Raw genomic sequence first — 66,779 nt, forward strand, 5'->3', positions numbered from 1 at the left:
CTGCTGGCGTGCCTGTACTCCGTTGCATTCACTCCCTTGTTCTGGGGGCGCCTCCCAGGACCCTATTCTTGCAGGTCACAGGGAGCAAACCCTTACTCCTTGGCCCCTCTCTTCTGAACCCTCCAGATATCACTGAAGTCTTGCTCCCTTCTGGGCCAGACGCTGACTCTTTGTCCCCAGACCACTGGCATGTGTTGTCAGCTATTCTGATCCACGCGTGCTAAGTCACTTCAGTTGTGTCTGACTCTGCGACCCCATGGACTGTAGCCCACCAGGTTCCTCAGTCCATGGTCTTCTCCAGGCAGGAATACTGGAGTGAATTGTCATGCCCTCCTCCCAGGGGTTCTTCCCGACTTAGGGACTGAACCTGCGTCTTAAGTCCCCTGCATTGGCAGGTGGGTTCTTTACTACTAGCGCCACCTGGGAAGCCCGCTGTACTTTGTTCTCACTCAGATGTGCCCAGAGGGAGGCAGTTGACTTCAGATCCCACAGACGTGGGTCTCCAAGATAAATGTCCACTCACCTTGCCACCATGGGCCACCCATCAGCATACAGCCAATGTGGAATTATACTCACAGTCTCTCTTCGCCTTGAATTCAATGCCCCACTTATTCCCCTGACGTTGCTATGTGCCAAGGATACAGGTGTCTGCCAGGGCCAGAAATGGGGATGTGGGCAGTGTGGGAAGGAAGAAAGATTCCCATCTCATGATGCAGGGACACGTGGGCCCCACTCCAGCTTCTCTTGCCCAGTCTCCTGGGTCTGAGCTTGAGTTACTGTTCCAGCTGAGGGGTCAGGGGCTGCTCTAAGGGCATGCGTGCCCCAGCTCTGTGGAGGGAGGAGGGGGGCAGGTGCACTATGCTGTGTGACCTAAAGCCTTCCCAGCTTGTAAAGCCTCCCTCCCCGCTGAAAGTGTGGTGGCAATTCCAAGCAGCCCGTGGGACAGGAAGGAATAGACCAGAAGAACCCAGAGGGCCCCTAGAGAGCTGTTCCCCTGAGATGCATCCCCCCATTTCAATCATCGAGTCCACCCCCGGGGTGGGGAGGCGGCTAGGGTGCCAACGGTCTCTGGGCACACCTGCATGAAGGATGGTCCTGGGAGGGCCATCAGCCACCCTGCCAGGTGATGTCATCTTCCTTTCTGTCTCGCTTCCTTTCTTTGCAGCAAAAAGACCCAAGTGAAGACTGATTTCAGGACATCGACGTACACTTGGGCTTGCACCAGGACCACACCCTCTTCCCATGGAGATGTGGTCCCCGTCTGGAGAGCAGGGCTCCAGGTCCCTCCCAGCGTGGCCGTGGGCACTGAGACCTGGCCATGACACCCAGCACCAGGCCGACCCGCCTTTCTATCGGGGTAGCTCCATGGTACCAAGGGTTAAGACACCTTCTTGTGTCAGGAATTAGGAGCATCAAGAAAGACAGGGGTATGTGTGTGTGTGTGAGAGAGACAGAGTCATGGCCTCCACGGTGGGGACGGCCCTGGCTTCTGGGCACCCCTCCAGCAGCCCAGCCCTGGGTCTGACGGGCTGCTTTTATGTTGAGAGTTAACGTTTTATAGATATTTCTCCTGCAGCAAGTGAAATCGCATCTGCTCGGGCAGACGTCCAGGCCCAGGGCAGGCAGGCGGATGGAGCGGCCGGGCCCTGAGGCTCTGGCGGGCAGGCCTTCCTGCTGTAAAGCTCTGTGTCTAATAGGAAACGCAGGCTGGGGGTGGGGCTTGGGGCAGCCTGGCTTGCTTCCTTTACGGTCTGAGGACTCAGCCCTTTCTTGGGAAGCGTCTTCACGTGGAGTCTTAAGTTCTGGGTCTGGGCAAACCCTCTTCTGGGAAAAGGGCAGTCAGAGCTGGTATCAGACTGTGGCTTGTATGACCAGCTGGGCAGGAAGACGGAGAACCTCACCCACCAGCTGTGACCGGGTAGGGCCTGGGGGAGGCTGAAGAGGCAATGGGTGGGGAGCTGGCTGGAGCTCCAGCCCTGGGACCCCATCCTAGGTCATTGCCAGGGGTTTTGGTCACGGATGGGGGCACAAAGCAGGATGGGACCACCAAACTCGGCCTGGGCGGCAGGGGGTGGGGTGGGGGTTGGAGAGGGGGTTCACCCCTTCCCTTTTCTCCGCTCCCAACAGGGAGGGCAGGAGAGGGGTTGCTCCCACTCTGGTCCTTCAGCCACCAGCACAGCCAGTGTTGGTGGGGCCATTCACCTCACTGCCACTCCCTGCCCCGGTTCTCACTACTCGGTGAGATGCTCAGAGACCTTCAACCCACATTTATTGGCCACTTGACTGGTGCCAGCCCGGGTGTTATGTTCTGGGGGAGCAAATAACGTACAGGGCCGTCCCTGAAGGACTCCCTGGTTATGACAGCGCAGGAGCAGGAGGCATGTGATGGAACAGGGAGAAAGGGCTGCACAGCCGGCGCTGGAGGCACAGAGGGGAGGCCCCTGGGCTCGGGGTGAGGGCACAGACCCACACGATGGAAGGACGGGCTGTGGATCCTTCAGGGACCATCACCCAGCCCAGCCTCAGCACACTGCTCCCAGGCCCTCCTCCCTGTCCCCACCCCTTCCTGGGAACCCTGTGGTTGCCAACAGGAAAAAGAGCACCCTCTCTCCAGATGCTTCCCCCACAGGGCCTGTGTCTGGCCCAAAGACACACCTCCCACCCAAGGAACCAGCCAATTGTCGGACCTGGGGTGACTAACCTTTTGCACCTCCAGACACCCTGAGTGACTTAGCTTAGCTAAACAGCCGTGGTAGTGACTAGGTTATCCTGCAAGATGACTGACAGTTGCTCATACTGGCTTGATTTTAGGTCACGTGTGTTCGGTCTTCCACGTGGAAAGTGTCCTGCTAGGGGAGGCTTAGGACTTCCTTTGAAGGTAGTCAGGGTATTAGGTGATCATCTAACATTACATAACTAACCAAAACTTGGTGACTTAAAGTGACAGCGAAGTGCACTTTGCTCGTGAATGGGGAGCAAGTTGAACAGGGCTCAGTAGGGCTAGCTTGTCTCTCCTCCACTCGGCATCAGCTAGGGCAGCTCCAAGGCCACGGGGAACAGTCGTCCGCAGCTGCCCACTCACCTGCCTGGCTCCCCGCCCAGGAGGACCTGATGGTTGGGGACAGGACAGCTGAGGCTCCCCACCCTCACCCCAGAGCTATGCCTCCCATCTCCCCAGCATGGCCACTTCTGGGCAGCCAGACTTCTTAACGCGAGCTCATGGCTCCTGAAACATGTATCCTGGGTGAGAGAAAGCCAGGCATCCCCTTTTCTAACCCAGACTCTGGAGTCACTCAGCCTCATTCCTGCTCATATTAATTATAAACCCCTCATCAAATCTGGCCCAGACTGAAGGAGAAGAAGATTAGATTCCACCTTTTGCTAGAAAGCCTGTCAAAGATGTGTGAACATGACCATGGGGTGTGTTTTAAATTCACCATGCAAGACAAGGGTTATTGTGCCATTTTACAGAGGGCCTGGGATAAAGTGATCAAGTTCACGAAGTAATCTGAAACCAGGTGAGGACCTCTAAAGCCACATCTCCATGCTTCAAGCCCAACCTCTACCCCTGTTATCCACCACCTGGCTCAGTGACAAAGGGCTCAGAGTCCTTTGGAGCATCTGACAAAATCTATAGACACTTTTTCCAGAAAAAAAAAATTGCACATACATAAAAAGGTGTGTCTATAAATTTGTGGGGTCACCTCCCTGTTTTCCGTCAAGAACACAAGAATCTAAAGAAATGGCCACTTCATCCTAACAACAAGTGAAAAACTGGACAAACTGAAAAATTAACTCTTCTCTTAGATTTTTCAGGGCAACATGATCACTTCACAAGCCACCTTCCCCAAAGTTGGAGAGACTGCTCAGCGCATCCAAGAATCACTGCAAATGTAGGATAAGGAGCAGAACCCTCCCCTGGGCTGAGAGGGTGCTGAATAGGGAAACTGAATTATAATTGACAGATTGCTAGAAGCTTAGTGAGGACAAGGCTGAGAGAGGAAAAACTTGCAGGGTAGCCAGTCATGGGGGCGGGGCCACAGTTTTGTCAGATTTATCTCTGAGAGCTCCCAAGTAAATGGTTGTTGTTATTCAGTTGCTCAGTCGTGTCTGATTCTTTGTGACCCCAAGGACTGAAGCATGCCAGGCTTCCCTGTCTTTCACTGTCTCCCACAATTTGCTCAGACTTATGTCCATTGAGCCGATAATACCATCCATCTATCTGATCCTCTTTTCCTCCCACCTTCAATCTTTCCCAGCATCAGGGTCTTTTCTAGTGAATCAGCTCCTTGCATCAGGTGGCCAAAGTACTGGAGTTTCAGTTCAGCCTCAGTCCTTCCAATGAGCAGAGAAAAATCCCCTCGGGCTTGCAGCAGAAGGAAGGGAAGGGAACCATTTTGAAGGTTCTTCTTAACAAGGCTGGCACTCAGGGAAAACTAGTTAACCAGAGCCTAACTTGCTGAATTTTTAACACAACCTAGCAACAAAACACTAGGAGAAGGCAATGGCACCCCACTCCAGCACTCTTGCCTGGAAAATCCCATGGACGGAGGAGCCTGGTAGGCTGCAGTCCATGGGGTTGCTAAGAGTTGGACATGACTGAGAGACTTCATTTTCACTTTTCACTTTCATGCATTGGAGAAGGAAATGGCAACCCACTCCAGTGTTCTTGCCTGGAGAATCCCAGGGGCGGGGGAGCCTGGTGGGCTGCCGTCTATGGGGTCGCACAGAGTCGGACACGACTGAAGTGACTTAGCAGCAGCAGCAGCAATGAAGCAACAGAAACTGACCTGTGGGAAAGGAACCACAGGTCTCCAGTCCACTCTAGCTGTCCTGCCCCACTTAAGGGAGGAGAAAAAGAGAATGAAGCAGAGCCCAGCGGCCTAGGCTCTCTCAGAGACGCACACACGTCACAGGTCTAGGGAACACTTCCCCTTCCGCACCTCACCGCATCAGCAAACACCTGTTTCTAGTGGCTCCTTTTACCCAGTCCCTCATGCCTGGCTGTCATTTTAAAGGGTAAAAAAATTTAAAGAAAAGACAGTTTGAAGAGACAGTGCAAGCATCAGAACCAGACATGTCTGGGATGTTGGAATTTTCAGAGCAGAAATTTAAAACAGCTATGAATGGGATGCTAAAGACTCTAATGGATAAAGTAGAAAACATGCAAGAACAGATGGGTCACGGAAGCAGGGAAATGGAAATTTTATGAAAGAACCAAAAGAAATATGCTAGAGATCAAAAACACTAACAGAAGCGAGGAATGCCTTTGATGGGCTTAGACTGGACATGGGCGAGCGAGGAATCCCTGAGCTTGAGGTTGTCTCAGGAAATCTGTGGGGATGCAAAACAGCAGCCAAAAATATAAGGCTAGGCTAAACAGTTCTGACCTCAGCCTGCTTCCAATACAGCCACCACACCAGGGCAGGCAGCATGGGGACAAGTTCTTGTCCCTACCTCTGTCTGACAGACTGGGGGCCTCTCCCAGAGCCCAGCCCTGGGGTCTGGGGAAGCCTTGCTTGTGATCATGCCCTGGGGCTTTGCTGTGCTCTAGTGCCACTAGAGCGCTGTGTCAGCCAAGACCTCCTCTCTGTACACACCACGTGGAGGAAAACCAGGTGTCCCTTCCCGCTTCTGATGTGGGTGATAGGGCAACCACTGAAGCTGCCAGCCCTGGCCAGGCATGATAGTAACCACTTGCATGAGTTATCTTACAACAGGAGATCCCAGTAAGGAACATGGAACAGAGAAGCTACCACCAATACTGGAATAATTTGGGAAAGGTCAAAAGGAGGAGATGCCAGTTCATATGTCCTACCAAACTCCCGGAGTGTTTCTCATTGGACTTCATCTTGGCTGAGGGATGCTCCTCCAGGAAGGATCCCAAGTCAGAACGATTGGCCAGAGACAACCTGGAAACTAACCCAGTTACCATAAAACCCGAGACTGCAAGCCACGTGCCTGAGCAGTCCTGGGGTCCCTGACCCTGCTGCTGTCCACCCTGGCACCCTTCCCGATAACGTCTCTTCTCTTGTCAGCCCGTGTGTCTCCTTAGACAATTCATTTCTGAGTGCTAGACAACAGCCCACTCTCAGACTCTGGAAGGGGTCCCTCTCCCGGCAACAGGCAACCTCCAGGGGCCTAAAAGGAAGGAACCAGAAGCCAGACTCTCCTCTCAGCAGCCTCCAGCCAGCTACACATCAAGAACAAGAGGCTTTGTAGGGGAGATTTCGGGTTCTGCATTTGACATCATGAGGGATAGCACAATGGGTCCCCATTCTCCTTTCCTTCTGGTTGCACCGGAGGGAGGAACAGGTGCATCAGACTCTGCAGGAGGGAGGGGGGCTGAAAAGTTCTTCAAGTGACTGGCGTGACACCCGCCCGTCCTTGAGGTTGAGACAGCACGTGAGAGGCAGACAGTGAGGATTTTAAGGGGAAAGTGGGATACACTCCCTGGCACCAACAATGACTTCCAGCAAGTCCCGCTTTGGCATTGTTCCCCTGATTTGGTGCTAGGGTTGGTGTGACCTGGAACCCATGTGTGCAGGGTGGGGAAGGGACGGGCCCACCTAAGCAGATGAGCTGGTAAGACTTAGGGAGTGTCCTGGGCATCCTTGGAAGGAGGCAGATGTACCCACAGGTTTTCTTTTGCCCTTTCATTTGTTTTGGTGGGGGTAGTGATAAAGAAGAAAGGAAACTCGGGTGCAAGAGACATTTGGATGGGTAGGGAGAGCCCCTGCTCGGGGCTGAACCGTCCAGTTGCACTGCTTGTAGCCACATTTGACACTTTATGTTTGCATTAATTAAAATCAAGTAAAATTTATGGGACTTCTCTGATAGTCCGATGGTTAAGACTCCACACTCTCAACGCAGAGGGGCACAGGTTCGAGCCCAGGTCGGGGGACTAAGATCCCACTTGCCGTGTGATGAGACCAAAAAAATTTTCTTTAAATTAAATAAAACTTAAAATTCAGTTCTTTAGGTCCAAGAGCACATTTGTTTAGAGGTTATCGTATTGGCTAGTCAGATATTTCCACTGTTACAGAAAATTCTACTGACAGCACTGGCCCTAGAAGGAAGTCACTTGAAATGATAAAACCGCTGGAATTGAGCCAGAGGTAGAGGTGTGGTTCTTGGAGGGAGAAGACCTTGAAGGACCAACTAGCTGGGGCAGGGCCCCACCCTGAGCCAGGCCCTCCCTCAGTGGTGGCCCCAGCCTCCACCCCACCCAACCGGAGGCCTCTCTGCTGCTGTCCCCACCACCCATGGGCGGGGAACAGGGCCTGTGAGGACCTGCAGGGATCTGACCAGGAGCCAGCAATCGTGGGAGCTGTTGAGCCTCCTGCAGGCCACAGGTGACTGTGGCCCGAGGGGTGGGGCCTGCCAGGGCCACTGCCCACCTGCCTGCACCCCAGCTTTGATGGACAGAAACCCAGAGCTGGGAAGGGAGCCCCTTCCATTTGGAAGCCACTAGCCTTGGTCCTAACGAGAGGCCCCAGGAGAGGGTGGGCTCTGTGTGTTTGCTTCGCGGCATCTTTGATGCTCCTGGGAGCCTTTGATGTCGGAGGATGGCCCTAGCCAAGCCGGCCATGTGCTGTTTGTCTGGGGTTTTCCTTTTATTTGTTTTTAAATTCATCTCATTAAATTAGTTCTGTAAAGGGTGAAAGAAGGAACCCAGCGGAAAAGAAATGCTATATAGTTTATAGGGGAAGGGCGGAGGGTGGGAGCCCATTTGTGGTGGGTGTGGTACAGTGGAGAGCAGAAACTGCCCATCCAGCTCACACTACAGGGCTTCAGCGCTCCACTTGGTGAAATCTCTGAGAATCTTTCCAGAGCCTTAGAGACTGCTTGTGGATGAACCTGAAATCCTCATGCGATCTTAATGGAATCCATGTAGAAGATTCGCAGAATCCTTTTAGAAGCCACATAAAAAATCCACATAGAATTCACCAGACGGCTTCTTGTATTCTGAATCCCTCCTCACATACACACACACACACATGCACACACACTCCTGTCCCCTCCAAGGGAAAGAGTAAGTCACCCTGAATTGCACTGTCTTTCCTCAGACAGAGGCCACTTGACACATCTCTTTTGTACAGGTAGGGCTGGAGTCCCCCACTGTCTGGGGTTAGAGGGTATTATGACATTTCGTGGCCTGACCGGGGCAGACCACCTTCCAGGCCTTGGGCCTGCAGACCTGGTCCCTTGGGAAAAGGAGAATCATTTGCATAAGAATCCTAGGGCTTCCAGAGAAGGGACTCCAAGTGCTGTAAGAAAATGTGTCATGGTGACCCGGGTGCAGTGGTCCTTAGAATGGGAGCCCCACAGGCAGGATTAGTTCGTGTTGCTTCTCTGTGTCCCAGCACTCAGTCCTGGGCCTGGCGCGTAGTAATTCCCCCATGCTTGTTTCGTGACTAAATGAATGAAGCTGTGCTAGCAGAGAGGATTCTAAGGGCTCAGAAGGACACCCACGAGGAGGACAGGGCAAGCCTGAGGCCACTGCGAGGCCTGGGCCAGACACTGGGCGTTATAGCGGACTGGCTGGGGATCTGGGAGAATGAGGTCCCCCTACTGGGAAAGAAGAGGGAGACCAATCCAGAGTGGGAAAAGCCAAGGAATGGGGTTCTGGAAGCACTGGGGCAAGGTCTGCCTTGATGGCCTCCTGGTGGTAGGTTGCCAGGACCTGGACAGGCCAGTCTCCAGCCTGTCCTGGGCCAGCAGGGTGAGACAGAGCTGAACAGTATGACCTGGTGGGGTCTGCAAGAATGATCTGGTTATTTTTAAATTTCATCTCAAGCAGTATGGCTTGCTTTCATTCTTCAGAACTGTGCTTGGCAAAGAGCTCCCCAGATCAGGAGGTTCGTAGAAATGTGTGGAGACAGGGGCTCTCCCCGTGAGCCTGGCTGAAGAGCTGGGGTGGCCACAGAGGAAAGGGACAGAAGGGCAAGACTCCTTCACAGGGAGCCCTGGGCTCCTAGGAGCCACCCCTGGGAAGCAGCAGAACTGACTCTGTTCAGACAAGTTGAAGCCAGTGTGTGTGTGTCTGTCTGTCTGTCCATCCATGCAGAGGGGGTGCCTCTATCGTCAGCAGCTTCCTCTACCCACCTTGGCCGAGCCCTAGCTCTGCACCCTTCCACGGGTGTGACTGAGGATGGATGAGAGCCCACCTTCTGAGTAAGTTTTTCAGTCCTGCAAAAGCAAAGTAGATCCTGGATATACGTTTGAAAAAAAGAAAGCAGGGAGAAAAGAGACAAAAAAGGACGTCAGACCAGGCCGAGCCACCTCTAGCCTCCAAAACATGTCTTTTACAGCAAATGCCAGCCGTGCTACTTCTGCCAGCATTCAAATTCACGTGCCTAGAAGGGACAGCTAGAACTTCAATGAAAGAAGACACCACAGCCAGAGCGCTTCCCGAGCTTTTCTGCACGCACAGCCCCCTGCCCCCATGCACCAGCATGGCCTTTGGGCAGCAGGAAGCAGGGGGATGGCCTCCTTGGGAGATTTGGTCACCAGATGCAACCTCAGCAGTAGTAGGAAAGGGACCGTCAGAGGACAAGGCAGAAGTCACTGGAACCATATCATAGAGGGCCTTGAGGGTCAGCTTGAGTCTGACTTTGTGTTTTGGTACCCGAGAGCCTTAGGTACCCGAGGTGTTTGAGAGGAGGAATGACTCTTAAGACACATGCATCGGGAGGGTTCTGTTAGGAAAACCAAATGTTCCAGTGGATGGCCCAGTCCTGGCTCTCCTGGACAGTCCTGACTTATACCTGCATCCCTGTCCACTCCCCATGAAGCTCTCAGAAGTATCCTGGTTTCACTTATTGGATATTTTATGACATTAAGGAATTCATTTTAGTTTTTTAAAGACTGGATAAGAGCATTGCAGTTATGTTAAAAAGAAGAGTTCTTATCTTTTAAAGATATATCCCTCAACATTTATAGATGGGCTTCCCAGCTGGCACAGTGGTAAAGAATCCATTTGCCAACGCAGGAGAGCAGGAGGCCTGGGTTCGATCTCTGAGTCAAGAAGATGCCCTGGAGAAGGAAATGGCAACCCACTTCCTGCCTGGAAAATCCCATGGACAGAGGAAGCTGGTGGGCTATAATCCACAGGATTGCAAACAGCTGGACATGACTGAGCACGCATGCATGCATTTATAGATGGATGCTGCCTGAGATTTGCTTCCAAATAATTCAAGGGGAGGATCGGCAGCAGGAGAGTGGATAGGAGCCGAGATACAATTGGCTGAGTTAATCATTGTTGGGACTTGGTGTTTCATTCATTCATTTGCTTGGTGGTGGGACTACGTGGGGTTTCATTAATTAGTCAATTTTTAAAATTTGCTTCAAATTTTCTGGTATAAAATGTCTTTAAAAAGTGTCTTTAGTTGAACACAAATATGGTCCCTCCAGTTCAATCATCAGGAGGACTTTTGTCCCCAGGGGGCAGTTGGCAGTGTCTGGAGACATTCTGGTGTTGTCACACCTAGGGTGGGAGGTATGCCACTGTCATCTCGAGGGTACAGGCCAGGGATGCTGTGGAGTTCACGGGCAGCCCCCACAAGAAAGGGTTACCCGGCCCAAAGTGCCCATGGTGCTGAGACTGAGGGGCCTGGGCCAGTGGCATCGCCTGCACCTCACCTTAAAGCAGCCCTGTGAACAGAGAGAACGCATATTCATGTGTGAGTTCATGGCAACGAATACTTTAGGGGTAATTACTTAACATGGAAAGGAATTCACACTCTTGGAGTGGCTAGCAAGGTCTTCAAATGTAGTTATCTAAATCTGATGTCCAGAATTCAGTAGTTATCATAAAAGGTGTTCTAGACAAACTGTTACTGATGAAGTGAGTGACATTCAAGAAATATATTGGCTGGAAAGATGGTACAAGCAACTATGTCTTTCTTATACAAGAGACTTCTCTATTGTATCCCTGGTGGTCCAGAGGTTAAGACTCCACGCTTCCACTGCAGGGCGCACAGGTTCGATCCCTGATCCGGGAACTAAGATCCTGCGTGCCCCGCAGCACTGCCAAAAAACAGAGACGAATCCAATAAACCTGGATACCTGGCTCCCTAGTGCTCTGGGTCTATTTCCATTTAATTCTAGGTCTCTCTCCCGACCCCCAACCACCCCAACTCTGATAAAAGTCTCAGTTTCTTAGTCCAACTAGAAGGTGGGCTGGTCCTGATGACAGAACATAGGCTTATTCTGGGGGCACTGGACTTTTCATGCAAGTGCTTGACAAGGAGAGGAGACACCGCCAAACCCACACACACGCACACATATCTGAGGCCCTTGGGCTGCTTTAGTTGCCCTCGTGGTCCTTTCTTTCCCAGGGTCTCCGATCACACGGCTGACAGGGGTTTTCCTAGCGGCTGACCACATGATGTGCTGGCATCTGTGGGGTCAAGGTCAGTTCCATGCTTCAGTGCTCCCTCTGGCCCAGGGGCAGGCTACCTGAGTCCCAGGACTCAAGAGGGACTCAGAGGTGCACCTCAAGATACACTTCTGAAAAGAGAGAGGCCCCTCCCTGGAGGTGCCGGGGTCATTTAGTGGAATCTCCGGCACAATTCCATTGCGACTACCTTTGCCTTCAGCACAGCCAGCAGCTGTGCCATGGGGAGGTTGAGGTGGGAGGAAGGAGGGGGTTCTAGGCCTTTCTCAGTCTCCTCCCATGGTTTCCCTTCCCCAAGCCGCGCCACATCAACACATGCTGCCAAAACCCCCAGCGTGCTGCCTCCAGGCCCCTGTCCCTCCAATACCCACTCAGGCCCTGCCTGTCTGGGGTCCCAGGGCCCCAAGATTCCAGCCCACAGTGGCGCTGGGGTTCGGCAGGGCCCGTGCATGGCTCTTCCGGTCTCCTCACCCGTCTGGGGTTCTCTGAGCATATGGACCGAGCTGGGCATTTTTCATCTGTCTTTCTCACAATAGAACTCGGCCCAGAACCCCTAGCCCCATTCCCTACCCCCGCCCCCACACTCCAAGGACGTCAATGAGTGTGGGCAGAATTTAATTGCCTGACAAGTTCAGATTCGCATCTTTGATCTGCAGACCTGGCAGAGCTGAGTAGTGGAGAGAACTCGAGCACAGACGGACCCGGGCTTGAATCGCGGCTTGGTCACTTACACCATGTGACCACGGACAGTCACTTCACTCCCAGAGCCTGGGTGTCCGTGCCAGGGAGATGGAGACAGTTGTACCTGACTCACAAGGACCCACATGAAAGGTGATTACACAATGTGCACCAACAGCCCAGCCTAGCACCTTGGCTTCCTCTTGGGAATTATCGGAGCCCAGCGATGGGTGTATTAGTCCTGTTTCCAGGCACTGGGATGAAGCACCTTATACATACCGTAGTCCTCACAATGGTCCTTTGAGGAATGCATCGTCATCAACAACAGCTTTTTATAGCCCAGGAAACTGAGGCACAGGGAAGCTATGATTCTTGGCTGATGTCACACAGCTGGCAAATGGCAGAACTGTGGTTTGAACCATGGCATTTGGGTGTTGATGCCTCCCTCCTAGCTTTACCACTGAATGCCCTGAGTTCACCCCAATAGAGGAAATCAACAAGGGGGTGCTCTCTGATGGGAATCAAAAATATTTTCAGAGTTGCTTGGAGAGAATTAGGAGGGTGTTCTCAGCGCCACTATACTGAACATCCGTTCAGTGTGGGGGTCCTGGGGAGTGGCTGTGGCCACAGCCTGCTGCGGGTGCCTTGCTGAGAGCTGGCAGAGGGTGGCCCTGCCCTTCAGGTCTTCTTCCTCAGCCCACTTGCCTGCCAGAGCGTTTGAACAATGATTAACTGCAGCAGGCAGGCTGGTGCAGGCCGGGGCGGGCGCGGCGGGTGAGCTCACCCCTTGCACAACGGATACCGCACCCACCTGCCCAGCTCAGGGGCGACCCAGGGGGCAGGGCCGGGCAGCCTCCCAGAAGCTGGGGAGATGGCCTTGGGAAGGACAAGGGGCAGTCTGGATGGACGTGAAGATGTGACCACCGCCACATTCCGCCCCTCCCAAGACACCCACCCTGCCCCCAGCTCTCGGAGCCTCTTCTGAGGGTTCCCGTTCACCACAGCAGCAGACTCCAGACCCAGTGCCCAGTGGGGTCAACCTTGCTGAAGATCTTCAAATAGTGTCACCTGAAACTGCCCCCTCGGCTCCAGCCGCAGAGCAGCAAGTTCCAGGTTGGACTGGAGGAAGCAGGAGCGTGCCTGGCCTCTCACCCTGGCCACCTACCCGGCTCCAGGCCCACGGCAGACAGGGAGCCCACAGGCAGCTCCTCTTGCCTCCCTCCCGGCTCCTTGCTATTCCGAGGACATAGGTGCACACAGTCCCAGGCCTGGGGCACCCACACATGCTCCAGCCCCCGGGACGCCTTCCCCGGGAGCACCCAGTTCCCAGAGGGCTGGTGGGAGTGAACTCACACTCCAGCTAGGCCAAATCTGTCTCCAGACTCAGTGCCGTGCCCACACACTGGCCCGAAGCTGGGCCTCATTTGTTTGTTGAACGAAGAAGCACTGAAGTCCTTTGTCCTCAGTAAACTCTGTGCCCGCTTTGGGTCCAGCTTCCCCGCTCCAGAGTCTGGAGATGGCTGGGATGTGTGAGTGGGAGCTGAGGGGGTGGGGAGTGAAAGGTAATTTTCTCTGAAGATGGGTGGAGGAGGGTGCTGCAGACAGGGACGACCCTTTCCCCACCCCCACTTGGACGCCTCAGTATTCCACAAAGGCCAGTTCCTACTGATCTGATGAGGGGGTCTTAGTGATCTGAGGGGTTCAGTCTGCTTTACTGGGCGCCCCTCAGCAAACCACCCCACTCCCCATGATGCCCAGGAGTCCAGGCCTGACTGGGCTGCCCAGAGACATCGTGACCTCCAGGGCTTCCAAAAACTTTGCAGCTACAAAGTCTGGGCACCTCCTGACAGGCAGGTTGGGCCCTGTTTTGCCCCCGATTCACCTGCCCAGCCTCGGGGTCCCCAATTTCTGAGCTATGTAGTTGGAGCACCATATGCTGTTTTTTTCTCTCATTGGAGGACCACCCCCACCCACCCACCCAACCTGGGTCTCAACCTCTGGGGGCTACCTGAGACCCCCAGCCCAGACTCCCCCCCACCTGCCTCCTTACAGCAAATCCATGTGCTCCCTGAGCACCCACTCTGGGCGTGAAGAGAACAGCCTATACCCACTGCCCTCAGGGATGTGAACAAATAGCGGAGAACAGGTGAGAAGTCCGCGTCGGGGACCAGTCCCCATGCTGCGATGATCCATGAGCCTTGACTCCTAAGCAGCACCTTCTTACCAGGCCCTGTTCGAAGCAGGTCGCAGGGTTTTACTTGTTTTTATCACATGAGCTTCATGGCAGGATACAAAGCAGATAAACTCAGGGCCCTCGTTGCAGGGTGAGAGAAAAACCAAGGCACAGAGAAGGTGAGTAAGTTGCCCGAGGATCTAAGTAGCAGGACCCAGATTCAAACCCAGGCGCCTGTGCTCTAAGCCTCGACGGTATGCTGCCTTCAAAGCAAGATACATGAGAAAAGGGAGGGCCAGGCTGGCTTCCCAGACGGGATAGTGACAGAGCCAGGTCTGGATTACGGATGCAATATGAACACGCATGAAAACACGGCGAAGATTCAGTAACAACGCTCTGAACGAAGGGGTTGGCAAAGCTTCCCCGTAAAGGGCCAGATGGTAACGATCTGAGGTTCCGCAGGCCAGGCCTTTCCGGTCACAACTACTCAACTCAGCCCACGAAGCCCCAGAGCAGCCCCAGAGGGTATGTGGCATGGCTGTGCGCCAATAAAACTTTACTAACAGGGCCTCCCCTGGTGGCTCAGTGGTAGAGAATCCACCTGCTAATGCCGGAGACAAGGGTTCGATCCTTGATCTTGGAGAGTCCAAGTACCATGGAGCAATTAAGCCCGTGCCTCACAGTTCAGCCTGTTGCCCTAGAGCTCACGCTCTGCAACAAGAGAAGCCACTCCACCACACTGCAGCTAAGGAGTAGCCCCTGCTTGCCCCAACTAGAGAAAAGCCCACAAAGCAGTGAAGACCAGGGCCCAGCCATGAATAAATAAATAAATATTTTTAGAAGTTTTATTTAATAGACATGGGGATGTCATCTGATTCTCACATGCCACAAAACATTATTTTTTACATTCTCAAATGTTTAAAATGTAGAGATGTTTTTAGCTCCCGGGCTGTTCAAAAGCAGGCCTAGAGGACTGATGGGGGCAGGACCACAGTTTGCTGACCCCCCCGGCCCTACAGACTTGGAGAAGGGAGAGCCAAGGAGGCTTCAGAGAATAAGTTATGCAGATTGCCTGGGGTCCAGGAGCCCCAGGAGTGAGGAGCAGGGCTGGCCAAGATTGGAGGGGGCCTTGAGGAGCCTGAGAGGAGGTGTCACAGCAGGGTGGGCCCAGGCTCCAGCTCCAGTGTCACCAGGCCCTGCCGTGAGACGCCAGTGTCTGCACCTCCGAGCTTCAGCTGTAAAATGGGCTTGAAAGTGTGGTGAGTGGGAGATGCCAGTCACAGCTTCACGTAGACCTGGGCTCTACTGGCTCCAAGGGCCCACCTGGGGTGAGGGGTGACTGTTATTTTACTCCATATGCTTGTTTTGGTTATTCTCAAAATCTTAGGCAGGCACCTGCTCAGATACGGGTTTTGGCAGCGTCTCGCTGGTGGCCGCGTGGAGAAGAGGTGAGCATCTGGGTGAACCTGTTTGCTCTCCAGATTCCTCCTCCACCGTCCTCCCCGTGGCCCCGTGCTAGGGAGACCAGCCTGTGTGGACAGCATCACAGACTCCCCCATGGCTCTCCCACTGCTTGATGGGCTCAGACAATGGGGAGCCCAGCAGGAACTGAGGGAGAGGAGAGAGCAAGTTTAACTCCCCACCCCTTCCCGGCGGCGCTTCTGCAAGCCGGCTGCCTCCCTTGGGGGACCCCGCAGCACAAGGCCAGCTGTCCTAGGGTCTCCCTACCCCTTGCCCACATCTTTGTAAACTTTTCTCAGGCTATCCTGAGTGCAACCTGGCTGACTGATTCAAAGAGTGAGACTGGAGAGAGACACCCGTTAAGAGACCGTCTCTGTGATTTTGATGAAGGAAGAAAGTATAAGTTGATCAGTCACGTCCAACTCTTTCTGACCCGATTGACTCTTCAGTCCATGGAATTCTCCAGGCCAGAATACTGGAGTGGGTAGCCTTTCCCTTCTCCAGGGGATCTTCCCAACCCAGGGATCGAACCCAGGTCTCCCGCATTGCAGGAGGATTCTTCACTAGCTGAGCCACAAGGGAAGTCCAAGAATACTGGAGTGGGTAGCCTATCCCTTCTCTAGCAGATCTTCCCAATCCAGGAATTGAACTGGGGTCTCCTATATGGCAGGCGGATTCTTTACCAACCAAGCTATGAGGGAAGCCCATGAAGGAAGATGGAGCGGTAAAGTGGGACAGAGGTGGTGAGAGGAAGAGCTGGATTGGAGACATATTTATAAGAGAAACAGTGAGGGAGCGGGAAGGAGCTCCAGGAGGAATGCGGTACCTTGCTGGGGTAGCCGGGGAGACAGAGTGCTGAGAGAGGGTTCGCAGGGAGAGAGGCAGGGGTCTGGAATGGAGGTGATGAGCTTGTGGTAGTGCCTGAAGGACTTTCAGGTGGCTGAATGCACTGGTGTACCCCTGCCTGCAGCCCCGATTCTCAGTCTGACCTTTGGCCATGACCCGCTCTGTTCCCGCAGACAAGCCACCACACAGAACGGCTTGGGAGCCTTGGAGAACAGTCTGTGCAGAAATGGTTGCTGGACTTCTTTCCTTTCTGATGCAGGGAAAACACGTTCAGATGCATGAACTTAGCTGAAAGGAGTGACGGGGCAAGAGGAGTGCGGAATGCTGGGGTGTCCAGGAGAGGTCTAAGGGGATTCTGTTGGCCAGAGGGGCCGAGAGTTAAATAAAGGCAGAGCAGTCCACCAATGGGGCTTCCCTGGTGGGACAGCGATAAAGGATCCATCTGCCAGGCAGAAGATGTGGGTTCGATCCCCGGGTTGGGAAGATCCCCTGGAGAAGGAAATGGCAACCCATTCCAGTATTTTTGCCTAAAACATCCCATGAACAGAGGATCCTGGCAGGCTACAGTCCATGGGGTCACAAAGAGTCGGACATGACTTAGCAACTGAACGACAACAATAAGCCAGCCAGACACTAACAAGCACTACTATTCTGCCCACCAGCCAGGGATACCGAACGCAAAGAGGCACCTCCATTTGGGGGGATATCTGGTTTAAATCTTCCATTTAACCTCTCATCTTTTGCAGCTTACAGGAGGCAGGAGGTCAGGCTTTCCTCCAGGGTGGATCCTGGTGTTCGGCAAAACCACAAGGGGTGAGGGTGGGTGGGAATAACTCCATCAGATCTCCCCAGGGCTTCAAGCCCTTCACAGCCCGACTGACTTCTGATTACATCGTCCTTCCAAAAACAAAGACTTGATTGAATATTTCTCAGCTGAGTCACTGCTCAGTTTGCCCTCTCCCAGGAAATCAAACGTTCTGGTTTTGCCTTCCCATCATGCTGACCACCCTCACGCTTCAACCTCTCCTGGGACCAGCTTCCAGGCTTCTCTGCTGGCTCTCACCCACGGAACATCAAGCAGTTAAGAGTCTGCATCTTACACTGGCTGCCTCCGAGGTGGCGCGGGTTTGCACAATGTTTCTCTCCCCAGCCCACAACGAATTACCACATCTCCTTCTTCCAAGAGGCTGGCCTGCCCTCAAGCCCCCACCTCCACGACTTCAAGTCCCAGCCCCCAGGTCTGGTATCTATTAAGTCTAGTCAAGGCCTGATTCAGCCGCATTGCTTCACAGGCCGCCCAGTGGGCAGACAGCTGATGTTGTGGGCAACCCGGGTCTGACCAGCTGCTGGTCCGTGCAGCTCACAGCAACAGCTGGACGGACTTCAGCTTTGGGAGGCTGAGACAGGAGGCCTACAGAACAGCGCCTGGCCCTGACTCACCAAGGGATGCTGAAACTTTGAAAACCTCAGGAAGATTTTTTTTTTTTCCCAGAGAGTCTTCCCAGATCTGCCATCAGGCCTGGCTGGGACCTCTCCTGAGAGAAGGCCAGCAGTCTCTCCTGCCCTGGTCTGCACACAGCTGAGCACTGAGTAATCTTCCTTTCTTCTGAATCTTCCTTCTCTGACATACCAGAGGCTCATGAAGAGTTGGGCTTTCCAGAAGACCCATTTAGGCGATCAGCTAGTGAACCTATGCCTTACTGGGCATGAAGGAATTAACTGGAATTCCAGGGTCCCAGTGGTGGGGGCAGAGGATGGAATGTGATGTCCTCTTCCTCTTGGGGATTCCCCGTAGACTTTCCGAGTCTCAAGGCCCCTTTGGCAGCAGCACAGACGAGCCTGCAGCGATCGGGGACTTGGATTCCACTGCATCCCGGGGGCGAGCCCAGTTTGTAAGTATCTCTCAGCTTAGAGAAGCGAGACTCTCAGGGCTCGTTTTGACTGTGCACGGGACACTTTCGGAGCTCAGGAGCCCCAGGGGTCACTTGAACGGAAGTTCTCGGGTCACATCAGATGTTCCATGTCACAACCCACCCCTCCTCATTTAACCCCTTTTCAGGAAGTCATCAGTCTCCCTGGCAGGGTCGGGGAGAGACATGGTCTTGTAATCGTCAACAAATCCAGCATCCAGCCACCCTCAGGTCAGCGCACCTGGGTAAAACATGGGCTCTCTGCCCTGGGCACCCAGGCTGGACTCTGCAGCAGCCCCCACAACGGCAGAGCGTGGGGAGAAGGGCCCCTTTGGGGACGGGCACCACAGGACCATCCTAAGATCACCTGGGGCGCCAGGGGAGAGCTGAGGAAAGGGTGCCTGGCAACAGAGATGCCAAGACCCTGATGTGAGTGCCAGGAGCACTCCTGTATTCTGGACGAAGGGCCACTGAGAAGAGACAACCTCACCCGCTCCTCTCCACCCATTCGTTCCTCTCTCTCTGTCTCTCTCGGTTCTAAATCTTGCTCTGTCCCCAGGCAGCCCTGACCACGAGACCCCACCAGGCAGGCTAAATTGGCTGAGGACACTTCAGTTTAGTCCTGCCTTCTCCTGGCTGCTCAAACCCCCCACCCCACTTCCACTCGTGCTTGAAGAGAAGCTGTGGGTCAGGGTGAGGGTGGGGAGTGAGGAGGCCAGCTGCTTCCACTCACAGCCCCAGCCCTCCTCCTGGAAGCTCCTAGAAACTCCGGGAAGTTTCTGAAGTCCCAGACAGATGGTCCTTGCATTCAAGGGCCCAACGAGTGACCACCTCCTCCTGAAGTCTCCTTTGTGAATGGGGATGGCCTTAGAATCAGAGCAGCTGCTGAGATAGGAATAGGAAGAAGGCAGAGGACAGGGGAGCACACGGGGTGGCGGGGGTGATGAGCAAGGGGAGGAGGGGCCACACAATCCACTCTGGACTCTTGCTCCCCTGGGGGTGGGGAGGCTGGCTCTTGGGATCGGGGACCCAGCTCCCGAGGAGACCCCTCCTTCCGGGTGGCTGCCCATGTCTCAGGGTTGCTGCAGAGGGCAGGCAGTGAGGAGAGGGACGCTCTTCTGGACAGGACAAAGGGAGGCCCCAGAGGCCCAGGAGGACCCCGCCCCTAAGAGGAGGCACAGGGTGGTGGTGGGGGGGTGGACACACTGAGCTGTATCTGAGCTCTTTGCTGGGGCACCCACGGAGCTGGCTAACCCGCACAGGAAGTGGTTCTTGAGCGGGGAGGGAGTGCCAGGAAGTGGGTCAGGGGGGCGGCCCCATGACTGACCGGAGCCCATGTCATCAGGGTCCCAAGAGAGACATCGTGCCCCTCGGGGGTGCGAGTGGATGCTCTGGCCACTGCTTTGGCTGCTATAGGGCTTCCCTGGTAGCTCAGCTGATAAAGAATCTGCCTGCAATGCAGGAGATCCCGGTTTGATTCCTGGGTCGGGAAGATCTGCTGAAGAAGGGATAGGCTACCCACTCCGGTCGGTATACTTGGGCTTCCCTGGTGGCTCAGCTGGTAAAGAATTCACCTTGCAATGAAGGAGACCTGTTGTAGGGAGCAGTTTTCAGAAGGGGAGTGCCCCGTCTGGCACCCTCACCAACACTCAGAGAGGCTGGGGTCCAAGCCAACTCACTTCTCCCACCCGCACTTTGGCTTCCTATTGTTTTCGTATCTCTTAAACTTTTCCCATGGGAAATCCTACCCATCCTTCCGGGCCAGCCTTAGGAGCCCTCCCTGACTCCTCCCACCATCCCTTTTCTCCAGCGCCCTCAGCAGGTCTCTCCCTCCTTCCTACCCTCCTGCAGGACTTAGGGTCCAGCTCACAGGTGGCCAAGTCCCATGCAGTGTAATTTCCCAGCAGCATCATGGGGTCCCTAAGGACAGGGTACCTGTCCCAGAGAGGAGCCCGTCTGGGCACCTGTGGGTGCTCTGTAGGGGCTCTGATGGGCTGATTCCCCAGCCTCAGCCCCTCTGGTCTCCACCCTCTCACCACTCCCCATGCTCTGTGGGCCTCAGGGAGCTGGCCCGCCTGTAAGAGCCACCGGAATTCCTGCCTGCAGGCTCAGCCCTGCTCCAGGAATGTGGGGCAGCAACCCAGTTTCTCGCAGCCTGCACAAACCTGGGACCCGGTCCCTGACCCACCCAGGGAACTCTCAGCAACTTCTTTCTGCCAGTCACTGGCCTCTGCTCCTTTCCCTTCGAGGAACTAACTGCTCTTCTGTGAGTCAGGAGCTGGAGGCAAAGGCCGAGGGTGGTCTCATGTGACAATTACAGTCATAGAGGGAGGCACGTTGCTTCTGCTTCTGCTTGCCCCAGGGGACGGCTCCTCCCGTGGGAAGGAGGTCCCTAGGAACAAAATGGGCTCCATGTATGTGCAGTCTAACTGGCCTGGGCTTCTAGACTCCGCCCTGAGCAGTGAAAGAGCACTGGGCAGGGAGCAAGGAGGCCCAGGGAGCCTTGGTTCCCTGTCATTGTTCAACCGCTTAGTCGTGTCCAACTCTGCAACCCCATGGACTGCAGCATGCCAGGCTTACTGTCCTCCACTACCTCCCAGAGTCTGCTTAAATCCATCTCATCCTCTGTCGTCCCCTTCTCCTCCTGCCCTCAATCTTTCCCAGCATCAGGGTCTTTTCCAATGAGTTGGCTCTTCACATTGGTTCCCCTTCTACCTGGCAAGTCACATTCTTTCTCTGAACCTCAATGTCCAGGATATGGCTGCAAGAACCCTAAGAATCTTCACAACTGTGTGACTTCCAGCAGCCCATGTCCAAGGAGAAGTGCTGTTGGGCAGGCCATGTCCTAAAGAAACCTGTGAGTGGCATGTCCCAGCTGGCACCACGTACCCTGGCTGACAAAGGGACCCTGTGGTGATGCCAGGAAGCTTTGAAGCCGGCAGTTTGGGTTCTGATCCCAACTCTGCCTCTCACTTGCCCGTTATGTAACTTTCTGGTCCTGTTCTACAGCCGGGAGACCGAGCCCCTCCTGATGGGAGAAATGTGCCCGGGATCTAGGGCCAGTCCCTGGGCCTGCCGGCTTGTAACCCTGTGTCCTACCTCTCTTTTCCCAGTGGACTGATCCTAAAGGGTGGACAGGTGAAGGGAGGTCAGGGTGCTGGGAGGGGTGTTCAGCTTTCAAAGGCTGAGTTGGAGGCGGCCACCTCTCAGAGCCCAGCTGGCAAGACCAGTTCCTCTTCCCAGGAGGGTCTGGGGCTCCACCCCTGATGCCTCGTGTCCGGAGGTGGAGCGGGGGCCAGACGGGACCACAGGCACCGGGGTAAGCCCTGGCAGGGCGGCAGGGCGGCCTCCCGGGTGGTGGCTGGGACCGCAGCTGGCCCTAGTTCTTTCATCTCCAGATGCCCCGGCCTCCCTCCCCACATGGCGCCCAGAAGGAGCGCGGGCCTTCCTCTCCTGGGTTCTGTAGCAGAACTGTCAGCAGCGGGGGGGGGCGGCAGAGTGGGGTGCAGAGTGGGCGGTGCCTCCCGCAGCCCTTGAAGTGTGTGAGGCTCTGCATTCATGGCACCCCTCCCCACCCTCCAAGTCCCTCCCGTCCTTCGCAGGGCTGTTTATGACAAGGGCTGGAGTGGCCCGTGGGTGGGGGCAGGGCAGAGGGGGCAGGGCAGCCCCACTTGTGGGTTGGCAGACAGAACCTCTCCTCCGGCTGCTGGAGGGTGTGCTCGGGGCCACTGCGTGCCTGCTGGTCACTTCTCAAAGACTGCGTCTGCTTTAAAGGAAGTGTCCTCCTTCTTAGCTGCAATCCAGGCTGTGTCTCCTCACCAAGCTGCGTGCACACAGACTCTGGGCTGGGTCTGCCCAGAGACGGCACTGTTTCTACGTACACAGAGGGGTGCTGGGTGGCCCCCTGAGGCCCTGAGACTGTGCCTGGGGGTCACCGGACCCCGGGCAGACTTTGGGTAGGGAGGGGGGCTCTGAAGGGGCACAACAGGTGGGACTCAGTGCACACACTGGCATACCCCCGCCCAGTGCCCAACAGCCTTTTCCCAATTTCTGACCCACCCGGTTGATGACCACTGGCATTTCCAACAGGGAACCCCAGCTCTGCCAGTGGGCACAGGGCTTGGGAGCCCCACGGCTGCTTCTGCGCCAGCCCTGGATGGTCTTGAGAAGTCAAGAGAAGCGCTGCCCATTTAGGAGTGCCCTCCCACTCAAGACATGTCCTGCCCTGCCAGCGCATCCTTCACGAGAAGGGTAGGCGGAAGCCTGGGGCCTAGTCTCCCCAGTGGCCACCTCGGTTCCCCAGACACCCAAGTCCAGGGAGCAGTTTGGATCTGGAGGCCAGGCTGGACCAGGCCAAGAGCCCCAGTGGACTCTGGGATGAGCCAAGCCTCTGCTTTGGGGTCTCAGACACGCCTTCCTTCACGCATCCTGGGGGAGGGTGGCGATGGGAGGGGTGGGGAGAGGCACTCAGTCTTCAACCTTCCTGCACTCTTACCGTCCAGCCCCCCTTCCCCACACAGGACTCTCTGGGAAGTCGTGGGAGACGCAGGGCTCTGCCTGATGTGACTCTGACATGCTGTGACCCTGACCAGAAGCTTCCATAGAACCAGCACCCACACAACCAGAGCCTTGACTTGGGGGTCCCCAGGGCCCATGTGCGGTGATGCCATCACTGTGACTTCCTTTCCCCTCTTCCCTCAGCGCCCCATTCTCCCCACCCAGGTCTGGGCTCAGGGGAGCTGATGAACCAGCAAATGACCACCTGGAATACCAGCTCCTTCTCTACCCGACTTGCAATGCCCTAATCCCCTCCCGTCCCAGCTCCCAGCCTGGGCTGGGGCAGGGCCCAGGTGTTTCTCGTTAAGGGTTTTATTGCAGATTCTCAGGCTCTGGCTGTGGAAGGTTGAGGGGCTCCCCAAGCCTCCACCCCACCCCCAGGCTGTGCCCACACTGCTGGGTCAGGTGACCGGCGGGGCTGTCCTCTCCATTCCTGGCCCCTTACCCTTGTCAGGAAGTCACCCAAAGCCACTGAGCTCCAGTCTCCAAGTGCACTACCTTCCACCCATCCTTCACGCCAGACAGAGTATCCTCCTGCGGAACAAAGTTAATCATCCCGTGCCCTGACTTTTAAATCCACCAGAGTCTGCCCTTTTTTATTTTTTCAACAACTGGCTCTGATTTGTAGCACTTGCCAATTCCCACCATGGCCAGTTTCAAACAACCAATGTGAGGTCACTGAACTTGTGCACAGTCAGCTTCCACAGGCCAGGAGCAGCCGACTCCACACACCATGGCCATCTCTCTTTACTCCAACCCAGGATGCACGCCCTCCTTCAAGGCTCCTCTTGCCCCTCTTGCCTTCTCTGCCACTGCCTTCCTGTCCCCGCCCACCCCCCCACAGACACCGCCCACTGGATCTGACCTTCGAGTCCCTGAGTGCACCTAGCACATGCCCCAAACATCCCTCTCCTGCTTGGCCTGGCCGGCTCCTTTAATAATAACCCCATTCAAGGACTTCCCTGGTGGTCCAGTGGCTAAGACTCCATGCTCCCAATGCTGGGGGTGCTGGGTTCAATCCCTGGTTGGGGAACTAGATTCTACATGCAGCAACCAAGACCCGGTGCAGTCAAATAAATAAATGAATATTTAAAAATATATATTCTGTTCAGATGTTTCCCCCTTTAGGTTCTCGGACTCCCCAGGCTGGACGAGAGGCCCTTCATTTGTGTCTCTAGTATACTGCCTTGGCTGTCTGCATTGTACAGTCATGTGGGGCTGTCCTTCCCATGAAACCATGGGCTCTGCAGAGGCTCTGACCCAGGAAAGCTTCTGTGATTGTGTTGAGGGCGTGAGATGCATGAAGCTGCCTGTTCAGCGCCCTAGGGGGAGAGCTGCCGCAGGGGCCCATGTCACAATCTTGGACTTTTCTCAGCAGATCCCAGCGCCCTGCTTGTCTGGCTTCCTAGGAGACGCACGACAGGGACAGAGCACTGCCCATACTCACCCCCTATGGGGGGACAGGGCCATCCCTTAACTCCTAGATCTGAGACATGCCAGGGCTTACCCCCAGTCCAGCCCCCCAGGAGCACAGAGCTGGCCAGGACTGGGGCAGAAGGAAGTGGCGACCCTCACCCTGCTGTTTGTATCCTTGTGACCATGGCTTCCTGCACCGCAGGTTATCATTGTTGACCCTGGCGGCAGCAACCAGACGTTTTGGGGAGGCCATCATATCCTGTGCCTGGAGCAACCCCAGCCCCAAAGAGTCTCCCGCACACCTGTCCAGGTGGTCCTGTGGGACCAAAACGGCTGAAACAGGGAGCAGCCGTGTTCAGGGGAGTGCTGTGTGCTTCTAAGAGAAAAAGGCCTGAATTTGCTTGTCAGTGTGGCCACTTAGCAGCTGTATGAAGTCGTGGTTTGGGGCCTCATTTTCCTCATCTGCAAAATGGGGCAGTAATGCCTGCTTCTCAGAGGTTTTGTCCACATAAGACGAATGGCCACTATGTATGGAGTGCTTGCAAAGTCCCACGCAAAATGCAGTTTCTGTGATGTGGTTTACTCACATTATCTTCTTTAATCCCTGCACAGCCCTATGAAGAAAGACCTGTTAGCCTCATTTCACAGACCAGAAAATAGAGGTTCTAAGGGGTTTATAGTCACATAACAAGAAAAAGGGAGTCAAAATGCAAAGCCCCCGAATTTAGAGGGCAGGTGTGTATAGGGCCTGACAGATTCTAATCATATGGTGATGTGATGTGCTTAGTCGCTCAGTTGTGTCCGACTTTTTGCAACCCCATGGACCGTAGCCCACCAGGCACCTCTGTCCATGAGGATTCTCCAGGCAAGAATACTGGAGTAGGTTGCCATTTCCTTCTCCATGGGATCTTTCTGACCCAGAGATAGAACCAGGGTCTCCTGCATTGCAGGCAGATTCTTTACCAACTGAGCTACAAGGGAGGCCCTATCACAAAGTAGGCAATATATATTATTAGTAATTACTGTAAATCCTATTTTCTGGCATGTATTGGGAAATGGAATTTTTAAAAAATCTCTTCCAATGTCTCTGAACCAGAACCTTAAGGTAAGCATCAGCTTTCCTGGTTTTCAAGAGAGGAAACCAAGTTCTAAGAAATTCTGCTTTATTGACTATATCAAAGCCTTTGACTGAGTGGATCACAACAAACTGTGGAAAATTCTTCAAGAGATAGGGATACCAGACCACCTGACCTGCCTCCTGAGAAATCTGTATGCAGGTCAAGAGGCAACAGTTAGAACTGGATATGGAACAACAGACTGGTCCCAAATTGGGAAAGGAATATGTCAATGCTGTATATTGTCACCCTGTTTATTTAACTTATATGCAGAGTACATCAGAAGAAATGTTGGACTGGATGAAGCACAAGCTGGAATCAAGATTGCTGGGAGAAATATCAATAACCTCAGGTATGAAGATGACACCACATTTATGGCAGAAAGTGAAGAACTAAAGAGCTTATTGATGAAAGTGAAGGAGGAGAGTGGAAAAGTTGGCTTAAAACTCAACATTCAGAAAATGAAGATCATGGTATCTGGTCCCACCACTTCATGGCAAATAGATGGGGAAACAGTGGAAACACTGGCAGAATTTACTTTTTGGGGCTCCAAAATCACTGCAGATGGATGGTGACTGCAGCCATGAAATCAAAAGACACTTGCTCCTTGGAAGAAAAGTTATAACCAACCTATACAGCATATTCAGAGAAGGCAATGGCAAGCCACTCCAGTACTCTTGCCTAGAAAATCCCATGGATGGAGGAGCCTGGTAGGCTGCAGTCCGCGGGGTCGCTAAGGGTCGGACACGACTGAGCGACTTCACTTCACTTTTCACTTTCACACATTGGAGAAGGAAATGGCAACCCACTCCAGTGTTCTTGCCTGGAGAATCCCAGGGACGGGGTAGCCTGGTGGGCTTCCGTCTATGGGGTCACACAGAGTCGGACACGACTGAAGTGACTTAGCAGTAGCAGCAGCATACAGCATATTAAAAAACAGAGACATTACTTTGCCAACAAAGGTCCATCTAGTCAAAGCTATGGTTTTTCCAGAAGTTATGTATGGATGTGAGAGTTGGACTCTAAAGAAAGCTGGGCACTTTTTAAGAACTGATGCTTTTGAACTGTGGTGTTGGAGAAGACTCTTGAGAGTCCTTTGGACTGCAAGGAGATCCAACCAGTCCATCTTTAAAGAAAATTAGTCCTGAATATTCATTGGAAGGACTGATGCTGAAGCTGAAACTCCAATACTTTGGCCACCTGATGTGAAGTGACTCATTTGAAAAGACCCTGATGCTGGGAAAGACTGAAGGCGGGAGGAGAAGGGGACGACAGAGGGTGAGATGGTTGGATGGCATCACCGACTCAATGGACATGAGTTTTAGCAGACTCTGGGATATAGTGGAGGACAGGTAAGCCTGGCATGCTGCAGTCCATGGGGTCACAAAGAGTTGGACACGACTGAGCGGCTGAGCTGAACTGACTGATAGTCCAGGCAGAGCCCGGCTGAGCACCATCCACCAACTGAGCTGGCCCCAAACGGGGAGCACTGTCCAATTCACCAGATGCGTTGTACAGGCTGGGGGTGGGCCTGATCTAAAGGAGATGGGGCGGTCAGTCCCAGAGTCCTGGAGCCGGTGTCCTGTCCTGACCTCGGCCTTGGTCCCTCTCTTCACTAGGAGCCTGTTCATCTCTGCAGGGTCTCAAAATTAACTTCTCACCCTCAAGTAATAAGGATCCTAAATCAGGGTTTGTACTTGGACAAAGGAAGCATTCTGATTTGTGAATCTAGAAATAAGGAGATCCATATAGTTGAACAGCGCTTGGGTTCTTCTAGTTTTGGGGTGATTACGAACAAAGTTCCCATATGGGTACACGGAATGACATTCAGCAATTAAAAGCAGCTCTGATGTAGCTCAAATGCAGTCTCCTAAACGAAAGAAGCCAGACTCAAAAGGCTCCATGCTCTACGATCCCGTTTACAGGATGTCTGGAAAAGGAAAAACTATCAAGACAGAAAGAGATCAGTGGTTTCTGGGGTTGGGGAGTGGAGTCGGGGGTCAATCGTGAAGGGACAGAGGGAGTTTTGGGGGTGCTGAGGCTGTCTATATTGTCATTGTGGTGGTGGTTACATGACTATATGCGTTTGTGAAAGAATTATACAACAATAAGAATGAATTACTGATTGTAAGTCAACTATAGTTCAATTTAAAGAAGCCACATAAAACCACTGGATTTTTATTTTTTAAATGAAAAAAGAATGAATTATTGTACAAAAAAAGAGACTTTAATTTTTTTATTGGAGTATAATTGCTTTGCAAAGTTGTGTTAGCTTCTACTATATAGCCAAGGGAATCAGCTGTACATATATATATATATATATATCTCCCCTCTTTTTTGGATTTCCTTCCCATTTAGATCATCACAGAGCACTAAGCAGAGTTCCCTGTGCTGTGAACCGAATACAGTCGGTTCTCGTTAGTTACCTATTTTATACACAGCAGTGTGTATATGTCCATCCAATCTCCCAGTTTTTCCCATCCTCCCCTTCCCCACTCGGTACCCAGACATTTGTTCTCTACATCTGTGTCTCTGTTTCTGCTTTGCAAATAAGTTCATCTGTACCATTCTTCTAGATTCCATGTATATGAGTTAATATATGACATTTGTTTTTCTTTTTCTGACTTAGTCTGTATGACAATCTCTAGGTCCATCCATGTCCTTCATTTTTTAAAAAGCAGGAAAAAATTACATTTCCTCTTCAGTCCCTTTCCCATTCATTTTGACGTTAAGATAAATTTGAGCATTAACGTAATTTCACTTAGTAGATATTTCCAAAGTGTCTCCTACGTGCCAGGTAATCTGTTATGCATGGAGACAGCAGTGGGACCCCCGTCCCTTCTCAGCTGTACTGTGTTGTCAGCCCGGGCCACCCCCTTCATCTCCCAATGTACGTGCTCAGGCCCCGTGCACCCCTATTTCCCTTTCGGGGCAGGGGGGACTCTGGATCACTTCTGCCTGATGTGGGTCAATCGGTAACTATGTGCTGAAACACTGGAATTTCTGAGACGTTTCCATGGTTTATGGGACCATAATATTTGAAGTGGGAACCTGGGAACCGTCCTCCGCACCTCCCTCCTCCTTGTCACCCCCACCCCTGGTGCCCCACACAGAAGGTGGGGGTGGGGTGCCAGGCAGGGGCTCTAGCCCAACAGCATCCTGTCAACATGAATCCTGTGTTACAACATTTGAGGGGCAGCCGACAGTGTTTTTTTTTTTCCCACTGACCCAATAGTGACCGGATTATTGTGCAAAAAAAAAAATCAATCCACTGGCCAGTCCTGCCGGTGTTCCTTCCTGAATGTCTTCCCAGTTCCCCTCCCCAAGGCCCTCGCTTGCACTAGGCAAGGCACCTCTCACAGGGACCCCTGAATGTGCCTCCCAGCGGACCAGCTCCTCCCCATTCCCCTCACACCTCAGCCAGAGGGGTATTTTGGATATCATCAGTGCACATGGAACCCATGCCAGTCCATGAGAAAAATGGGCCAAATAATATGAAGAAACAGTTCCCCCGTGGAAAAAAAAAACTCAAATGGCGAAAACAAATGAAGAGATTCCTAACTTCATCTATAGTTAAATATATGAAAATCAAAACAACCATGGAATACCATCTTCATCCCCTCCACCCCAGTGGAGCCGTTTGATGACACGTCTCCCATGTTTGGTGACATGGGAGAGGGTTGTCTTGGGGCCTGTCCCACGAAGTCTGGGTGTGGAGACAAGTGCGGCAAACTGGTAGATTTGGAAGATGATCATAAAGAATTTCCCTCTCAGTCTAGAACCCACTCTGCTAGAGAGGTACCCAGGGTGCAACCTCCCAACTCTCCCCTGGGTCTGTACCATGTGATACTCTAGGATGGCTGTCTGGGAAGGTGTTCCCTAGCAAGGTTTATAACTGCAAACATCTGGAAACTAGATGCCCATCCAGTGGGAAGAATCATGTCAGTAGCGTGCATCTGCTCCACTGTACAACCAGGTTCTCCACAAACATTAAACACAGTAGGGCCAGGGCTTCCCTGGTGAGTCAGTGATAAAAAACCTGTTTGCCAATGCAGAAAGACACGGGTTCGATCCCTGAGCCGGGCAGATTCCACATGCCACAGAGCAACGAAGCCTGTGCTCTAGAGCCTGCGAGCTGCAACTACTGAGCTCATGTGCCACAACTACTGAAGGCCTCGCACCTCAGAGCTTGTGCTCCGCAACAAGAGAAGTCAGGCATGCACCGCAGCTAGAGGGTAGACCCTGCTCATCACAACTAGAGAAAAGTCCTTACAGCAACGAAGATCCAGCACAGCCACAAATTAATCAATTAAAATAAATAAATGCAATGGGGTAAGGTCTTCCCTGGCTGTCCAGTGGTCAACACTCTGTGCTTCTGATGCAGAGGGCAAGGGTTCAATACCTCATCGAGAAAGTAAGGTCTCACATGTGTACCATGCGGCTGGGACAAAAGAATTTTTTAAAAAAGAACAATGGCGTAGGACCGAGTGCACGTGCTGAAATGAAACCAGGTCAGGAAAAGGAAGCTGCAGATCTCGGCATGTAGCGCCACCCTTTTGGTGTAACTCTTGAAAATGTAGGCTTACTCTCACAAGTGTATGATGGAAAAAATTTCTGGAAGCACACACTGAAAACCTGCTAAGCAAAATTGCCTTTGGCGAGACAGGTGGGGAATAGGAGGCTTTCACTTTTCTTTGTTTACTTTTCTGTTCTGCTTGGATTTCAAATTCGTATGCACAGAGTGTTTTAATTTTTGAAATGTCATCAGGCAAGATCTGGAGTGGGACGCGGGGGAGGGGGGCGGATTTGAGGCCAATTTCGTGTTCTTCTCTCTACTTTCCTATATCAAAAAGAATCACAATCAATGTGTTTAAATGTTGCAAAGCAAACAAAAACTTTCAGTGCCCAGGGGATAAAGTCCATGCTCCTGAACTCGCGCTGGGCGGTCCTGCGGCGCCAGTAGCAGGCGCTTCCCTGCTTTGGCCTCCTGACTTCTGGGTCTCAACCACAGCTGACCCCACCCACTTTTCACATCCCAAAGACCCTGGCTCTCCCTCATCTCTGGGCCTCTGGCCACACTGCTTGTCTCCCTGGTACACTCTGCCCACTCTGATCAACCCCTAACCTTTGCTTCCTCAGCCCTCAGCCCCGACACCAGGTCCCGGCCCATCCTCCCCTGACTGGCAAGCCTAGCCCTGCCCTGCTGCCCTGCCCGGCACCCTGGCCCCACCTCCCATCACACCACAGCTCCCACTAGGCCAGAATGGCTGTCCTACTAGCCTGCCTCGCTAGCTCCCAACACCCTCGAAGGCAAGGACACTGCTGGTGTCCAGGGCCCAGCGCCGTGTGGGACACATAGTAGGTTTCATAACCGTCTGCCATCTGGACTGACAGCTGACTGCCTGAGCCAAATGAGGAACGCAGGGGCAGCTGGCACTCCAGGCTCATCCCTGATGCAGGCCCGTCTGTAGAGTGGGATCCCTGGGCCTGGCCACAGACGGCGGGCCCCAGGGCCTGCAGAGGCAATCTAGAGGGGCAGACAAAGCAACCCGCAGCAGCGCCGCCCGTTCGACTCCAAGGTGGCTTTTATTTCCTCTTCTGCGGGTGCCAAGTCCCTGAACAAATATTTTCCTGGAGTGGAGGAACGGCTTAGCTCCCAGCCTTAAGTGCTGGAAACACCTTGGGTAGGGCAGTTTCCAGGAACCAGAGGAAGAGAGGGGTCTGGCTATAGCGGGGGAGGAGGGGGTCGGGAAGACGGGGTCAACAGGGCTGCCCTCTGGGCCATGCCCATCCTCCTGGCTGGTGGCCGGGTCCTCCATTCACCAGCAGCCCTGGGCCTCTCCGCCCATAAATGAGAATCCTCTGGGATCCTGAAGAAAACGGCCATGCGAGCCTCACTCATTTTTGCTGGAAAAGCTGCAGTGGGGTTTAAAAGAACTAATTAGAATCTCAGAAGCCCTTTTATAAGCTGTTTTTCCCCCTCCCTTTAACTTTCTTATTGCAGAATAAAATACACAGACGATACTCACCTTCAGTGTATAACTTGATGATTTATTTAAAGATACATACTCCAAAATCACTGCAGATGATGATTGCAGCCATGAAATTAAAAGACGCTTACTCCTTGGAAGGAAAGTTATGACCAACCTAGATAGTATATTAAAAAGCAGAGACATTACTTTGACAACAAAGGTCTGTCTAGTCAAGGCTATGGTTTTTCCAGTGGTCATGTATGGATGTGAGGGTTGGACTGTGAAGAAAGCTGATCGCTGAAGAATTGATGCTTTTAAACTGTGGTGCTGGAGAAGACTCTTGAGAGTCCCTTGGACTGCAAGGAGATCCAACCAGTCCATTCTAAAGGAGATCAATCCTGGGTGTTTATTGGAAGGACTGATGTTAAAGCTGAAACTCCAATACATTGACCACCTCATGCGAAGAGTTGACTCACTAGAAAAGACTCTGATGCTGGGAGGGATTGGGGGCAGGAGGAGAAGGGGACAACAGAGAATGAGATGGCTGGATGGCATCACCGACTCAATGGACATGAGTTTGAGTGAACTGCGGGAGTTGGTGATGGACAGAGAGGCCTGGCGTGCTGTGATTCATGGGGTCGCAAAGAGTCGGACATGACTGAGCGACTGAACTGAATTGAACGCCCTTGATGCCTTGGATGGCATCACCGACTCAATGGACACGAGTCTGAGCACACTCCAGGAGATGGTGAAGGACAGGGAAGCCTAGCGTGCTGCAGTCCATGAGGTCGCAAAGAGTCAGAAACGACTTAGCAACTGAAGAATGATACTCTTGTAAACACCACCTATGTCAAGCCAGAGAACATTCCAGAAAACCTTTCAGAGAAACATCCTCATGCCCCTACCTAGTCCATACCATACTCCCAGCAGAAGTATCAAGCTTCTATCACCAATCAATTTTGCCTGTTGCTCAACTTTAGAGAAATGGAATCATGCACTCTGGTCTCTTTTGTGCCTGGCTTCTATGCGTAACATATTGCCTGTGATTTCATCTATGCTGAAGGTGTAGCCATTGCTGGTTCTTTTTTAGTGCTGAGTAGTATTCCACTGTGGCAATAGAGCACAATGTATTTATCTGTTCTCTTGTTGGTGGACACATGGGTTGTTTCCATGTTTGAGCTGTGATGTAGACATTCTCACACATACCCTTCTGCAGACATGTGCTCTCCTTCTGCCTGGATTCTAGCACAGACATAGACACAGGTTTGATTTTAGCCTCCCAAGTGCTTGTACGATTGGCACATTTTCCAACAGCGTGGGAGCTTTCCAGTGGCCCCACATGCCTTGAACAACTGTCCAAGTTTAACGCCAGCCTTTCTGGTAAGTATGTGGTGGTGTCTCACACCGTTAATAGACTTTTAATGACCTCTTGACTTTGCAGAGCATGACAGAAGCCCCAGACAGCCACAAGGAGCTCCCAAAGACAGAGGCTCCCATGTCTGCAGCCATCCCCAATGTGCCACGCCTCGTTCTGGACTCATAATGAAGCATGTACCCTCAAGAAGCACCCAAGGTAGCAGGAAGCCAGCGTGGAGACAGACACCTGCAGTGATGGGGCGAGAGGTGCCGGGAGCAGCGACCCAGAAGTTATGGGGACACAGAGGACGCAGGCCTCCCCTCGGAGGGACTTTGCACCAAGGCTGGAAGTTGAGCGGGTGCCGCCGCAGCACTGACAAGGACCTGACTTGGGGGCACACTCACTCTCACACCCACACACCACGAGTGGGTGCAAAGCTGGCTCAAGGATCAGTACTGGGGGCAAGGGGTAGGAAGGGAGGAAGCTAGGTGAGGGCTGTGCCCACGGCCCAGCAGAGCTGGCAGGACCCCACACCCCTCTGGGCTTGCTGGGCTGGGGCCTCCCCCAGCTCCTGCAGATCCAGGAACCAGGAGCTACCCCCGCTCCCGAGCCTGACTAGCTCTTCGGCCGGGCTCCAGGGACAGGGCGTGTGGCTGGGGGTGATGGGGAGAGAGGTGAAAGGCTGGCCCCTCTCTGGACAGGAGCTCCCTCAGTTCAGTTCAGTCCCTCAGTTGTGTCCAATTCTTTGTGACCCCATGGACTGCAGGATGCCAGGCCTTCCTGTCCATCACCAACTCCCAGAGCTTATTTAAACTCATGTCCATCAAGTTGGAGGTGCCACCCAACCATCTCATTCTCTGTCATCCCCTTCTCCTCCTGCCTTCAATCTTTCCCACCCATCAGGGTCTTTTCAAATGAGTCACTTCTTCGCATCAGGTGGCCAAAGTATCTGAGTTTCAGCTTCAGCATCAGTCCTTCCAATGAACATTCAGGACTGATTTCCTTTAGGATGGACTGGCTGGATCTCCTTGCAGTCCAAGGGACTCTTAAGAGTCTTCTCCAACACCAGAGTTCAAAAGCATCAATTCTTCGGAGCTCAGCTTTCTTTATAGGAGTTCCCTGCACCTGTGTAAAAGCCGCTTTCTCTTCCAGATGCTGCTTTGGGATCTGCCTACCATCCATGTCTAACCCGGGAGGGTCACCCCTGCCCAGCTTTGGGACCACTGTCCCTTCTGCCCCTGTTAGGCCCCACCCTTGACCACCAGCTCCAAGGACCACCTCATCCTTGGTGCCTTTTCCCTCAGGCTCCTGGTGAAAGTGTTCTTGTGGGAGACCAAGGTGACGCCCAGTGAGGTGGTGACACACCGTACAGGTCCTGCCAGCTTAACCTCTTAACGAGCTCTCCAATCCAGCCTCCCCTCCCCAGCCCTCCCCTGTCCCCGGGCCTCCACCCCCACATCCCTCTGCAATCCCTAACATTTCCTGCATTTGCTCTGAGGCTCTCTGGCAGCCCTTGGCAAGGTCAAAAGGCAGGTGACCGCCACTTTCCTACCACATTCCAGCCTCCTCTCTTCTCACACCTGCTTTCGCTCCACATCCAGCACAGAGCCTCTTGAGTCCTGATTTTTGCTGAAGCTGGGCCTTCTGCCTGGAATGCCTCCTCCCTCCTGTTTGAGGCTTGAGTCTGTCCTTCAAGACCCAGGTCAAGCGCCACCTCCGGGCACCTCCCCTCCAATGCCAAGCCAGGAGCAATGACCTGACTCCCCCACCAGTCCACAGCGAGCCCCCTCGGTGTCCTCCGTCTCCCCCCAAGCCCCAACTTCCCTGAGAGCAGGGCTGTGCATCTTTGTTCCATAAGTGAAAACACAGTGCTCTCAGGACAAAACCCAAGAGGCAAGCAAGGCAGAAAATGCAATTTCAAGCAGAAACCGGCTGCAAATTAAGAAGGCGACGCAAGCCATCTAAGAGAAGATGGCTCATTAGTTTAGAAAATAGCTTGAAAGAACTCAGTGGAAACGCAGTGGGTCCCCCGTCCCCACACAATATACACACATCTGGGCCACATGGACGTGATCTAAAGGTGAAGGGAAAATGAAATAGGGCTCAACCGCTCTGTTCTCAGGCATGAGGGGCAGGGTGAGGAATCTTGGGAAAACAGAAAGGGGGGAGGGGAAAGGGGTCAAGGTCGTGAGAACTGGAGCAGCAAGCAGACGTCTGAGGATAGATGGGCAGAGAAATTGCTTGAGGTCAGGACGGTAAAGGAACTGCTTCACAATTTCCTTTCTTCACTGTTCCTCTCAAGCACCCAGTAAAGCCTGTTTGATGGCACCACCCCCTCCTGGAAGTGCCCTGGGGTGGGGGTGACCCAGGGTGAGCCCAGCGCCCACAGGGAATCTGCAGAGCAAGGAGAGAGTGCCAGGCCGGTGCAGTTCAGCTCATTTGAACATGATGGAAGCAGGTGGCTCAGGAGGCTGGAGTCCTGGAACCCTGCTGGTTCCACACTGCTGGGGTGGGGGGTGGCGGAATTCGTCCTCCCACCGGACTGTCACCCAGGTCACCACTGTGGGCTCAGGGGCCGGGTCGCCGGCATCTAAACCTGAGTTCACTGCTCACCGGCACGCAGCTGTGGGCAGGAACTTCCCCTCCACACAGCAGGTTCTGTCTGCAAAGTGAGGGTCATCCATAGAAGTGTGTCTCCAAGATGGTTGAAGAGCTGGCCCTGGTGGATGAAATCACCCAGCCGCTAGGACCAGCAGTGTCTGGCCCTCAGTTAAAAGTACTAACATCCAGGTGGCCAGTTCTGTACCTGTGCCCTTACCATCCAGCGTAGGGACAGGCAGAAAATAGGCACTTGGTGTCCTTGGTGTTTGTTGAATGAATGAGGGCTTTGTCTCCGCCTCTGAACCCTTCAAGCACACTCTGTCCAGGAGAGTAGAAATTCACTCTACAGAGCCGCCCTGAGTCTGCAGTCCCTGCCCCGCCGGCAGGTGCAGGGCCCTGGGAGCAACGGCCTCCCCCACTCCCTGTGTCCCCAGGACACACCCGGCCTCTGGGGTTCAGGGTCGGCACCTGGAGCCAGAGAGCAGGTCAGGTGCAGGTGGGGAGATCTGCTGCGGAAGGGCACCTGAGGGGCTGGGTGGGCATCAGCAGCCTGGGTGGGCGGGTGGCTCAATGCCTTTGCTCCTGCAGTGTGCTGCGTTTTTCCAACTCCCCAAATCTCTCCTGTAGTTTTTCCCCAACTCTTCTGGACCTTTGGCACTGAGACTGTTTGCTGGTGAGTTTCCAAGAGTTGTGCGACAATGAGCAAACAGAACAGACAGCGAACTTTGAGTCAGGAGGGAGCTTTGTGTCCTTGGAGAACGGAACGATCCAGGAGGGGCTGGGCAGGAGAGAGGAAGGCCTGGGAGGAGGCGAAGGGAAGGCCCGGCCCGCTGCAGGGCTGGGCGGGAAGAGGGCAGAGGTGGACATGGCTTCCCTCACAGCGAAGGGGGCCGGTGCTCACCCCTCCACAGCACAGAGCCAGGCTCCCCACAAGAAGGGGACAGGCAAGGACGTCGCCAGGCCAAGAGGAGATTCAATCACCACCGCAGCCAGAATGACAAGTACCGTTTATTACAGTTACATGAATGGGCCCAGTTACCAGCCGAGTGCCATCCCACAGGCCCACAGAGATGAGAACAGTCACAACCCCTTCCCCATCCCCGAGTCGTGTCCAGTCACACACTCCAGGCAGAAAGTCCCCGTACGGAACATAAGGCACGGGTCCCCTTCATCGGGCGGGGGTGTCTCTCCAAGTCATGGACGGTCCCCTCTTGGAGCAGCCAACAGAGCAGCTGGAACATTGTCAAATTAAATAAGCAAGCACGGGAGTTCCCAGGAGCTGGGGCTGGGGCGGGGTGGGGGATTGTCTCTGGTCCCAGCAAAGGTGTGAGAAAAGGAACATCCAAGGTGTCTGAGAGGCAGGCCTTGGCTCCAGGCCTCCATGGGGCCCATGGCCTCCGATCAAGCTGGACTGGGGCCGACACAGCTTCGTCACCATTTAGGAGATGTTCTTTCAAACTTGGCAACACAGAAATTTACATCAGGCCTTGTACAACCTTGGCAGAACCTGCCAAGGTCCAGAAGAAGTTCAGAAACAGCAACAACAACAACACAAAAAACCAAACAAACCAGAGGTGCTCTGGCCCCCAAATCCCTCCCCATGGGAAAGACGAAGCACAGAGCTTTTGGCCAAGTTTCCCAATATCGTTGGCATTTAGAGAAAAGGCTGGTCAAACACACAGCCAGCACAGAAAGAAGCGAAGGCAGTACAGTTCACATGACTACTTTATATTAAAGTTTATTACATTTGGAAAATCTACTGTACAGGGAAAAACCCATTGGATTAAGTAGAGTTTTGCCAAAAGCAAAAGACTATCACTCTTTGGAATATTCCTGATTCCAGCCCACAGTTGGGCCACAGGAGCTAATCAAAAGTGAGCCTGGTCCATCCGTGGGGCAGCTCAGTGCCAGGTGTACCCAAGACGTCTCTTGTCACTTTACAGGCGAAAGTGTCCCCAAGAGATGGCATCAAAGGAAGGGCTTGGTCTACGGGAGATTCTCTGGGCCCAGTGCCATCTCTCCCACCCTAGAGTCATCTCTCCTTGATCCTCCCCAGCCTGAGACACCAGGATTCAATTTTACAGGGGCCTCCCCAGTATTGTAGTCACCCAGGCCATGGCCCTGGCCCCAAGTTCATGGACACAGGCAGGACTGCTCCAAGAGGTGACCACCCATGGGAGCTGGAATGGGCCAGCCCACCAATGAGGCCACCCAACAGACATTCCATACCCTGTTGCACACGTGAGCGACAAACTCAGACAACACACAAACTAACCCTAGACACTGGCTCCTGGATTTGGCTCTCCTAGTCAAAAAAAAAAAAAAAAAGTCTTCTTAATAACCCTGATGCTGTCTCCTGACCGTAGATTAGGGAAGAAAGATGGGGGATAACCAAATCGACTTACTTAACTTACCTCAGAAGTAACAAAGCCTACTGGGCTATGAACAAAGAAACCAGAGGAAAAATATGTGCAAAAACAAGTTGACATGTAAGTTAGACCTCCCCACGAAACAAAGTGAATTCTGACGGAGCCCTGATTTCCTGGCCCTGCTCCTTGGTGGAACACGCCCCCAGGCCTGCTGGTGTTTACCAGTAAGTGCTACAGACGTGTCCACCCTCAGCCACAGCATCTTCGTCCAAAGCAGCGGGGTTTCTCTCCAGAGCTGGGCCTGCTTTAGCTTGGAGAAACTGAGTCAGCGTGGCAGAATGCCAGGTGCTGTCTGCGGTGGAAAGGTCAGTCGTTCGCGAGAAAGCCCTTGTGCCCAAGTCTCCAGGCAGAAGTCAGAAAAGCAGAGGCGAGGCCCCCTCCCCGGCAGGCCCAGGACTCCACGGGCAAGGGGAGATGCCGGCAGGGCTGGGCGCTCCAGGGAGGTGGCATGGTGGCAGGGATGCAGATCTGCAGTTCTTCACGGAAGAGGCGAGTGGGGGGGGTCTAGCAAGTGGCGGGGGAGGGGAGAGGTGCCCCCCTCGCCGCATCAGGCGTAGAACTCCTCCTGCTTAGTGGGCTTCTGGTAGGCCCCGCCGTTGGCTTGTTTCGGCTCCTCCAAGGAGTAGCTGCCCTCGTCCTTCTTCTTCATCCGGTACAGCATGAAACCCACCAGGCACACGGCAAAGATGAGCCCCACGAGGCCTCCAGCAATGACCCCTGGATGGGCGGGAAGGAGGACAGAGGCTGGCTCAGCTCAGCTGCTCCTGGGGGCTGAGTGGTAGCCCTGCCAGTGATAAAGACAGCATTCTCCTCCCCCAACTTCCACCAGCCCACCCACTGGAGAGAAAACTCACCTCCCAGCACTTCCTTCCGGTCCAGGAGGCCTTGCGAGGCCCCCGTAGCCCCCGTGGCCTCAGGATCCCCCGGGGCCCCATTCCGTGAGCCAGGTTCCACTGCGGCCCCGGCTGCATTGGCCCCGGCTGCGTTCTCCCCGGATATGTCGAAGGTGAAATCCTATGGGAGGGCAGGGAAAGGACCAGGTGGGTGGCCACAGCCGAAGCTGCACCCAGGTCCATTTCCAGCTTCCCTGGTCACCCCTGACACCAGCTCTAGACACACCCGAACCCAGACCTACCCGGACCCTGAGGTCAGGTCCCTCTGGCCACATCACACTGGACCCTGCCGGACTGTGGCCAAGGCACCACGTCCAGTGATGCAAAGCACGTTTTATATGAAAATAAATAGGCTCATTTCAGTGTGATGTGTAATACTGCCATGACGCTCTAAGATGAAAAGCAAGACCTGGGAGAGCTTTCCCTCTTGTCCCAGGAGCGTATGCTGGGGAAGCCCTCCTGAAGGGCCTTGAAGGGGCCTCTAGCTCTGGTCTACTTAGTCTGTCCCACCGCAGGTCAGCCCTGTGGGCAGGCGGATGATGGGACCTTGGGATCTTGTCTTCACGGTGGGGATTACAATATGCTCATAGAGTACAAGGGGTCGGGTGTGCCAGGGGAGCAGGCCAGCACCCTGCACCCAGTACACTGTGCCCCACAAGGCACTAAGGCCACCCAAGGCCCCAGGAAACGCAGAGGATGACAGCAGGCCCAACACCCACCTGCTCCCCAGAGCCCTCTCCCACTGGGATCTGGGTGGAAGGGTCCTCCTCAGCCACCTTCTCAGTGGCAGGAGGACTTCCATCCTCCACGTGGGGCGTGTGCTGCTCCAGATGGCCCCGGCCTGTGGGAGCCGAGGTCTTATGGTGGTCAGGCTGCACATCCCTGTGTGGATGGGAGGTGGCGGGTCCCGGGGCTGTGGTAGTTCTGGCTGTGGACACCCTGTGAGTGGTCGGGTGCAGCGTGGTCTCACTGGGTGGGTGGGTGGCCTCCTTCTCCTGGGCGGTGAGGCCAGGCTCCACCTCTGCCAGGAGCACCGCCCCACCCCCCTCAGGCTGCTCTCCGGTTGGCAGGATGGTGGTGGAGGTGGCGACGGCATCTGGGCTGGTGGGCTCTGGAGCCGTGGCTGTGGTCGTCATGGGCCCCAGGTCCTTCCAGGTGGAGGGCGTCTGTGACGAGGTGATATCTGGCAGAACACCTGCAGGGCCAGAAGCAGAGCTTGTGGGGTCAGGGAGGCCCCCGAACATCAAGACCAGCCAAGCTCAGACCCCGGCTCTGACTCCCAGGCCAGAGCAGCAAACTTTTCTTCCCGTGAGAAGCCGTGGGGCAGAGCTGTGTCTGCATGCCAAGTTGCTTCAGTTGTGTCTGACTCTGTGTGATCCTATGGACTAGCTAGCGCTAGGAAAGCTGCCCTTTTCTGCTGCATCTGGAAAGGGAGTTTTCCTGCCACTGCTGAAGCCTGCTCTTGGGCGGAGGGGTGAGGGGACATCCTCAAGGCGCTGAATACCTTATCCCCAGTATACACTCCTCTTGGCCCCTCCCTGCTCCACTTACTCTCCCTCCAGAAAGGCCCAGGTTCCCAAGAACAGAGGCTTGTATCTTATCTCCCAGCTCCAAGGCCCCCTTGCCTAGGCCACATTCCCCAAGGATGACTCTAGCACCCCCCTTCTGAGGTCCAGTTCAAGAGCACCTCCTCTGGGAGGCCTCCCTGACCACCTCCAGTTCAAGGATTTCACTCCCTCAGGGAAATGGGAAAAGAGGGAAGATAAAGGAACGTTTGTGGACAATCTGTACGCCTACCAGGATCTGTGTAGTCTCATGGCTCCCAACAACCTTATAAAGTCAAGATGTTATTCCCATTGTACAGATGAGAAAATAGAGGCTTGGAGAAGTCAAAAAAAAAAAAAAAAAAAACCCTTTAAAAGGTTTTCCAGTGAGTTAAAAAGGAGAACATGAGCCCAAGTCTGTCTGTGGCAGGCAGCCCCCTGGGAATCTACACCCTGCCCTCCCCTACCCACACGTTTTCTCCTTGCAGCATGGACCCATTCCTGGCATAACCCTTCAGGCCCAGCCTGACCACCACCCTCAGGCCACGGCCTGCTGACATCCTGGAGGGGCCTCACGTCTGCTCACCTGCACCCGAGCCAGAAAAGTTGTCACTGTCGTCCCCAGAGCCGTCCTGATCTTCAGGGGGCATGTTTCTGGCCACACTGTGCTGGGAAAAGATAGGAGAAGGATAAGAGTGGAGTCTTCACTGGGGCCTGCTGTTCCAGGGTCCCCATCCTAGGCAGCTGAGTGCTGCACCCAAACACACACCCCACACACAGCACAGAAAGCAGCCCTCAGCTCTAGAGGGCAGTCCTCTGGTTCCCCCACACACCCCCTAATGCTATGATGATACAGCCCTGGGCGAGGTACTGCGGGTGCAGGAACCCACAAACTGAGGGCAAGGCCCTTGCCCCAAGAAGCTCGGTCTACCGAGGGGGCCCCAGAACTCAGAGAGGCAGACAGACACCATTACTGGAAAGCCAGGCGGTGGCCTCCATGGGACCACAGCCCACCCTACCCTAAGATCAGGTCCTGGGGGCCACTGGCCAGGGGGCTTCAGGGTTCAAGAATGGGGCTTTCAAGGGGCCCCTGGAAACAACATCACAACCACCTGGCTCCAGGGAGGCCGTCCCCAGGCATGCTGAGCATCAAGGTGCAGACCCCGAGGGCCCCATGGGGGTAGGGGGTGGGGGCAGCAAGGATGGACATGGAGTGAGTTGTCTGTGCTGAGACAGGCCCGCCCACGCAGGACAGCCCCCAGGCCTGGCCACCATGCTTGGTCACACACTCAGCCCATTTTCTCATTCACAGGAGAAACTGGGTCCCTCCCTCTTGAGGAAGGAAGGACAGAGCATCCATCAAGCTGAGGACAGATGAGGCTGATCTAGAAGGGGCCCTGGGCTAAGGAGGCAAATGGGCCGTGGGCCTGGGTGGGTCCTGTATGCAAACAGCCACCCCAGGGAAGCTGCCCACCTGGGGCTGAGCCCAACAGGCTGCAGGCGCCAAAGTGAACACTCAGACCCAGGCCCTGAGGCAAGGGGCCGCTCCAGCAAGACCAGGGGGTGGGGCCAGGTGAGGACATTGAAATGGCCAGGGCAGAAACCCAGTCGTGGGGGGACCACACCTACCCCTAACACTGGCTCCAGGAAAACAGATGAGGAAGGGAGGACCCAGCAGCCAGGTGGCAGGAAGAGTAGCCTTAAGTGTCCTGTGCAGCAACAAGACTTTGACCCAAATAACCCCGTCCCAATATATGAGCGGCCAGACAAAGAATAAATGAAGAAGCGGGACAGCGTAGTTCAGAGCACATGGGCTTTTGCAAACCCCCTGACCTCTGCCCCTTACTAGCCGAATGGCCCTGAGGACATAGTAAACCTCTTACAGCCTCAGTCTTCCCATCTGTAAAATGGGAACAGCAGTAATATCAAAATCCCACTTGTGCATGCTAAGTCGCTTCACTTGTGTCCAATTCTTTGTGACCTTATGGACTGTAGTCCACCAGGTGCCTCTGTCCATGGGATTCTCCAGGCAAGAAAACTGGAGTGGGTTGCCATTCCCTTCTCCAGGCGATTCTCCCGACCCAGGCATCCAACACACATCTGCAGTTCCTGCATTGCATGTGGATTCCTTACCACTGAGCCACTGGGGAAGCCTATCTACATGCCAGGACTGTTGCACAAGTTCAATAAGGTTATGTACGAAAAAGAACCTACCAGAGCCTGGTGCACAGTGGTGAACCCACCACCCAAGCATCCCACCAACAGTGTCTCTAACTTTCGGTGCAAGAGCCACTCGGCATGGGGAAGAGGATTCTGGGGCCTGTCCAGGAAGAGGAGGGCTGGAGGTGGGTAGGGTTTTAGGAGAAGAGGGCACAGAGGGAGCCAGTACATAGGCAGCTCTGTGCAGACTTGTCAGAGGACAGGCCCCGCCCAAGGCTGGGCTCCAGGGAACTGGCCTCCTCAGCCCTAGAGGCCCCGCCAGGTTCTGGCCACGGGCCATGGGGCCACTCTCTTGAGTGGGGCAGAGCAGGAAGGGACAGACAAGACCTTTGGCCTCCTGAGGCAGAGCTAGAGCAGGTGGAGGCTCCAGCCAAGGGCCCACGTCCGAGGGAAGCTTCAGACACGTGTAGAAACTATGAGGCTAGAAATACCACTGAGCTTCCTTTGAAAGTACAAAACCCACACTGTACTTCCTCCCCTCTCCACAGCCCCCGCAAGAAAAAGATTTTGGTCACTCTGTCTGAGCTGCCATGGCCCATTCACAATGCATAGAGTTCACTTGCACCCTGGGCCACATCCTGTCTGTATTGTCCCCTGGGGTGCTTCAAACACCTGCCCTGCCTCCACGGAGCTTTACGGCTGCCCCGGGTTCCTGGAAGGCTACCCTGCTTCAGTAACAAAGAACCCTGCCCCTCAGGCAGGTACAGAGTAGGTATCCCCACCCTGACATACTACTGCCCCAGGCCCCAGCAGATGCTCCCGACAGGACAGCTTGAGGAGGACAGCATTCAGGGGACCCCACCCACCCACACTCACTCACTGAGATCCCCCGCCTTCACTTCACCCAACACCCTCGAAGATCTGGAGGAGACCGAGACCCTAGGTGGTGACGCTCCATTTCCTGCCCTTGGAGAGAAAGCTGGAGCTGGAGCTGGGGGCCAGGGCTGCAGCCACACCAGCCTGGACCACACGCTGTGAAGCAGAAGGCGGCATCCCTGGGGCTTGGCCCTGTTTCACGGACGGGGCCTCTGAAGCCCGCAGAGAACACAGTGCGTTGAGACCCCGTCCATGCTGGAGGCACCGCCTGAGACACAGGCAAAACCAAGGAGGCCCAGCCTCTCACTACACAGAGGCCCCGACAGGTTAGCAGTTTCCCAAGAGAAGGGTTTCTCTCAGGACGAGATAAGGCTTTGGATTGGCCCGGTCCCTAAAAACAATTTGTTCCCTCATCTTGGCTGGGCTTATCCCGCTGTGATCTTGTTTACACAACAAGCTCTTAAGCAAACACTTTCTCCCCTGAAACTGGCTCCCAGGCCTCCGGGCAGCCTCTCCCCTTTTTGGGCTGGGTCTCCACTGAGGGGATGGGCCGCAGTGACCTCCCAGATCTCCAGCGTGAGCCTCCCCATGATAGCTGCAGCTCCCTGGGGAGGGAATCAGCAGAAACTGCCAAGGTTGACCTTGCCTCACCAAGTGCTGGCTGACGCTAGAGTTTGGGAGACTTCCGGTTTCACTCAGCAGCCCGGCCATGCTATGGGCCAGTGGTCAGCTGCCTCCAGGGCCCAAAAGAGGGCTCTCCTGGGCATGGCCTCTGAGACCACTTGGCCAAAATGCAGGGATGCCAGGGGTGGGTTGACCCAGTTTGGAACCCACCTCAAGCAGCCTGGGAAGACAAAAGGGAGCCAGCTGGACCTCTAAGGAAGACTTTAGCCTCTGTAAGGCCCAGAAAACCAGTTTTTCATACAACAAATCAAAAGCCCTATGAGTAGGGCTAGACGGTCACATACTTAGTCTGCTCAAAGGCAAACTTAGTCTGCTGAATCTGGTCCTTCCCACCCCCAGCACAGACCCTGGCAGCCCAGGGCCTGAAAGGCCAAAGTCAGGTGTGGCTGGGCATCTGGGGCAGATAGATACACAGAGGCTAGGGCACAGGAAGCCCAAGAGGAATAGCCAGCCCACCTCGTCTCGGCCATGCTGGTCTCCAGGCCACACCGAGGCTGTGAGAGGAGGACCACCCCAAGACAGGACTTGGGGTTAGGGGTCTGGGAGAGCAGGACAGGGAGTGTGAAAGGACAGCCTGGTCTCTTGACACTGGAAATATTTTCCATCCCTTTCCTCCTGTTAGCCTTTGATTTGAGGCAGGCAGGTCTGAGATTTAGCCTCTCCTGAGATAAGGTGGGGTCTTGACTATGGCCACCGTGCAGTGAAGTGTCTGCACACTCACAGGCAGTGTTTGCACCCCTTGTCTGCCATCTCTCTCCCTCTGCCCTGCCCCAAAGGACCACATTCCCTGTTAGCTCAGCTGTTTTAAGGGAAACTTGCCTAAGTCTCTTCCCTGGTGGCTCAGATGGTAAAGAATCCGCCTGCAATGCAGGAGACCTCTGGGTTCGATCCCTGGGTTGGGAAGATCCCTTGGAGAAGGGAATGGCAACCCACTCCAGTATTCTTGCCTGCAGCATTCCATGGACAGAGGGGCCTGGCCAGTTACCGTCCAAGGGGTCCCCAAGAGTTGGACATGACTGAGCGACTTTCGCTTCATTTGCCCAAGTCTCTACAATGTCCCGCAGGCCCCAGGAGTCCCGGGATGCACACGTATTCCTCAGCGAGTAAGGGTTCCCAACCCCTGTCCAGCAGCTGAGACCCAGGTGCTGGTCCAGCTTCAGAGGTGCAGAGGGGACGGCATGGCCAAGCAAGGGTCAGGTTCATCAGGGGTTGAGGGTCTTCATCACCAGGCTGCCTGCCATTCCCAAGAGCATGTCAGGAGTCCGTGGGCAGAAGGCTGGCAGAGAAGCTTTGAGAAGGCAGCCTCAAGGGGAATTCCCTTTTGGTCCAGTGGTTGGGACTCCGTGCTTCCACTGTAAGAGGCACTGGTTTCCTCAGGCCCACTCCTGCCATCTTTCACCCGCGACTGGCCATAAGAGGGCCTAGGGCTGTGTGACAGCATTCCTCCGAGACACCTTGGGCATGTGCATAAAAGCTCCTTGGGACAATCATACATCGGGATACCAAGTGGGCATCTCAGATGTTCAGGTGAGGGGCTTCTACTTCCAGGCTGACCAGAGAGGTTGCCCATTCTGGCCCCTGACCCTTGCCACCCCATCAACCCATAGCCACCAGATCCAAAGATTATGGTTTCCAACCCATACCCTGAATCACTAACATGTCACCCACTACTTGATTTGAGTGATGGATAAACACATGTCCTTTAAAAGCTGTGGTACAGGAGAAAAGTACAATATCATGCAAGGTCACGGATGTTGACAGTAAAGAGGGTCTTCAACTTCAAAACTCAAGGGACCACCATCCAGGGGTTTGGGGGAGAAGAGAGGGTAAGAAACGGTATGATCTTGACCCTGGTGAGCTCCCAGGGTACAGCCCCCACTCCAGGAGGCTTCTGGAAGCGGGAGTTGCCCAGGCTGGGGCACAGAGGGTCATTGAGCTGAGGGCACTAGGGGAGGATGGTGAGGCCCACAGCCAGACCCCAGAAAGGTCAGCACTTAGCTCTGAGTCAAAGCTTCAGCAACACTGCGGCCTCACTGGTAGGGCAGACTGTGCAGCCAGGTGGGAAAAGGGGGTCTAGGTGTCTGCTGGCTGGAATGCTCTGTGTGGCGACAGAGCTTTGGCTGCCGCGGTGGGAGCCCAGTCCCTGAGTCCACAAGGACCAAGTACTGCCCCTTGTCACAGGGCCCAGGTCACGGACTTCCCCAAGCGGCCAGCCTCGGTGCCAGCGCCGGGGCTGAGGACAGGGGTGGGGGGCCCAACTGGTTCCAAAAGCCCAGGTTGAGGGGAGAAGAGAGGGTAAGAAACATACTTTTCTTACATTTCAGGAGAATGAACATACATTTCATGAGAAAACATACTTTTCTCATGAGGTGGCCCTACAATCACGCTGGGATAAACACTCCTCACCCCATCCCATCAAAATCCCACACAACAAACAGCAGGCATTCTCGGGAGGCTTAAATGAGTTTCATGGTTTTTTAAAAAGCTTTTTTTTAACCAGTTTCTTGGTCAGATCTATGGATCTAAGGGGTGGGGGTGGGGGAGCTGATTTTTCCAACCCCACACAATTCTTGGGGGCCGAACTGTCTAAGCTACAGAATCCCAGCTGTCACCTCTGACCTCTGTAGCTGGATGCCAAAGTGGCCAGAGGGGACATTCACACCATTCCCTGCATTCAGGCTGGGGGCTCTCTCTTTAAGGTCCCTAAGAACTACCAGGAGACTGCTGGAGAGGAAGTCTTCTGAGCTCCATTCCTAAGGCGGATTCAGGGATTGGGGGCAAAGGCCTAGGGCTTTGCATGTTGCAAGCTCCAGCTGCTGTAAGTGGTCTGCAGACTGCACGTGGAGAGCAATAGCCTGGACAGGAAAAGGTCTCACTGGGAGTGGGCTGGAAGAGATAAGACCCCCATTCAGGGCCAAGGGTCAAAGAAGACATACCAAGTAGCCCCCAAAACACACCCTAGGGGCAAAGTGATCTGAGAAAGCTCTAGAACGTTCTCCCTACACCTCTGAAACACCCAATCTCTGTAGTCAGTACACCACGGCACCTACTTGGTCTGCAGAAGAAGCTTTACCGCAGAGTTGAGAGGACCCCTTCAATCCCAGGAGTGCAAGAATCAGGAAACAAAGACAAGCCAGACTCTTCTGCCCTGAAGCTGGGCTGGGGCTCCGTCCTGCCTGCCTGGGGCTGAGGGGCCCCCTTGGCTCTCCAAGCAGCTCTCATCCGGTCAGCTGGCCAGATGCAGGTTGAAACCAGCAGGGAGCGAGTGCAAAGCTGCTCCAGAGCCACAGTCCTGTCTTCCCAGGGTATCAGCACGCCCCACGGTGGCAGGGAAAGCGAATGTTACACACCCCCAGCCCCCTCCGGCTGCCCACCAAATGCCCTGGATGGAGCCCTGTGCTGTGCAGTTTGTGACTCTGCTTTCCCTCATCAGAGGGATCGTTTGCACCGCTTCCGTAAGCCCTGGCTCACACGGCCTAAGCACGGACCACGCAGGCCAAACCCAGAGCATCTTGAATCAAGGCTCTCAGAGAAACAACCACAGCGAAGGAGGTCGGAAGGGAAAAAGCCCTGATCAGGGAGCCACTCCCCAGGCTGAGATTCCTTTGCTGGGTGTCCTGGGCTTGAAGGATTCTTCAGAGCTTGAAGAATCCTAAACGTTCTTAGGGTTCTGACAGACTAGGTTGGGATCTGCAGACCCAATTCATCATGAGTGAGGCCAGAGTGGGGGCGGGGGGTGACAAGCTGCCACAGCCAGCCACGCGGAGATGGGTTAGAGGGGCAGGCCTGCAGCCTAGGGCTCCCCCTGCCCGGGATGTCACGGTGGTGGAAAAATCATTTCCTCTCTGAAGGCTTCTTCCCTAACTTGGGAGCTGTGCTGCAGGGGGACGTGTGCTTTGGCATCGAAGGGATTCAGATCTCCCGGCTTTGGCCTCAAGACCCTGAAACCTTCCCCCCACCCTCTCCACTTCCAGGAGGGAGGGGCCCCACCGGTGCCTCAGGACAGCATCAGCATTTCCAGCCTGACAGGCACTGCGATTTATCAACTCACCAGGAACTAAGTCAAGCTGGGACCTGCCGAGGGGTGATGGGTATGGCCCAAGACAGGAGGGGCCCCCGGAACAGACAGGCGGGGAAGAGGGGGCTTCTGTTGCTCTCACCCTGAGATCGTGCTTCTGTCAGGGCACCAACAGAGCCCCGAGGAAGAGTGCCTTACAGGGGGACCTCCTGGGCACGCACCCCTCACCAACCCCCCCTAACAACCCCATCTCAGCTTTTCCCACCCTGCCACTAGGAGACAGACCTCAGTCTTCTGGGGGATTCCAGGGCAGGGTTGGGGTGCAGGGTATCACCTGTACTTGGCTTAAAGAACCCCTCTGCAGGAGCACGTCCTGCAGGGCACTGCGTGTCAGGGCTTTCAGAAGGGGGACCCAAGGTCAGGTCAGAGAGCCCTCCTCCCTTGGAGTACCTGGGGCCAGGGATGTGTTGAGGGAGGGGGGATTCCTGGCAGCCAAAGCCAGCCCCGATGCCCAAGCCAGGTCAGAGCTGCCACCAGCAACCCCCGTAGCCACCCTTCCAGAGAGCTGGCGCCTGCCTTGCTGCCGCGTGCCGAGACTCGTCTTAGAACAGGCCCCACTGACGGCTGGGTGTGGGGCCATGGAGCTGGGAGACCAGTTCCTCGGCTTTCCTCCACCTACCAGAACCTGGGCCAGGCAGGGTAGGATTCCACTCAGGCGTTGAGCAAGGCCAGCCTGGTCCAGCCCTCATCCATGCCTGCTGCTGCCCCGGGATCCAGACAAGGAGTTGGGCAGGGGAAAGGGACCAGATCCGGAGCTAGAAAAGCTGGGCTCTTCTCCCAACTCACCGGGTGAACTTGAGACACCTTGCCTCAGGCAGCCCCTCTGCAGAGCAAGGGCTTGGCCAGAAGGTGGCAAGAGGGCGCCAAGACCCAGGTCTGTGGCTAGGGAGTCAAGGCCCAACCCGGAGGGGCAGCCAACGCCCAAGAGGGACTCAGCAGTGAGGGGCACTTGATCAGAGCGATTCAGGGTAACTCCTCTCCACTGCCCCAGAGGGTGATGGCCTAGACAGCAGGATAGAGATGTCCCAAACCGAAGTGACTCTGGGGATGGCAACTGTCAACCCACAGGGACAGAGGGAGCAGTCCAGACTGCCACAGCCTCTTCCCTCCTCGGCCCAGGCTGTCTCAATGAGACAGCCAAGGGCAGAAAGCTCATGGCAGGATCCCCCAGTCGTGCCCGCTGCCCCCCATCCGCCATGAAGGCCCCTCAAACTGCTCTCTGGCTGATTAATCTCCAAACTCAGCCTGGCCTGGGGACCTGACACCTCTGGCATATGGGCTTCGAGAGCTATCCTCCCCCTGCTCCGGCTAAATAAAGTGTCCTCAGGTTTCAGGGAGGCATAAACTTGCAGCTTTTGACACACCTGCAGCCAGACAGAGCTCCAGCTGTGGGGATGAGGCGGGGTGGGGGGGGTGAGGTGGGGAGCACTTTGTCCCCCAGATCTCCCCAGTGTGCAGTTGCAGACCATCCCATTTCAGATGCAAATGCCTCCAGGAGGGCTGAAGGGTGCTAGTCACTCACAGGAGAGCAGAAATCAGCTCTAGGGCACTGGGGATGGGCAGGCACTTTGGAAGATGTGAAGGGATTGCAGAAAGGAGGCTGAAAGATGCCAAGAGCACATTTTTTAACCTGTGTCAGAACACTGTTCCCAGCCAACCCCACACTCAAGAAAGGACGATGAAATTCCCTTTGCTCCTGCTTAAGTCACAGGTGTACATGGCTTCTCCTCCCACGTCCAGAAGGAGAATGGGCCAGTCTGGGAACCTGCCTCTGGGATCAAGTAGGAGGCAGACCAAGTAGGCACTAAGGTTACTCGAAGCCCAGAGACACAGGAAGGTCAGAAATGTCCTTGAAGGGTGTCCTATGGCAGACTGGAGCCAGTACTTTCCAGCCTGAATGATGGAAAGAAGAATTTTCAGTGAAAGCCAGGTGTTAAAAGGTTGGGCCCTTTCCCCAGACTACCGGTAGGACCCTCCCCTAACCGACAGCAAAGCAGCCTGAGCCCCTTCACTGTCAGCCTGCCCTCCTCCAGAGGCTCTTGATGGCTGGAAGGTGCACACAACTTCAAATGCCCGGCGCTGAATTCCCAGGCCCAGGCAGCCTCTGCACAAGGTAAGTGTTAAGTTGGTTAAAAGGAGGACTGTGGGACTTCCCTCGTGGTCCAGTGGTTAAGACTCCATGCTTCTGATGCAGAGGGCACAGGTTTGATCCCTGGTTGGGGGAACTAAGACTTCACATGCTAGGAAGCACAGCCAAAAAATTCAAAAAAAACCACAAAACTTTTTAAATAAATTAAGTTTTAAAGGAGGACAGTGGACTGCAGACCCAGTCTGAGGAGCTCGGACAAACCCCAGAAAGGGGACAAAGTCATAGCACCTGTTCAGGGCTCAAAACAGTTATGGAACAGAAGGAAGAACCCAAGGATATGACCTGGGCTTTGGGGGTCACTTGAAAAATAGAAAGATCTGACTTAAGCCTTGGGGCAGAGGCAGGGAGTTGAAGGGGGGACAGTGATCACAGCTAATATGTCTTGAGTACTATGTGCGAGGTACTAGCCTAAGCACTTTACCTGAATGAATATACTTACACCTCAGGATGACCTTAGATTCTAGTCCATACCCATCTTACAGAAGAGGAAACTAAGGCAAAGGGGTCAAGTCATCTGTCCCAGGGCATATAGCCACTGAAGTGCTTAGAAAGAGGATCTGGGGCTAGGCAGTCTTGCTTAGGGCTTCCTGGTGGCTCAGATGGGAAAGAATCTGCCTGCAAGGCAGGAGACCCAGGTTCAATCCCTGGGTCAGGAAGATTCCCCTGGAGAAGGAAATGGCAACGCACTCCAGTATTCTCACCTGGGAAATCCGCAAGGACAGAGGAGCCTGGTGGGCTACAGTCCATGGGAAATCCCCACGGACAGAGGAGCCTGGTGGGCTCTTTGCTGTCACAAAGAGTCAGGACACAACTGAGCGACAGACACACACAGTCTTACTCCAGCAGACAAGCAGTTAACCACCCCATCACAAGCAAGATCGAGGGCTCTCTGACCCTCAGAAAGAAAACAGCCATCATTTCCACTGGAAGCGGCACAGGAGAAAGTGCAGAAGGAAAGAGGACCCTGGCATGGGGCCTTCCCTGTCCACCCTGCAGCCCAGCCCTACTCCCAGTCCAAGGCACCCCTCAGTCCACAGTTCTGCCCACAGGCTACAGTGCCTCACAGCCACAGAGCCCTGCTCAGCTGGCCTGAGACCCCACCCTGGTAGCCTGGGGTCCAGGTTTTCCAGACCTCCTGCCACTGCATGCCAACCCAGCCCACACCTTCCCGGGGCAGGAGCCGGCCCCTGGCAGAGGCTCAGGCAGAAGTGAGCAAAGTCTGGCCTGCCAAGCAAGGCTCATATTTCTGAGAAGGGGCAAAAGCTATGTTTGCAGGCCCTGCTTCGTCAGCACTGGGGTAAGACCAGCTGGCCATTCACGCTGAGTGCCAATCCCACACCCGGGCCAGGTCAGACTGCACCCCTCGCCCAGGTCAGGACCACAGGGGCTCTCTCCAGGGGACTCCCTAAGCAATGTCAGTCCCAAAGCTCTCCCAGACTTGCTCCTCGGAGGCCAGACGAGGAAGATGCTCCAACCCCACCATATACGGTATTTCACAGGATCTTTCTTGAAGCCGTCCAAAGCAGGACTTGAAAAATCCCGGTTTTACACAGGAGGAACCTGAGGCTTCACGGCAGGTGAAGAATCATGAATAAGATGCTACGGGGAGGAGGCGGTGAGCCTGGTGACAGTCAGGGCTGGCCACACTCTGCGGCCTGCGCTCTCCTGGCCTCCACGCAACACCTCTCTCTGCTCCGACACCTGGGAGAGACTAACCGAGGCGGACCAACCAGCCAGTTCTGGGTCTCACTTTGCCTTGCCAGCTCGAAGGCTTCAGGACCCCAGATGGGGCCCCAGACCTACCTCAAAGGTAGGCAGACTCAGATATTCAGGCTCAGCTGCTGCCACTGCACTGCGGAGAGCTGGCCCAGGGCATCTACCGGATACCCAGCCCCTAGACAAGGGTCTGGAAGGATGATCCTGTTCCCCGGGGTGGGGAGGGGTACACAAGGGAGAGGGGTGAAGTTTGGGGTTCCCCACTTCTCACACAATTCCAAGAACCCAGGGGGGCCTCAGCTACTGCTTCAGGCTCATCATGAAGACCTCGAGGCCGGCTTCCTGGCCTGAGCCTTCCCAGAATTTCACAACAACCAGGCCTGCTGCTCCAGGGACACTCTGCACCTAACCTTACCCCTCAGACCCCTGTACCCTGCTCCCCAGGGCCTGGGGAGCGGGTAGGTGGGAGAGGAGGCAGGGGCAAAATCTGGGGGTCTCTGCTCAGCCTCTGTGGGCCCATTCTCCTGGCTTGGCTCACAGCACGGTGAGCCCTAGCCAGGAGGTCGGGTTGCCCAGGCCCTACCCACCCTCTCCTGGGAGGAGAGCGCCCACCACAGACAGCAGCATCCCCCAGCGCTTTTCTCTGGGAGAAGCTGGATAAACGTCAGCCTCCACCACAATCTCAGAGGCTCCCGACACACCCTGTGAGCCCAAACCTGACCACTGTCCATCCAGACACTCCCCAGAGATGGGACTCTGAGGCCCCGGCTCATGCCATAGGCAGCAGGGGTGCTGAGAAGCTGCTGGAAATTAGAGCCATCGCAAACTCTGTGTCCCTGCCACAGGACTGTCAAGTCCCCAACCACGTTAGACGCGGCCAGGGCATCAGACATGGTGTGGAAACTGCAGGGGAAGGCCTCACGTCCTCCTGAGGCCTCCTGGGGCCCAACACACACAAGCCACCTTCACAAGTTCCCTCCAACCTCCCCACGTCCCACCCACCCTGGACAAGGCCCCAGAACCCCATCTCCTAAGCCTGCTGTGAGAAGGTGGGGCAGACAGCACCCAACAAGGGCCAGCATGGCCATAGGAAGTGCCAGGTAGCCACGTGGGCAAGACTGTGACTCCAACATCCCGTGGTGCAACAAGTCTCTGAACACCTCTGGAGACGAATGGAGCCCAAGAGTCGTCCCCAAGAGCAGGACCGGCAGCCTCCCCCAGTCCTGCTGCCTTCACTGGGGACCCCCTGCCCTAATGCGGAAAGCGCCCCGCCTCACAGCCTGCGTTCCTGATTGGAGGGGCTCCGGGATAAACCCCTTTCTCAGGGTGAATGGCCTTTGGCTGTCACTGTCTCTCTGGTCTGTCTGCACAGACCAACCAACCGTCCAGTCTGCTCTCAGTAATGGCTCCCCTCTCTCAACACGCGCCCCTGGAAAAGGCGTGGACCTTCCTCCACCCGCTCAAGGCTGTGCGCACAGCAGGCACCCAGGCTCCAGGCTTCAGTCTGGTCAGGCCAGGGAGGCTTCACAACCCCCATGCTCGAGGCAGAATTCTCCTGAGGCAGCAGGAGCAGGCCCCACCCAGACGCCCACCAGTCCCGCGACACAGTCACCAGATGTTGCCAACACCCCGATGTGATGCGTGGCCAAGCCTCCGCCCACCCACCCTCCCAGCCCCCTCCCATTTCACATGTGGGCCCACTGAGGCCAAGAGAGGCCCGCGCAGTGTCACTCAGCGGTGCAGAGGGGTCAGGGCGGGAAGCCAGGCCCCCAAGCCCTAGCCAGCCTTGCGTACAGTGGGCTCGTGGACAAGGCTGGTTGGATGAGTCTCCAGGGAAGACTCATGGGCCTGGCACAGTGACTCAGCTGATGAGTGGAGCGATAAGCACACCCGCCCGCCTTCCCCACTGCCCCAACCTGCCCAACACGGCTTCCGCTCCTGCCGATGAGCGGACTCGGGGGCAGGTAGCCAGGGGCCTGGGTGTGTGCATGGAACACCACCCAGCCCCCAGCCCCAGCCCGCCTGTGCCCAGGGGCCTCTGTCCACCTCCAGTTCCCACACTGAGCCCTAAGTCCACCTCCTCCAAGCAGCCTGCCCTGATTTCCATCCCAAAGATGACCCCTCAGTCAGCTCATGCTCCCTCAAGTCCCTGGAGGAATAAAGTGAGCTTCAGCCCCTGCTAGGTCCCCCCCAGTGCCACCTTCACCCTTCCCAGGACAAGGTCTGTCTGCAACCACATGGCTGTCAGAGCTGAGGCAGGGAAGTGGAGGGCCTTTGAGTGCCTGGGGGAACTGAGGTGCGGAGGGGCAGTGACCTGCCCAATCACACAGGAGAGGGTTAAACTGAGACCAGGAGGGACCTGGTGTCTTGGCCGCCCTTGTCTGTAGGAATAACTGCCATGGACTTCTGAAGCTGCAGTTAAAAGGGAAAAGACTGTTGAAAGGGAGGGGAAAAAAAGGTTTCCTGCTTTTTGAGGAGGAAGTTGCAGACAGGTGGTGAACAGGTTTCCCCAAATCTCAGACTGCAGCCTAACCTACAGGCAAGCTCAATGGGGAAATCAAGTCAGGACGGGCCAGGCAAGGCCCAGCTGTAGCTGCAGCCCTTGCAGTGGACCCACCACTCCATACCTGTGTGAGCATCCACATGCGCGCACATGCGTGTGTGCACACACACACACACACACACGGTCTCTCGTGGGGCTGCAAGTCTCAGGTGAGTCACTGGGAAGAGGAGTTTTTCCCAGGGCTGAAGGCCAAGGAGGGAGTAGCCTCTCCATATAATTAGGCAGAACCACAGAGCCATAGACACAGGAGAGAGACCCTCAAGGCTTCTCTCTCCTGACCCGACGACCCCGCTAGACCCATCTTGGCTCCGCAAACCAGCACAGTATGACAGACAAAAGGACCCTTTTCAGAGAAAGCTTAGACCGCCCTGCCCCAGGAGCCCCCTCTGGGTACCAAGTCCTGGGGAGCTGACCAGGTGTCCCTGTCTTGGACCTGGGTATGGAGGGGACTTTCCAGTGCTGACACCCCACCCAAGGTCAGCATCCTGAGGACAGGAAGAGGTGGTAAGATCTCACAAAGCCCCTCTGGCGGGCAGTGGAGGGGGCTCTCATGTCTACTTAGAGCTGGAAGTTGCATAGTTGCTTAAGTGACCCCGAGCACAGGGTCGTGGTTCCTTGTGCAGGGGGATGTCCACATGCTTGCCGCCCCTTGGTGCTGCCAGGAGACTCATGGCAGCTCAGAGAGAGGTTCCAGAATGTACCCTCCCATCAAAAGCCCCACCTCTGCTGGAACAGCTGAGAGGGAAATGACACCGCGCTGAAACTGTTCCAGGGTACAGGATCCTGGCGCCAAAAGCCCTCTTTCCACAGACTCCGTTAATCCCATTCCTTCTCTCCAGACACATTTACGCAGGCCCTCAAGGAGTGGCTTTCAACCCAAGCCTCCAAAATTCGTTGTTGAAAAGAAGGAGGAAATCAGGAAATCATTTGTTCTGTAAAAATCCCAGGATTCTGGGACTAGAAATCATTTGATGACCAACTCCTCATGCGGCTGTTTTCACAGCAGCACTGAAAAGGCCAGGAGGTGAGCCCAGCACAGGAGGCAGGAGTCCTGGGTTCTGGTCGCCCCACGGGAGCCACGGTGCCCACTCTCCAGGCTTAAACAGGATCTATGAATCCCACAAGTGTCTCCCCAGTGCCCACCATGAAAGTCAGCGCAGGCTGGCTGCTCCCCTGGGGGCAAGCACAGGGGAAAGCCTGGTAGGTTTCAGCCAGTCTCCTGTGCTAGGTTCACGGGGAGCCCTGCCAGTCCTTCCACTGCTTCACGCCATGCACACGTGCACAGGCGCACGTACAGATCCTGGTTCTCCCACACTGGCCCCTGGTAAGGGCTCACCTCTGCAGGCCTCATCCACTAAATGGGGACAGTGACACACATGGTAAAGGTTCGGGTTAGACATGAAATTAGGAGGCAGGAAAAGCATATAGCACTCAATAGTAGGCACTCAAAGATGACCCTAGGGACTTCTCTGGTGGTCCAGTGGTTGAGATGCTACGTTTCTGCGATGAGCACAGGTTCAATCCCTGGTCGGGGAACTAAGATCCTACATGGCCTTAGGGGGAAAAAAAAAAAAGGTGACCCTAATTCTATCAACAGCTAACTTTCCTCTGGCATTTTCATTACCAAACACTTTCACACCTTCATTATGAAATGAATACGCAAATGACAGAATAAGCTTTACACGGGACATCAAGACTCAGCAGTGAAGTGACTCATCTGAGATTACATGGTAAATCAGTGGCAAAGCAGACCCAATCCCAAAGCTCTACCTTACCCAAAGTTGTTTCTGGCCTGTCAAACAGTATGCATGCACTGTCACCCAAATAAAATACAGTGAGAAAAGGGAGACAGGACCCAAGCTAAGAATGAGGTCCCTTGCCAACCAGGATTTAGAGTGAGCTAGTCTCACCAGGTCCAGGCTACCTGTGACTGGCAAGTCACTTACAACTTCAGCCAAATGGAAGAACCGAGAACATGGGGTCATCGTCAGGTGTTTGTTTCAGAGGTCACTGACATCTGAGTCCCGCAAGAACCTCCCTTGACAGCTTCTTGGTTATTCTAGGTAGTATCGGGACAACACAGAGGTCCCAGCTGGGACTCTGAAGGCACAAAATCCATGTATCACAGATCATGAGTGTTACAGGTGAGACCCTCACTCAGCAATGAGAACTCTTGTCTTAGAAATAATTCTAACAAATCCAACAGGTTCCTTAGTACTGCTGGAGAAAAGTGCCAATTAGAACTGAACTGAAAAGCGGCCAGCTACACTTTAGGTCCACAAATGTCACTTTTGGCTGCTATCAGACAGGGATGGGAGAGGATAAAGAGCAAACCAGAATTCCAAGTGTATCAACATGAGGGCACCAGGCCCAGGAGCAAAGTGCTCTTCAGAGCTCAATAAACCCAGGAGATGAATGCCGTAACCTAACATGGTGACAGCTATGAGGGCCCTGGCATCCAGAGATCAAACTATGCTTAGTACTGTTTTGTTAATAAAGGAAAAGAAGTAAGTATTTCAGAGAGTACTGCCCAAAGTAAGAATATTTTTGAGAGTAATACGGATTCTCAGCTTACTGAGAAAACCTGGATAGCAAGGATACCTCATTCTCAAGGGATTTCAGAATTCAAGATTCTGATGCAATAATAAAAGATTCCTCCATAAATACGCCTCCAAAATTCAAGCTTTTCATTAATTCTTTCCAGGTTCCTCTCCCTTCTCATCCCTCTCCCCACCAATCTGGGTTAATGAGATTTTACTGGAACCCACCATGAGCCACAGGTAGAGACTTAAACCAGCCCCACCCTCCCTGTGGAGCTGAAGCCAGGAGTGACATCACCTCTAGGAGGCTGGGAGCCCAGGCAGAAGCAGTCAGCGCCTCCCCCCTGCCTCCCCCGCCCTACCCACTCCACCAGGCTGAAGGGAAATGTCTCTACTAGCCCCCATAATTAAGGCAAAAAGGGATTTTATGACTTTCAAGAAAGGGAAGAGAGAAAGAGAGGGAAACAGCAAATAACTTTCCAGAACAACCAATTTTTCTTGCATGGCAGAAACAAAAGACTATGGGGATCTCACACAGGCAAAACCACACACAGAAACCTTTTTAGACAAACCTGTTCTCCTCTCTTGGGAGTGGTTTTGAGCAACCTCCAGACCCAGCAGCCTTCGCTTGTCCAAAGTCAGGCACCCAGGGTCACACCCCACCTCCCTGGTCCCCAGGGGGTTCTGACCTGCTTCCCACTGGGGCCAAAGTGAACCCTGGGAGAGGCCAGACCTCTGCAACTGGTGGACACCTTCTCCTATCCTGGCAAATCCCACTGCCATATTTATTTCAGGAAGAGGGCAGACGAGGGCTCTACTTCATGCCCCGACTCTGAACCAAATACGGACAGCCACTATAAAAGGGAGAGAACAGGGCTGAGAAAGAGAAAACAGACTAAACTTTGTAAATAGTGGGGGAAAAAACCAAACCCTAAATTCTGAGCCAGAGTCTGACCCCAAAGATTAGTGCTTTCAGGCTCAGCTCAACCACTCCCTCCAGGAAGCCCTCCCCTCACCACAGCTCTAATGAGTCTCCCTCCCTCCCACCCATCTTTTCCTCCTCCAAACTCAACTGCCTCTGGCTCTGCTCTGTCTTTCCACAACGGTTCAGTTTCTAGCGGAGAAAAAGAGAAAGAAAAAAAAAGCAGCTGTCTGCTCCTTCCCAGCACACAGGAAAACTCTGGGCAAGTGGTCCTCAGAGGATCTCTAATCCCATCTGCCTCCCAGTGTTAAAAGGCGCGCTTGGATCCCCGCTCAGAAGTATGAATGCCAGCTTCATCTAGGCTAGCAAAGAAACCGCTGCTACCACTCCTGACTCTGGCTGGAAATAGGTGGAGTACTGCTGAGGCCCCGTCTTGAGCCTGGAGAGAGTGTGGAGCAGCCAGGCAAGGCCAGGTGGGCCAGGGAGGTGAGCCAAATACCTCCACCCTCTTCTCCAGAGTATTAGCTGTGGGTTCAAGGTGCAGTCTGAATCCCTAAGAAGCCATGGCACTTCAAGAGTGAAGGAGAAGAAGCCAGATGCCAACTTCTTGGGCCTAAGAGCCAGGAGTGTTCTGGACACTCCACTCAGAAATCTTATCTGTCCCCATGGCTCCCCCAGAGAGGGCAACCCACAGGCACACGCTCCAACTCATCAGCGATCCAAGAGGCATTAGGGACCTGTTCCTCGACTCCAAAATGTTTCCAAGCAAAGCAAGAAGGCACTTCACAGATCCACCTGAAAAAACACCTCACCTGAGAAAAATACACCAAGGCTCTCAAGAGCTGGGAGCTACCATTATTATGGAGGAACACTCTTATGGAGGGTTTTGGCGTTGCCCAGAGACTTATCCAGATAATATAAGAAGAGGATCGGGGTACCCGCGCCCCGGGAACCGCTCCTTCCCCTCCCACGTGCCTCCTTTTGCCAGAGCTAGGGAAGTCGAGCCGTCCAGATGTAGTGGCCAGAGACCGCCACTTCCGGAACAGCAAGAACCCCTCGGTCCGCACCTCCCCTCTCCATCCCCCGCCAGGGATGGCAGACACGGCCCGCGGGGAGGACCCCAGGACTCCAGCAACGGGTGTAGGGGCTGGACGCGAGCACCCCGCAGCCAGCGCTGACACCTGGCGGCAGCCCAGGCCCCAGCCCACTTTCGGGCCGGCGCTGCGGGGCGGTTCCCAGGAAAGGGTTACAGGGGCCGAGAACAAAGCGCCCCCTTTGGGGAAGGCGGGCCAGCGGACGGCGGCTGGGGCGGGAGGCCACTTTCTGGGGACCCTCAGGATGCTCTTTGTCGGCTAGGTCTCTCTCAGAGAGGGGACCCACCCCTCGCCAAAGGTGGATGCTGGAGTCCTACCCAAAGGCCTCCCCTCCAGCTCCGGGCTCCACATTTGTCCCCCTTTTCCTCCAGCTCCGCTGGGCGGGCCAAGGGACCCGCCTTCCCTCCGCGCGGCTCCAGCACAAAGCCAGGCCGGGGGAGGGGAAGAGCCATTCCAGGGTCCACTAGCGTGGAAGCCGCCCGCGCGCCCCGGCGGTGCCCAGCACCGACTCGCGCCCCTCCGCGGGCAGCACAACTTCAGCAGCCCAGAAGTTGGGTTCCTGAGGTTCTCTAGCATGCCGGGGCCAACTTCCCGGAATCTCCCGCTACCAGCTGGGCCCGGCTTCTCTCCGGCAGCCAACGGATAGCCGAGGACCCCACCTCCGCCCGCCCGCCCTCTTTCGCCGCGCAGCCTTGGCTGGGGCTCCCGAGCGAACGCGCCCGCCTGCTCCCGCACCGAGTCCGCGGCGCCCAAACTTGCCTCTGCCAAGGGGCCAGGAGCCGGGGCTCGGCGGGTCTGGTTTGAATTAGGGTCTGCGGGCGGGGCGCAGTTGCCGCGATCACCGCATCCTCCCGGGACACCGGCTGGGCGGCCCGGCCGCCGCGGTGCCCTGGGAGACCGGTTGGAAGCCTGCGACCCCAGGCGCCTTCGCCCGTGGAGCCGTTCCTATATAAGTGCGGAGCTCCCACGCAGGTTCCGCTCCTCAGGGCTCCCCAGGCCCCCGCCCGGAGAGGCGAAACCCTCACGGCGCCCCCCGATGGCAAGAGGCAATTGGAGAAGTAGTCCTGATTGCGGGACTCCGGGTCCCGGGGCCCGCCGGGCTAGCGCGGGAAGAAGGGAAGTCCCGGCTTCCCCTCCCCCTCCACGTGTGCAACAGCCGGCATCGGCGGGTCTGCCAGCCCCAGCCTCCCGCCGCCTCGCAGCCCGACCCCGGGCCGCACTCACCGGGAGGGCCGGCTGCAGGCGCAGCGCCAGCGCGCAGAGCCACAGCCAGAGCGCCGCGCGCCTCATGCTGCCCGGACCTGCGGCTGGAGGAGAGCGGCGAGCTGCGCGAGTCAGGGCTGCGCCGCGCCGCGCGGGCTGCGCGAGGCTCCGGGTCGGCGCGCCGGTTGCGCTGCGCGCAGCTCCCTCGAGCGATGCCCAGCGCGCGGCCGTCCTAGGCGAGGTCTACGGATCCGCCGGCTGCTCTCCGCTCCCCTTACGGCTGGATTCCTCTCGGTTCAGCTCTGCTCCCGCCTGCACCTCTCCCGCCGAGCTCCGCCTTATAATAAACCCGCAGGCCCTTAGCCGTTGCAAAAACTAGCCCCCCACCCCCAGCTCTCCAGGTCTCGGGGCCAGTCCCCGTCCCCACCCCCTAGGACCCCGCCCCCTAGGGCCCCGCCCCCTGAGCCACGAGGCCCGCCCCGCCCAAGGAACGCCCCGACCACCGCACCCCGGCCCCGCCCCCGGCCCGCGACGCGGGGCCGGAGCCTCGCCTACCTGCGGAGCCCTGGTCCCCCGTGGGCCGTGGCTCCCCTTCCTTTCAGCTCCGCGGCCCCCAGGTTCCCCGGTGGTGGGCCCCCTGGCCCAGGGTTTGGAAGCTCTGCCCGGGAAAGTGGCGGGAGGGGCGGTAGCTGGTCGTCGACTCTGGGCTCCAGTCTGCAGCGCCCTCTGGGAGCGGACACCGAGCGCCCTCCAGGTGCGTAGGACTCCCAGGCAGGAACACTTTTGGAAACTGTGCGGGGTTGAGGGGGCCCCGGGGTGATGGGGCCTGAAACCGAGGGACCCTTCCCTGGCTGCGGATGGGGGCGCTGTACGCCCTCCCTCACCCGATCTGCTGGAAACTCGGAACCTTATTTTAAACAACTGGACACTCACAGGAGGGGCTGTTAAAAAAGTAAAAAAATTTAAGAACAACCAGTCACCTCTGCCTGCCGAGGGGGAAACTTTTTTTAAAAGGACTTTTCAGTGTCTTTCTATAGAAAACAAATATGTGAAATAGATCGCCAGTCCAGGTTCGATGCATGAAACAGGGTGCTCAGGGCTGGTGCACTGAGATGACCCTGAGGGATGGGATGGGGAGGGAGGTGGGAGGGGGGTTCAGGATGGGGAACGCATGTACACCCGTGGCTGACTCATGTGAATGTATGGCAAAAACCACTACAATATTGTAAAGTAATTAGCCCCCAATTAAAATAAATAAATTTTTAAAATAATAATAAAAAAAGGACTTGATTTAAAAACAAAAAATGCCCTCTCTTCATCCTCTGGGCTAAAAGTAAAAATAAATGGCTCTGTGCCGAGGTGACCTCCGACCTGCAGATCTGAGAAGCATCACTGAGGTTCTTGCTCTTTATGATTCCCCAAGAAACCCTGGACCTGTGTTTCCATCACCTATCTGGAACCTCGGTGCAAAAAGACTAGGGAAGGCCTGTGGGTGTGGTGCAAACGGGATTGAAAGAAAAGGGGAAGCACTGGCCCAGCCCTGAGGGCAGTCTGGTGGGCAGGAGAGACGGTGCCAAAGAACCTTGGACCTGGACACCAAAGATGGTGTCGTCCGCAGGCAGAGGACATGGCCCACCCCGGCGGGAACTGGAACCGAAAAACTCTCCCTGACTGCTTCTTGGCCTCTTGGGCAGTCTCCTGTGTTTCTCTTAAAATGGATTAAACATTCCTGAGTCCTGGGTTTTGCAGGCAGGGACAACTGGCTGCTGGCCCGTGGATTCTTCTCCACCCTGCAGGTGTGACCTGAACTAAGCAGCCTCCCGCATCTCCATCTTAGCCTCTCCTCCATCAGACACTGAAAAGTAGTGAAGTGAAGTCACTCAGTTGTGTCCAACTCTTTGCGACCCCATGGACTGTAGCCCACCAGGCTCCTAAATCCATGGAATTTTCCAGGCAAGGGTACTGGAGTGGGTTGCCATTTAAGTAATGCCCCCCCAAACAGCACTCAGCCCTGGTTTCGTCTCTGCTTCTGTATACCTGTTTGACCTCAGGCAGCTCTCCCTTTGGGGGGGTGTCTCAGTGTCCCCAGGTCTGTCTGTGAGGGATGGCAGATCCTCATCCAGGTCCTTGGTACCAGATGCAGGGTCTCTAGGGTCCTGGTTTCAGAGATCATCCAACAGCAGGGCACGAGACAGGGCTCCTCCAAGGACCTCACGGGGTCCTGGTGGGGTAGAAGGCCCTTTTATTGAAAGATCCATGAGTGTGTTCACCAGGACCTGGCTCACGGTCTGAGGTCAGCTCTCTAGCTTTTTCAACCCAATATGGAGGAAAAGTAGGTCAGTTTGGAATCTTACCTTCGTCTGCTGAACAACATAAAGAAAATTGGGGTCAGGGAACATTTGATGGAGTCTTTATATTATAAAAATGACCAGTCCACTGTTTCTTTCAAACTGAGTAAATTTGCCCCCAGATCAATGTGTATTTCTTTGGGCAGATTAGGAAGAGGAGAGGTCTCAAGGAGAACACTTAAACAGAGAAGTGGACTAGAGCATCAGGGCTTGCCTTGACCTTCCTGACTCCTGGGCTGCTTGCTTCTCCCAACCCAAATTCTGCAAGAAAATCGCTTCCTCCCAGAAACTCTCTTGGAGTCCATATTACCCAGGACCTGTGCCTCCCAAGATACCCTGCGGCCTCTAGGAATGCCACAGAGGTGTCAGCCCATTTGCACTGCTGTGGCCATGCTGTCTGAACTCTCATCAGCCCCTTCCTTGGGATCCTCCCAGACCTTCATGGATCTGACAACTAAAGGGTTAAACGTCTAGCTGATCGGAGGGCCTCTAACCTCCCCCCTTGGAGGCACTAAGGCAAGGCCTCTGTCCCTCTGTTCCTCATACAGGTTATTAAATATTTTTAATAGCATCCCTGTTGAATCATTAACTGCCTTGAATGTTGCTTCCTTTTCCCATAAGAGAAAGAAAGTTCCTGGAAGGCAAGGTCAGTGTCTCCTCCCCTTGTTTCTCTCTCATTTCTTTCATTTCTCATTTTCCCCCTCATTTCTCTCATTCTTCCCGGGGACACACTGGGCTTCGTTCTGGAGAAATGGATGCTGTTGCCACTGAGAGGCAGGTGGCAGCTGGAGGGGAGCTGGTAGGAAGAAGCCAGCAGCTGACTGGGGTGGGTAGAGGGGAGGGGGCAGAGACCCTGGGCACAGGCACCTTTTGATGCATCAGGCACCTCCACTGGCACAAGTATTCTCTGGACAAGTCGATATCTATCAAAACTTAAAATGCAGATTTCCCTGGTGATACAGTGGATCAGAATCTGCCTACCAACACAGGGGACATGGGTTTGATCGCTGGTCCAGGAAGATTCCACATGTCACGCGGCAACTAAACCCACTTGCCACAACTACTGAACCTGCATGTTGCAACTACTGAAGCCCATATGCCTAGAGTCTGTGCTCCACAACAAGAGAAGCCACCTCAGTGAAGCTCGAGCATTGCAACAAAGAGCAGTCTCCACTCACCACAACTAGAAACTTAAAACACACCTATCCATTAACTCAGGATTTCTCCTTCAGTGAATTCACTCTTCATAAGTATTTCAGTGCCCAAAGAGGGGTGTGTAAATGTTCATTGATAGAGGAAAAGTAGAATAAATGTGGGTATTCCTACACCATGAAATACTATACAACACTTTTTTTAAATTAAGAAGATGGAAAACTGCTGGCCTGGAATATTTTTCAAAACGTACTTTTAGATAAAAAGAGTGATTTGAAGTGTGATCTACATGTAGTGTGGCCAAAATTTTTTAAAAAAATAAAAACATGTTTAAGCATAGATGATATATATATAATAATAAAAGGTCTACGGGAGGAAATTTTGATGGGGAAAGTGAAGGGGAATTTTTAAGTTTGCTCTGTATTCTTAAACTGTTTATAATTAGATTATATATATATATTACTTGTCTAATTTCTTAAACTGACTCTTGAGAAATCTGTATGCAGATCAGGAAGCAACAGTTAGAACTGGACATGGACCAAAAGACTGGTTCCAAATAGGAAAAGGAGTCCGTCAAGGCTGTATATTGTCACCCTGTTTATTTAACTTATATGCAAAATACATCATGAGAAACACTGGGCTGGATGAAGCACAAGCTGGAATCAAGATTGCCGGGAGAAATATCAATAACCTCAGATATGCAGATGACACCACCTTTATGGCAGAAAGCGAAGAACTAAAGAGCCTCTTGATGGAAGTAAACGAGAAGAGTGAAAAAGCTGACTTAAAACTCAACATTTGGAAAACTATGATCATGGCATCTGGTCCCATCACTGCATGGCAAATAGATGGGGAAATAGTGGAAACAGTGAGAGACTTTATTTTTGGGGGCTCCAAAATCACTGCAGATGGGGACTGCAGTCATGAATTAAGACACTTCCTTCCTTGGAAGAAAAATTATGACCAACCTAGACAGTATATTAAAAAGCAAAGACATTACTTTGACAATAAAGGTCCGTCTAGTCAAAGCTATGGTTTTTCCGGTAGTCATGTATGGATGCAAGAGTTGGACTGTAAGAAAGCTAAGTGCTGAAGAATTTTGAACTGTGGTGTTGGACTCTTGAGAGTCCCTTGGACTGCAAGGAGATCCAACCAGTCCATCCTAAAGGAGATCAGTCCTGAATATTCATTGGAAGGACTGATGCTGAAGCTGAAACTCCAATACTTTGGCCACCTGATGCAAAGAACTGACTCATTGGAAAAGACCCTGATGCTGGGAAAGATTGAAGGCAGGAGGAGAAGAGGATGACAGAGGATGAGATGGTTGGATGGCATCACCAACTCAAGTTCTCACCACCAGCTCATCAAGGACATGAGTTTGAGTAAACTTCAGGAGTTGGCAATGGACAGGGAGGCTTGGCATGCTCCATCAGTCCATGGGGTCACAAAAAGTCAGACACCACTGAGCAACTGAAATGAACTGAACTGAATTTCTTAAATTAGAATTTATTTACTGAATCAGTGGAGATGCTTTCAACCTCAACTAATAGCTTCCCCTCAAATAACCTGAATATTAGGGCATTTATTGCATGTACCTATACCTGTATTATCCACTCAACAACTAAAAACTCCACAATATGGAAATTTAAGCCTCTCCTACTCTTTGACTCTGCCATCTCCTTTGTGGCTCCTCCCTCTGTATGGAGGCAAGATGGCAGCATTGTTTCTAGCCATCAGAGCTAACACAGCCATGTCCAGAAACAAGGCCACCTTCTTCTGATGTTTTTCTTAGGAATAAGGAAATCGTTTTCTGAATTAACCCCATGCCCCCCACCCCTGGGACACATAGCTTGTTTTCCCAACTCACTGGCCTGAAGTGAGCCCCATGCACTGCAAGGCAAGCTTCCATACCGGCGTGGGTATAGATTAACCTTCGAAGGGCTTGGATTTGGGGAAAGTGATGCCATATCCACTAAATATTTTGACCCCTAAAGCATCTCAGATGTGTGTAAGAGCATTTTTCAAGATGATACATTTTTCATAGTAACTTCTTCCTATCATGAAGCATTTAAAAAGACCACTAATCATTTTATTGTGAAGCATTTGAAACAAATAATAAAAAATAATGTTCCTCAAAAATTAAAAATAGAATTACCATATGATCTAGCATTTCCACTTCTAGATATGTACCCGTAAGAAGTGAAAGCAGAGACTAGAACAGATATTTGTACACCCGTGTTCATGGCAGCATTATTCCCAATAACCAAAAGGTGGAAACAACGCAAGTGTCCACTGACAGATGAATGGATAAATAAAAGGAAGTGTATATATACACGGAGAGAGAGAGTGGAGTACTATTCGACCCTAAAAGGAAAGAATTTCTGTTACAGGCAACAACGTTGATGAACCTGGAAGATTTTCTGCTCAGTTAAATAAGACAGTCACCAAAGGACAAATACTGTATGATTCCACGTGTATGGAGTTCCGAGAGTAGTCAAATTCTTAGAGACAGAAAGTAGAGTGGTGGTTCCTAGGGGTTGGAGAGAGAGGAGAAGGAGTCATTATTGTTGTTTTTGGTGGCACCATGTGGCACATGGGATCTCAGTTCCCCGACTAGGAATGGAACCTATACCCACTGCAGTGGAAGTGCTGAGTCTTAACTACTGGACCACCAGGGAAGTCCAAGGCATTATTGCTTAATGGATACAGAGTTTCACTCTGGGAAGATGAAAGAAGTTCTATAGTTGTTGATGGTTGCACAACAATGTGAATGTACTTAATGCCACTGAACTGTACCCTTGAGAAGGTTAAAATGGGGGACTTCCCTGGGAGTCCAGTGGCTAAGACTCCCTGCTTCCACTGCAGGGGGCACAGGTCCCATCCCTTTTCAGGGAACTGAAAATCCTGCACCCTTCTTGGCAAAGAAAAAGGGTTAAAATAG

General features: G+C 54.3%; 1 protein-coding gene across 1 annotated transcript; it reads right to left on the minus strand.

Moving 5' to 3' along the window:
• Nucleotides 1–36,477: 36,477 nt before the first annotated feature.
• On the minus strand, nucleotides 36,478–60,715 carry SDC1 (syndecan 1). The gene is made up of 5 exons (XM_055399868.2): nucleotides 60,360–60,715; nucleotides 40,940–41,021; nucleotides 39,529–40,004; nucleotides 38,771–38,930; nucleotides 36,478–38,633 (listed from the first exon to the last, which is right to left on the minus strand). Exons 1-5 carry the CDS (start codon nucleotides 60,423–60,425, stop codon nucleotides 38,464–38,466), a joined length of 954 nt encoding a protein of 317 aa, XP_055255843.2. The 5' UTR covers nucleotides 60,426–60,715; the 3' UTR covers nucleotides 36,478–38,463.
• Between the last annotated feature and the right edge of the window lie 6,064 nt (nucleotides 60,716–66,779).

The sequence above is a fragment of the Moschus berezovskii genome, chromosome 11 (assembly GCF_049115385.1).
Source record: "Moschus berezovskii isolate FMDL1 chromosome 11, NW_MosBer_1.0, whole genome shotgun sequence".
NCBI classification, from domain to species: domain Eukaryota; kingdom Metazoa; phylum Chordata; class Mammalia; order Artiodactyla; family Moschidae; genus Moschus; species Moschus berezovskii.

Excerpts from the sequence above, each read along its gene's own strand:
- SDC1 (XM_055399868.2), bottom strand. The coding sequence starts at position 60,425 with ATGAGGCGCGCGGCGCTCTGGCTGTGGCTCTGCGCGCTGGCGCTGCGC. Across the intron at positions 41,022-60,359 it reads GCCTGCAGCCGGCCCTCCCG|CACAGTGTGGCCAGAAACAT; the intron begins GTGAGTGCGGCC and ends ATCTTTTCCCAG. Across the intron at positions 38,634-38,770 it reads CCGGAAGGAAGTGCTGGGAG|GGGTCATTGCTGGAGGCCTC; the intron begins GTGAGTTTTCTC and ends CCGCCCATCCAG.